Source organism: Styela clava, chromosome 2, assembly GCF_964204865.1.
Source record: "Styela clava chromosome 2, kaStyClav1.hap1.2, whole genome shotgun sequence".
Lineage (NCBI taxonomy): Eukaryota > Metazoa > Chordata > Ascidiacea > Stolidobranchia > Styelidae > Styela > Styela clava.
In genome coordinates, this window is record NC_135251.1 from 8,576,108 (window position 1) to 8,628,145 (window position 52,038).

At 31.4% G+C, this 52,038-nt stretch overlaps 1 protein-coding gene across 1 annotated transcript; it reads right to left on the reverse strand.

Annotated features, from left to right (window-relative positions):
- Nucleotides 1-19,753: 19,753 nt before the first annotated feature.
- Nucleotides 19,754-24,696, reverse strand: LOC120336046 (uncharacterized). The gene is made up of 10 exons (XM_078110255.1): nt 24,453-24,696; nt 23,711-23,908; nt 23,272-23,364; nt 22,737-22,925; nt 22,218-22,298; nt 21,881-22,069; nt 20,967-21,044; nt 20,593-20,673; nt 20,430-20,510; nt 19,754-19,944 (listed from the first exon to the last, which is right to left on the reverse strand). The coding sequence occupies exons 1-10, from the start codon at nt 24,694-24,696 to the stop codon at nt 19,889-19,891; spliced, it is 1,290 nt and encodes a 429-aa protein (XP_077966381.1). The 3' UTR covers nt 19,754-19,888.
- Between the last annotated feature and the right edge of the window lie 27,342 nt (nt 24,697-52,038).

Sequence of the window (52,038 nt, forward strand, 5' to 3'; positions counted from 1 at the left end):
AAGATATTAAACAGCCGGAAGATTCTAACAATATTTGTTAGTCGGGGTCTGTGGGGTCATATACTCGTAAGTATATAGAAAGTATGGTGACCTCAAATTAACACAGATCTAATAATTTGATAATTACTCAGATTTAAAAGAAGGGAGTTCATTTTGTTTACATTTCAACCTACCAGTAATATAGGTTATGCGTTTCAGAAAAGTTATATTTAGAATATGTTCCAAGGAATCTCCTCAACCATAACGACAACCTTGCATCCGCTGCGCAAAGTTGTCAATTATCATTTTACTATAAGATTTTATATAAGTTTTTAAATATAACACAAGTATTGTAGTATAATGTTACGAACGAAAATGTGAGTGTTTGAACATGTGAAGCGTATGGCTGCTCGTAACTTGAAATATTCGATGAGCCATAAAAAATTACGGAAAAAAAATCTATTCCTCTTGTTGCTGCAAAATACAAAAACTCGGAAAGATTTTATTTGATGCGTTTGGCATTTTTTCTCCTTTATTAAACTAGCCTTAAATAATGCAAATGCATGACATATTACAAGATTCGTAGGGCTGCATATGATAAGTGCTCAGTATGAGAGGTGTGAATGTGCCTTCCCGTGCTATTGCAATATACACGCATTAACAAAATAATAATTTTTTAAAGGAATTAACTTTTAGTGAAAAAATAAACCAACAATGTTTCCCAATGCAAGCGTATTCAGCGACAACTAAATATTGTAAATTGTTTTATATTAAAATATTTGTGTTCGTAATATTTAACACTGGAACCATATATAACAAAGTATATAAATAAAGCTATATCTTGTTATAAATTTATTGTTTTTATTTGCAATCTAAAATATTACCAACGTAAAACTTTTGTAGGATCAGAAATAATTTAATTCGAACCAATAATAATGCATTGATTATTGTTAATTGTTGTTAATTTACATGGTTGTATCCATATATGTCTTATGTAATATCGTCCTAGGACTGATCAGCCTCATTGTTCGCGTAAAATATATAGATTTTTCATAGTGCGTTGAATTATTTAACGGCCAACGCAATCATACTTATCGGTCAGTGTTTAAAAACAAGGGTATTACGGTATATCCATGGGATCACAAAAAAAAATTGGCGGATCATTGAGCATGATATTTACTTGTACTTTTCTATAGTTTTTAAATTTCGGTACTTATAGGGTGAATATCGCTCTTAGCTGTTTATCGACGTAATGCCCTGATATGAGAGAAGCGATAAAACCTTACAGCCGTGACGCAAAGTGTGAATCGTATAAATATCCTGGATTTCAAAATCACCTGTCAGACGTCTAAAAAATGTGACTCAGCTCAGACAGGAAATACTCCTTTATAACGACTTATTATTGTTTTAGCATGTATTTTCAGTCATACTAACTATCCCTGACCATCCCTGGCGCTGTGTTGTTTTGATAAATATGATTTCGAATGCTCCATAGTTGGCAGAGGTATGGAGATTTTTTGTATGTAAAAAAAACGTAAAATTAATGGTAATTTTAACGCGTAAATGCGCGTATGAGATTGTTTACGCCGTTCTACGCGCATTTCCGTCGAAAAAATTTATTTTTTTTGCATTGGGGGTGGTTTGTGCAGTAATAATAAGAGCTGTGACGTCATCAGTATCGGTAATTTGACCTTGAACTTGACAATACTGTAAATACAATTGTGAATTTCAGAGTAATAACCATTTATGCTATAATAGTCGTTTTGGTATTGTTATGTTAGGAAAAACTTGACGAAAACGTTGAAGAAAAAATTAATTAATTAGGAATTAATTATTAACCCTCTACTGTACACAGAATATCTCAAAGTCCAATTTTTTTTTTAGAAATTTTTGAAATTTTTTTGCAAAAATTTTTTTCGAGGGGTGTGTTTTAAAGATATATTGCTGAATAGAACTCTAGCAGACGCTTTTAAAAACCCATGAGTAAAGCTTTAGGGCTTAATGGTTGACATAAAAAAATAAGTTTAAAAATACCCATAAAATGGGCAGAGCTTGAGGCTTAAAAAGAGTTAAGGCTAGCGCATAGTAACCTACTGTTAATATCGCTCTTAGCTGTTTATTGACTTAATGCCCTGGTATGAGAGAAGCGATAAAACATTCCAGCCGTGACGCAAAGTGCGAATCGTATAAATAGCGTAGATTTCAAAATTGCCTGTCAGACGTCTGAAAATGTCGACTCAGCTCAGACAGGAAATACTCCTTTATAACGACTTATTATTGTTTTAGCATGTATTTTCAGTCATACTAACTATCCCTGACCATCCCTGGCGCTGTGTTGTTTTGATAAATATGATTTTGACTGCTCCATAGTTGGCAGAGGTATGGAGATTTTTTGTATGTAAAAAAAACGTAAAATTAATGGTAATTTTAACGCGTAAATGTGCGTATGGGATTGTTTACGTCGTTCTACGAGCATTTCCATCGAAAAAATTTAATTTTTTTGCATTGGGGGTGGTCTGTGCAGTAATAATAAGAGCTGTGACGTCATCAAAATCGATAATTGGACCTTGAACTTGATAATACTGTAAATACAATTGTGAATTTCAAAGTAATAACCATTTATGCTATAATAGTCGTTTTGGTATTGTTATGTTAGGAAAAACTTGACGAAAACGTTGAAAAAAAAATTAATTAATTAGGAATCAATTATTAACCCTCTACTGTACACAGAATATCTCAAAGTTCAATTTTTTTTTAGAAATTTTTGAAATTTTTTTGCAAAAATTTTTTTTTCGATGAGTGTGTTTTAAAGATATATTGCTGAATAGAACTCTAGCAGACGCTTTCAAAAAGCCATGAGTTAAGATTTAGGGCTTAATGGTTGACAAAAAAATAAGTTTAAAAATACCCATAAAATGGTCAGGGATTTGAGCTGTCCGAAGGTTACGGTATATCCATGGGATCACAAAAAAAATTGGCGGATCATTGAGCATGATATTTATAATATAAAAAAAAAGATAATGCAGTTCAAACCGTTAGGAGTGATACCAACAGATTTGAATTCCAAATATAACCCGAGGATAATCCTAACACTATCATTGCGTCCATTGTATAATGTAATTTGAAATTTACATAAAATCCTGGTCCATATGGAGCAATGACATTTTTCCGATTTTATCAATTCATGCCCTTATTTATACATGAATCGCACAAAACTGCCCGAACTCAAAGAAAGAAATATAAGTGATTTTATTCGCCACTCATTCCAAAATGTCGCCGCATATAATATCCAATAAATTAAACCAAAAAACATATTTAAGCAACAATCTGGAGAAAATTGTTGCGAAACAGCCCAAATTTACGATAGTTGATCAAAACAGCGTTAATTTAATAAATACTTATGTAAATCGCATGTGAAGAAAATGTAATTCAAAACTCATCAAGTGTGATTCACATTTGAAAATACAAAAACATGATAAAAAACGTTATCAACAAGTTTACATTTTCTTACTCTTAAGCCACGGTCAGCAGCTCCCTGCCTAAATACTTTCAGTTTTTCACTTGTTAGACTACAGTTGATGAACGATACTTGTCCTGCATTTGTAATTGAGGCAACTTCAGTAAATTTTCGGAATGCTTCACCCTTCATGGTTTTGTCATATAGGGTTAATTTCTCGATCTGTAAAATAAATATTCAACGATTATATATATATGGTTAGCTATGATTAATTTCTAGCATGATTAGGAACAAATAAAGATGAACCAATCGATACAATTTATAGGATGATTTGAATAATATGTGTCGTTTGTATTGTATTTTTAAGATAATAAAACTTATTAATACTGCTCGGGTAATAATTTGACGACTGTTTCAGTCTCCCAAATGCTTTTTTTTTTAATTTTTTGTTATTTTGAAAGATTCCTTTGATTAAAATACAATAACCATAAAAATATTTAGTTATTTGTGTAATGAGCTCAGTACTGTAACCCGATAATGCCTAAAAATCGTCGAACCTTCATATGCTAAAACAAAAACAATCTAAGCAATTTATTGACACTGCGTAATATAATCCGGTGCGCATTTTGTTCCTTAAATGCGGAAACTCCACGCATTTTAAAAAAATGTTGAAATTGCGATGTGTTCAAGTGCTGATATAATTATTATATGAGGTTTGATATATCACATTTGGGAATTTAATACAAAAGAATAGAACATGACTTTTAAACCACTGATAACGTTGCATTTGACAGAATACTATTGGCCTATTTAATACCCTACTTTTTTTATTTAACCGCAATTCACAAGAAGTTATCACAATTTACCACAAAAACTATTCGGAATGCAAAACTCAAATGAAGAGTTCATTACTGTTATTTCACTGGAACCAAATTTCCGGGCGAGATAAAAAAAAAACTAGTTATCGTCGTGATCGTGGCATAAGTTATACATCTGTCGATGGAAATGTGTCATATAAAAATAATATATACGGAGATAGAGGTATTTATTTATTAAGGTATTTATTATTACCACGCAACGCTGACGAAAATAATCGGCATTCGGAAAAATTGCAATAGAAAGCCGCTATTAGCAATTTTTCAGTCTTTTTTTTTCCAATTTTTCAATTTTTTTTTTCATTTGATTGTTTTGTCAAGAATTTATATTTTTAGTCCTACAGTGTGTATGAAAGGGCACATTATCGAATTAAGATATTTTTAAGAGATAGTATTATACCGGGTGCGTAGTATGTACGGTAATTTGTATGACGCAGTTATACAAAGGTCAATACTGAGATCAATGGTGCACTGTGACTTACGCAGAAATGTGCCTATGACTTAGGAACATACACAATTTTGCAACTTCACTATATACACCAGTCTTGAGAACCAAAAATTTGAAAAACAAGTAATTCCCAGTGTCTACGACGTCTAATCCAAAAAATAGTTCATCTGTTTCAATAACATTATTTTTATGTTCAAAACATATATGTCAACAATATACCGCGCTCTGCTCATGTACCTAATATAAGGCTTTCCATATATAAAAAATATAAAAAATAAAAGAGCAATGCACCCTTGAATAAAAGCCAATCAATGTGAATTGGACTAACATATTGAATATCACCATTGCACAATTTTCTACGCTGGAATGTAAATTTCAAATTCATAAGCGCTAATCTAGAATCTAAGATGCAAAAACTCGAAAATACTTCGCAGAGCCCATTTTGCTTTTGTGACGTCACAATAGTCCTGCGTAAAATAATGTCAATTCATTATGACGAAACAATAGCAAGAATGAGCATGCCACACAAAATCTTCATTTTCATGGGGTTCGGAATTCTTGGGATAAAATCTGAGTTAACAGACAGGTGCGCAGCATTACATAAATACCTATTTTATAAAAAAAACAAAAATGAATTAGGCAATTCGGTGATGATATGTATTGTCCGTAACAGATTTCGCATTTAACATTGTCTTAACATGAATTGTCGTGCACTTGTGGTGTTCGTCGTTTTATTTTTACTGTTTTATCATGCCGCATTTTAATCTATAGGAATTTTTGGCTGAGTATTCACTTCGTGATTACTTTTAGCATCACTTACAAGACGATTATATAATAACTCGTTTTCCCCAGTAAACTCAAATTTCCGAGCGCGAGAAAAAATAGGTATCGTTTTTCTTGAGGCTGAATACATACGCATGCAGAGGGATAATTGTGATATGAAGAGAATAAATACGGACAGAATATGTTATTAATATCTATTATACTTGAGCTACACACTCAACAATATCTGAAAAAAAGTTTGTCCCAATTTTTGTACTTGTTCCGCTTGTCTCATGAGTTCATTTGTCTCACGAGTTCCAATGAAAAAACAAATGTGTGCAGTCCCACCTCCTGCTACCTTTCCCGGTGATTCCGAGGTATGTACACCAAGATGCCGTACATGGCCCATGGCCCAATTTGGAACTTAATCCAGATTCGAAAATTTTATTTCACAGTATATTCAAAAGACTTCTCCTGGACGAAATTGAACATTTAGCCTTTAAGTACTGTATATCAGTTGGTTTCGTTGATTGGTTAAACACAGTGAACAGTTTAGTGATTGCCAAAAACGACACTTTCGTTAGTTTCTTGTTTCTTTTAAGGAATGCAAAACCGTATTTGACGTTTTGTACCCATTTAAAAAGATTTGTCATTGCAGAAAAAAGAAATATTTATATTTCATTTTCAATTTACTGAAATTGCATAATCCAAAAGTTAAACCATGAGTTCCTATCTAATTTAATAATAAGAATCCAAAAGATTAAACAGCCAATTCTAAGTAGCAGAATATTTATATACATTTGCCGCCAAAGTGATTGTCGTCAATGCGGAAGAAATGTTTAGAATTTTTTTTGGGAAAATGTTTGAAATATTTGGGTTAAACAATATTTCAAAATTATTAATTATTCTCGTTTAGTATTTTTCTTCTATTATAAGACGTAAATTTATCTTGACTTCACTCCATGTCAAAGATGATAAGGTAGTAACAAGTTTTCACGCTGGGCGTACGTCCTCGGGTCACAAGACATAGATGTGCAAAGGAATAATAGCGAGACTCGGGATAATTTGCGGAAATATAATTTACTGGCTTATAACCAATATTCACGGCAATAAATTTTAGCGACTTTTAAATATCCCTAATCTTTTATTTAATTTTTGATTGTTTCAAAAGATTTTTAGATAAATGCATTGATTAATTCATTGATTGATAATTGTTGGTAATTTACATCATTGTATCCAAACATCTCTTACGCTTTATCTTCCTAGGAAATGATCAGGCTCATTGTTCGCGTAAAATATATAGATTTTTCATAGTGCGTTAAATCGTTTGCGGCGAACGCAGACATACTTATCCGTCAGTGTTTAAAACAAGCACATTACGGTATATTCATGGGATCCCAAAAAATAATTATGGATCATCGAGCATGACATTTAGGATATGATAACAAGATATCAAAGTACAAACAGTTCGGAGTGATACCGACAGATTCAAATTCACTTTTGAAACAAATGAAAATAAATTGCAATTTTTCTGTATTATCGAATAAACCGAGAATATTCCGAACGCTATAATTGCGTCCATTATTTAATGTAATCTAAAATTTATCTAAAATCCTGGTCCTTATGGTACAATGAAATTTTTCTGATTTTAAAAATTTATGCACTTACTTATACATAAATCGGACAAAACTACCCGAACTCAAAGAAAGAAACACAGGTGATTTTATTCGCCACTCAATTCAAAATGTGACCTCATATAATATCTAATACATTAAACCAACAAACATATTTAAGCAAAAATCTGGAGAAAATCGTTGCGAAACATCTTAAATTTACGGATAGTTTATCAAAACGACATTAATTTAATAAATACTCATGTAAATCGCAAGTGAAGAAAATTTAGTTCAAAACACTGGTGTGATTCACATTTGAGAATGCATAAATATATTAAAAAAACTTTATCTACAAGTTTACATCTCCTTACTTTTAAGTGATGAAACAGAGGAAGATACTCAGGCGAATGGATCCACTTTTGCCTCTTACTAGACTTTAGTTGTGAAATGTCAAAATACATTTGCTTCTGTAATTGATGCCACTCAGACAAAGTTCAGAAAAAATTTCAGTTTGTTTTGTATTTTAATTAAAATTGATTAATTTTCTTAGGTTTATCATTTCGCCATCAACTTTATTCATTGAAGAGGGGTGGCAAAGGATTAAAATAACGGGGGAGTGTATTTATGATGTTTATTTTGGGGATTAGCAAACTGATAAGACAGTTTATATAGTATTAATCTTGACCTTTAGTCCGATCCATAACGATCACGCTATGAATATATTTTCAATTCATAGACGTCGTTTTCGACCATCCAGGTCTTGCATATGTATTCGAAAATCCTAAATTCTCGCCTAATTTAAATATAATTGCTTACACTCGATTTAATTGTACCCTAACAGTATTTCAACCGATCAAATAATATTTAAGGCAAAATATCACTCCATACTTTATTTACAATATTCCCTTTTATCATCATTTCATTCGCCAATTCACCGTCGGTAAAGTTGGACCATGGTTGTACATACGGGACAGTGGGAAACCGGCTCTCGCACACATACTATATCTGAATTAGTCATGTATTATGATGTTTGTCTTCGTATTTTGGTGAGTACGACGTCCCCACAAACCGACAGTGGTCGTGCAGAGCGAGCGATACAAACTATTTTGTGATGTTCGTTTTAGGGCGGTTGAAACTAAGTTATTGCCATTTCAGTTATTTTATTTTTACTTTTGCCATTCAAATAGGGCAAATCACTGTCTAGCTTTTTTAAATCTCAGTCTACAGTGTAATACCCAATACCAACGGCCCACCCTATTATATTAAGGAAAGTTGACCCTAGGTCATGACTTGACTCTCGAATATTAAGTTATGATGACTTCCACGATCGATAATTCGTAGTTTGCATTCAAATTGCCAGTCTTGTTTCGTTGAAAGGGGTAGGAAAAATACTTTTTAGGAAATAGAAGAGGAGTTGAAAATTTTGTATCGAAAGCCCACATCGTTAAAGAGAGAGAAGGAAATTATCGCTCTTTATCAACATCACGCGCAAAGAGACCTAAAAATTGATTTCAGAGATACTTGATTGGTAATTCTTGCACGTTTGAACAGGGAGAAAAAGAAACTTTTTTTTATGAAAGGTGTCAAAAGATGCTGGGAACCATTTGCTAACAAAGGGTAACGTTGGCGAAATGACGGGCTTTATTAATCTTGTATCAAGAAGTCTGAAATTATTTGGTGCTTATGGGGAACAAAGGACGGGGGTTCAATGATACATACTTCAATGCGTGCGATTTGAAAGTGGTGTATTCACTGAATTCTTTGAGGCTTGACAATGCGTTAATATTACGTAATATTCTGACTTGACCATGAGACATATTTTTTGTTCAATCCCATTCCATGGCAATTTATGTCTGTACCATCCGATTCCGTGAAATTTCTATTATAATACAATTCAATGAAAATACTGAATTTTTAAAAATTCAGGTTTAGTATCTATTAAATAGGTCTTCATGTACAATTAGATAGTACATGGACGCAAAATGACAAATTCATTGACTTTCTTATTTTTATAAATTAATAAGAATTATCTAACTATGACAATTTAGTAGCATTCCGGCTCAGTTATTCTATTTCTCAGGAACTCTGCTCATTCAGCAATAATAAATTACCTGCTTATAGACTATTTCCTAATAATTTGGTTAATCCGAGTAATTCCTGAACCATTTGTCTAAGTTACATTATATAACCATCTACATATCTGATGTACACAAAGTACGTCATAACCAGAGCAGGTAACCACAGCCTTTCTCTGGCCCAATCGCTATGGATTTTCTGGGTTATGAAGACTCCATCTCAGATCGGAAATTCAAGTTTTGCCCCAATCCGAAACCTAGATTTGGTGGTACTCCCGTAGTATGGGAACAAAGATGCCGGAAACCGGTACGTAGTATGCGTACCAGGTCTGGGTGAGGCCATAATTTTAGGAGCAAATACTACGGGAGTCACTTGACTGGTCCCTGAACTTGTAATAAAACTAAAATAGGGAAAATTGAAATGAAATTATGGCCTTCTATATTCCTTACAATATTCCCGTGTCCGCCACCTTGGTTTACATACTACGGGAGCACCGATTTGGGCTATACACGTAACACGTAATTCATGAAATGCTTTTGGCTCCATGATCGTGTCTGCTAGGTAAAAAGTATTCGTCGGGGAAAATAAATATGGAAATAATATTTTTATTGTAATTATGATCGTGTTAGCTTTTATTACTTTTAATACAATTTATTTTATGCATAAAGATAGTAACATAGTAACATCTTGTTTGCTAGGTACAACATGTTCAGAATTATTTATTATCATAATCAAAATAAAAATCCAAAACCTCAAACAAAACCAAAATATAATATTTTTAGGTGTATTTTTCACTATGTTACAAGTAGCTGAGTAACGGTTTGGGGATATGAAGACTGAGTAGATAGGGATTGTTTGGTTGTTTTACAATATCCATGAAATTATTACGGAGTTTTGTTATTTAATGAGCTTAGTAATTTAACCCGATAATCCTTAAAAAACATTTGCGCTTCAAACCCGGTGCGCTTTATGTAATAAGAAAACAAAGTAAGCATTTTTTTGCGAATGCGCCCAATTATCCGTCGCGCCTTATGGTCCGTGAAATACGGAATCAATAACACTTACGTAGTTACAACAATTTCAACAATGCTAGGTGAAGCGCCTTAATCATATACGAGGTTTGAAATATAACACATACGGGAATTTAATGCAAAAGAAATGGCACGATTTTCACAAAGTTGAGATTCTTTTTAGAAAAATCATTATTGTCTCATTTATTAATATCGTATTTTTCATTTGATCGAATTTAATAAGACAATATCATTGCTAGTTTTATTTAAATTACACCAATTTTTCTAAATGCAAAGGAAATCTAAATTTTAACAACTTTATTTCAACTTCTCACCTTCAAACCAAAATCAGTTGCTCCTTGTGAAAATGCATTCAGTTTTTCACTTGTCAGATTAGAGTTGGCAAATTGCACAATCTTTGCCTCTGTGATTGAAGCAACTTGGGCAAATTTGAAGAATGTTCCGGGGTTCATGGCCTTGTCTTCTAGGTACAAAGTATTTATCTGAAAAATAAATATGAAACAAATAATTTTAAAACAACAATAAAATTGTAAGTTTTTTTGATTTATTTCGAATACAATATACAAAAGCTACAAGATTATAATATTATTCTGTGGATGAATTGCAGTTTTTTTCCTCTAAAATACTTGCTTATCTGCATAGTTAAATCTGCCGAATAACTTTCCGAACGATCGTGACAACCTTGCATCCGTTGTGCAAAAATGTCAATCACCTTACCATAAACCATGGTTATATGTTTCGATTCAGTTCTTGTATAAGTTTTTGAAATATCAAATAAGCATGGTTTGATAAAGTTAGAGAGAAGGAATGTTTTGCATCTGTGAAAGATATGGCCGCAGATAATGCAGAAAAAATTGAATATTATACGATTATTAACGTTGAAAGTTTTGTAACGCCAAAGCATTATTATTGCATTAACAACATTGCCACTGAATTTCAAAAGATAGTTTCTGGGTAAGAGTAGATATTGATTGTAAATAAGTGACTTGCTGCCTCTTCGTTTTCAGATACAAACAGTCATTGGTAACAGATAATTTAGTATATTTACAGAACTAGTATATGACATAGTTAGGCAAAACGCATTGAGCGCTAGCTCATCACGCCCGCGAATTGTCGTAGTGTTGTAACTTCATCAACTATTTATAATGGTTTTAAAGCTTCGATGTTTGATATTCTCTCCACTAAGATTTGCTAGTGGAAGTCGAAATCGGATTAGGTCTTGGGGAAACAATTACTTTCGTGTATTTTACAGAATCCATAATATTCTTCAACTTGACATTAAATGTTTATCATTTTATTCAATTCTATTAACTTTTTCAATATTAAATTTCTCAATAATAAGAACAATAAAAAAACAAAGATACCGTAAAGTCAACAAAGGTATTTCTACGCGTAGATATTTTGGTGTGATTTTTGGCACTGTTTTTCGCTAACAAGTTTTCAATATTCGCTGAAATGGACGATGTAGCAATGCGAAGCCAATTTTTTATATGACTGTCAGAAATTAGTGATCTCATTTGCTTGTACAAGTAAGTGCTGACAAATAATGAGGCCACTAAAACTGCCATTCTGTCAATCCTCTGAAATTCTTTCTTTAGATACGTATTTTCTGTAAAATTGAGTAATGGCAAGTCTTTAAACCTCTCCCTTACATCAGACTGTTAATTGTACGTTATTTAAGCGCCAAAGCAATCCAAAGTTGTCAACTCATCCATATTTTGCTTAATTGCCAAAACTTCAAGGATTTTATGCATACCACGCCTAAACACAAAGCATTGGCAATTACCATTTATGCCCCCAGCAGGTTTGACCAAGTAATATTTGATTGGTGCTACATTTGAACGAGAGACCAGGTGATAAAATAAAAGAAGATTTTCTGACAGATGAGATAACGTTAAAGAGAATAGTAAAAAAAACAAGTGTGTAAGCGACTATTTATATATCGATATCTTCCAGTTGGTTTAGATTCAAAATTGCGCTCATGGCTCGTTTGAATGGGCTAGCAGAGCGCATTTCAGGAATATGAACAAATTGTTTGTATCAATAATATGATCAATAACTACATCACTTGAAAAAATAGAAGTTTTACTAACTATTTTTTTTTATTTATTCCCGAAAATACAGCGCGGGCCACTCGAAACTTCTAGGCGGGCCCCATGTGGCCCGAGGGCCACGGGTTGGACGGCCCCCGCCCTAGTACAATAACACACATGTTTGCTTATATTTGTACGATATCAGATTGGGCCAAAATAAGAATAAACTTTTGAGACGTAATTTTCAAGTTAAATCCCGCACGTAAAGAAAGCTTAGACATTCACAATGTTCCAGTAAAAATATGATGAGAGCGGCTTGAGACAATATATATGCGAGTTCGTTACGCTGGTTAAAAATAACAAAAAATATCAAAAGTTCCAGAATTATAGGAATAAAACTATACGGACCTGTAGTCGGGAACCATATCAATAAGAGAGCAGTGGTGCTAAAATCTCAACCGCCCCATTTAAAGACTTTGTCAAGTCGCGCGTCCCACTTAAAAAAAAATAGCTAAAAATAAGTTGCAAATAACAGATAGTAAGCGAAAGTATGTTTTATTCGAAAAAACGTTGATAAGATATTTTTGTGGAACGTAAATATCCAAAATAGAAAAATTTAAATATTTTAAATAAAGCGGGTGAGATTAAATCTGACTTCTATCTTATTTTTTTAATTTGCGCCACGCCACATCGTTAGAGAACCACTGAAATAGAATTTAGCATCCTAAACAGTGACTATGTTTTTTACTTTGACGTTAAATTATTTTAATTCCATAATTTAAACGTGACGCTGCGGTACGCTATAAAAAATATTTGCGTAAAGCTTATTAAGGAAAACGCAATTCAAACATGGATGGAGTGCGCTTCATTTCTGAAAATACCTGAACACAATAAAAAAAAATGGGGACACCCGGAGTATGCGAACCAAGATGGCGAACATCGGAATGTAATATGTGTATAGGTTAGGGTTAGGTCATAATTTTAGGTATAAATACTACGGGAGGCTCTTGGCTAGTCTTCGAACTGATAATAGGACTAAAATAAGGAAAATTGGAAAGAAATTATTGCCTAACCCTAACCTGTTACCCATGTTACGTTGCGGTGTCCGCCATCTTGGTTCGCATACTTCGGGAGCACCAAAAAATGAAAATATTTACAATTATTACTTTCAACACCATTATAGTTTTCTATTAGAGGCAAGTTTGAGCGGATTTATTATATTTTATATTACATGTTCTTGTTTTCTACAAGCAATTGAACTATCTGCAAAATGAATGACAAGATATTAACTCAAAAAAAGAACTTGTGAACTTGTTAGTTACTTGCGTGTGAGTATTTGCATCCGGCCTGAATTTTGAAATATAAATCATGAATTTCTGATTTATTTAATATGTTATAACATGATTTCTTGCAGCTAATGTAGTTGGTATAGATTAAATAAGGTAGGAAATTAAATTTTTATGTACATGATGTATTTTAAATCAATTCATTTCCGAATTTTTCGAAAATATATAATGTTCATGTATATTCAAATTCATAAGCTCCTTAAAATCTTAAGATATCTGTGCAAATTTTTTGGTATAATTCATCTAATTTGCACATAAATATAAAGAACATTTTCCTCTCTTGACTCATACCTTCAGTTCGTATTCTAATGCTCCTTGTGAAAACGAATCAAGCTTTTCATTCGTTAGATTGCAGTTCCTAATATCTAAATCTTCAGAGTTCGTGACTGACGCAACATGTGCAAATTTGAAGAATACTTCGGGTTCCATTGATTTTTCTTCCATAATCGCAAATTTATGAAGCTGTAATACAATCGGACATCACATGTTATTATATGCTTTTTTTCTATATTAAAATAACTTCATTTACTAGCTTAGTTGAACAACAAACTGGAATACAGATATCATACAGTACGTATTGGGCATGTGAAGTTCGTATCTGTATCACTTTATCAATATCAACTATATCAACCACTTGTATAATTAAAAAAATTCACCATCTTTGATTAGTCACTAGATGTCGCCATTTCTGGTATTATCCCATTTAAAATATTCTGTTAAATGCATATTTCACCTCATAATAGGTTCTATTGCATATGCCTGGTTAATCGAAAAAAATGTGACTGAATAAATTGAAAATATATATTAAATAAAAGATTCTAAAGATTCAATGTTGAGTGTTAAATAAATTATTATTTTAAATCAATACCCAAGCTTCAAGAAAACTTTGTGGCAGTACGTTGTAACTATTTTGTGAAGATGTATTATATTTACAACAGAACTTACAAATTGAACATTGTAAATTAGGGGCATCAAAATGTAAAGCAATCGATTATGGTTTATGTGGATAGCAACAAAGTTTTCTATATTTTTATGGCGCAAATTTATTATCGACGAAACAATCAAGTTTGAAATAATCAGAAAATTATTTATGTGAAATTTCTCAAGAAATACGTCCAATATGAAGTGGAAGTTTAAACTCAATAAGAACATTTATGAAGTATATTTATTTCACTGATTAGTTTGTATAAATTTAAAACACAATGTACATTTTACATTAGGTTATTTATACAGTCATTTCCTATTTCTGGAAAAATTCATGTTCCAAAAATAAAAATACGGCATTTTCTTCCCTATTTTATAAAACAATACTTACTAATGTTATGTGTGGTCATACTGATACACTTACCTGCAATTTGTTTTCTGAAGCTCCTCTGGAAAAATAATCTAATTTATCGAAGTTTAGATCGGAATCTACGAAACATAATGATTCAATTTTTGTAGTTGATGCCAGTTCAGCGACGTTGTAATATTCTTTAAATTCAAGTGTCTTGTCTTGAACATAAAGTTCTGCAAGCTGTGTAAAATGTTGCAATGAGATAATTTTCAGAAAGCAAAAGAGGTTTGGTGACAAAATGATCTGAATAAAATCTATAGTTATGAATCTATTGGTGGTAATTTAATACAAATATTCTATTTTTCTAATATCCAGTTTAGAAATTGATAGACCCACCTTGTACTTTCTGGATTCCAGCGCTTGATTAAAAAAATCAACCTTTCTCCCTGTCAGATTACAATCGGCTATTTCAAATCTGCTTGTACTTGAATTCACAACAGCTATTCCCAGTGTATGATACGCCTCCAATTTTATGTTTAATTCACCTTCAATACCCAGGAAGTCAAGCTGTGAATTTTTTTATCAAATTAGCAAAGCATTTTAAAAGCGTAAGCCAATGATACAAAAATTAGAGATACAATTGAAATTAACTATTTTGATTTTATTTTAAATCATTTTACTTTTGTTCACCCAATCTTGAGTGAAAGTTTTTTTAGAAAGTATTAGGAATTATTGGAAATTAAATAAAATACAAATTTGCTTAAATAAAATACGGATTTGCTTATTATTTTTCACCTTTACTCTTTGTTCTGCTGCACCCTGTGAAAACAAATCAATTTTTCTATCGGTTAAGTTACAGTACTCGAAACACAAACTTTTCGATTTTGCATTTGATAGGAATTCAGCAATGTCATGATATCCTTCGGCCTCCAATGTTTCTTCTTTTGTGAACCACAGCGATTGAACCTTTGTTTAAAAATTTCAAGTACTTGATCAATACAAATTATTAACAAGTTGCTTTATTCGGGTTTATCCAAGAACGTTGGTTTACAGAAATGTAATGTTAATTACTCATTTAGGATGTTCATTTCACACATATGTCGCCTGGAAAGTATGCTGAATGTTCATTACAATAAACGGTATTTTGTACTTATTTTCATCAATCGACTTGAAAACTTTTAGTGCTATTCATGATAAAGTAAACAGTTACTAAACACAGTATTCGGATATGTCCCATAATGACAAAATATAAAAATAGAATCCTTGATCGATAAGTTTATAACAAACCTCGACTCTTCCAGTAAATGATCCCTTCAGTTTTTTTAGCTTCTGCTTTGTTAGGTTTGATGAATTAAATCCAAGATATTCATATTTCGGCTGCTCAGCGAGGTAACGGAAAACATCTTCTGAATATTCTCTTCCTATCACGAGTCTGTTCAACGCATTCTGATATTTAGAGCAAAAGCAATAATAACATTTTGGGGTGTCTCTGCGCGATATTTATATATTTATCAAATACCAACCATTATTAATTTACAAGGTTTTTTTCCTGTTGTTTGTTATTTACCTTCGTATTCGTGTAGCCATCGGTTAAGCAAATCGGTTAAACATGTTTTATTTAGTTTTTTACAAGTTCTAATTATTTTAACAATTAATTAAGGTGGGTTTAATATATGATAATATTATTCAAATTAATGTTGCAAATAAATAACCTTCGTTCTCAAATCTGATGACTTTAAAATCTTCAGGGTTATCATTTCATCACATTTTAGGTGCAGTGCACTTTCTACGTCAAGGACTTGGAGTAAATGCTCAATTGTACTGTAATCATTCAAACCAACACTTTTTCCAATAATGACCTTTTTTACCTAAAGTATTAATTTTTAATAGTAGATATATCTCAAATGCCTATATGCATAATGAAGATTAAACATATTTTTAAAATATGTTATATACGTATGCTATATGAGCTAAAGTGCTATACAGCTATCATATTGTATTAAAAATATCTTCAGTTATGAAGAATAATATTGCGCCTATATATCAAACCAAACATAATATTTTATTATTGTGATCAAAATTTTAACATTTTTGAATAATTATATTGAATATTCATTAATTGACTCATTTCGCTCAATGAAAAATTATAAATCACCTGCCAGGCATTGTTAGTAGGGAATCATTTTCAGTGATATTTAGTTAGGTTACAATTTTTTTTACCTTCATCACATTAACCGACTTAGAGGAATCGTATATCAGTTGTAATATATTTGAATTTATCTCGATCGTGTTAACACTGATGAATTCTAATGGGAGACACATATTGGAAACGTGTGCCAGGATGTAATCTTCTCCCGGCTTTAAAGGCTTGAATTCCTTAGTATCCTGTGAAATCTCAAATCCTTTGATTAAATGTTTGAATTTAAAGATGACATCAGGCCCACATTCATGCAGAAGAGACACATGTTCCATGTCTGAGATTGTTCCGCTGCTGGGAAACGACTGGAGTTGGAACTCGAGAGATTGTACGCATTGAAGTAAACTGATGTTTTTTTCTGAAAATAGCAGTTTCATTTCATTTATTTAAGAATTATTTTCTATGTTCCATCCTAAACTAGAGTTTTATATTTGAAAATAATTTTTGATAAAACTAAATTATCGCTAGTAACAATGTCATAGATAGAGCACTTGATATGCAATCAATGTAATAAAACTGTGTATATCTAAACAAATCGAAAAGAAAACTTACCTTTCACATATTTATTTGCAAGTTTTCTTGTTATTGGGTTCAAGACAATTCCATATAAGAATTTACGCGTAGCATGCCAATGAGGTTTGTTAAGTTCGACGGAGACAAATTTAACAAATTGCTTTTTTTTCATATTGAACAGTTCCAAAGCGGCTAATAATTCCTGCAAGTGAAAATGAAGTCTATAGTAATCATAAAAAAGTATTAATTGAGTTTAATGCTGCTTAAAAAATAAATACTAACGTTCCAAATTCTTTTTTTTGTAATAGGTTAAATTGATTGGTTAGGAATATGTGGTCACGATCAACATTTCAATACCAACAACATTAAACTATGTTTATCATTAGCGAACATGATTTGACGTTATTTTTTCAGCGGAAAACAAATTTAACCCATGTAAATGCTCCAAATTATGAAGTCGAAAGTGGGATATTGAATATGAATTATTGTTAATGACAATCCCTTTCGCAAAATCATTTTAAATGAGTCGACCAATTTTAAGTCAATATTTAACATAATTTTGATACAGTTTGCACATAGCAAATCTCAATCTCAAATGTAATATTTTTGTTGCAGAAGTGACTGACTTTTTGTCGGATAGAAAATGATTGATATCAGTTATTCAAAATTGTTAAAAACCACTAAGCAAAACCCATTTGAATTTCAAAGTACTTCATTTCTATTATTTTTTTAGTTTTATCCCTATTTGCAATATATCAGTCACAAGTAGTAACCCAACATTGAACACTAACTATGAAGTAGTTTTTATTGGCATTGTACGTTTATTAAAACTTCTAAGGTCATTCGTATAATGCTATGACATTGTATTTGTGATTTGGCGCCGATTGTGTTCTAAGTGTAATTAACGCGCCGACTATAACAATAATACAGCATTACATTATACTCGATGTATTGTTCTTATCAAATTCATATATGTCCATAAACACTTTACTTTAGTTTTCGAGTACACAACGAAGTTTATTGCGAAACTACAGAGTTTTAAATAATTTCATTGTTTAAACTCAGTTATAAGGTCTTACTGTAGCTTATACATAGCAGCACTATTAATTTTCGAACACACATGAATTAAAATAGAATTATACTGGTGATTAATCATAAATCATGCTTTTTCAAGACGAAGACCTACTTGCACAGTCTGATGTAAAAACTCAAAACTTAGATCGGCTTTCACAATGCGCGATTGATATTGTTCGGGCTCTGCTTTTGTTATTATAAGACCTCGTAGTTCCGATACATCAACTCCAAGATTCTCAGCATGGCTTGCTGAAAACGAGTAAGTATTTTCTTTAATGCCAGAAAATGCAAGCTTCATTAGTTTTTGCAAATCTGCATTGAAGTGTTCAGACCCGGAAAAGAATTTTAGAACGGTAACCATAGTTTCGGACTCTGTTTCTGGTATTTTTGTCCCAGTTTGCTTTAGCACTTTGGCCATGTAGATGAGAAACATTGGATTCTTACACAGAGAAATAATTTTTGGGCTTTGCGTGATATCATTTTGCAATGCCTCTTCTTTGGCGTTAGATACAACCAAATTCGATAATATTTTTGGAATATCATTGTCGTCGAAACCTTCAAGCATTACGACTTTCAAAGGTTTTTGTTTTGGATCCAATTCCCAAAATGTGCTCCAACGGGAAGTTGATAAGATTTTCATGTCTGGATACAATGAGCCAGATAAAATGTTTGCTAAAATAGTATTTGTTTTCAAATTTATATTTGGATCATGGATTTTAGGATAGAGTCCTCCAAATAACTTGCCTGCTCGATCAAGTCCGTCTATAACTAAGAGAATTTTGTCCGTATTTTTCTCTACCCAATGTGCACCGGCTTTCTTAAGTTCGATTGGTAGGCCGATTTGTTGCGTGAATAATAGATCAAATGGGGTCGACATTGTTTCCTGTTGAAGATCGGAAACAGAGATATAAAATGTCATTAGAATATCTTTCAAAACGTTAGATCCTTTATCCAAGGCCATTTTAGAGTACTTTTTGGCGGAAATTGTTTTTCCAGAACCAGCGTCTCCCAATAGCATTACATGGTTAGAAGTGGTTCCTTTAAACTCATCGTGTAACTGATCAAGACTTATTTCAATTTTATCAATTCCAATTGCGTTAGATTGTCCAAGAGGTTTGCTGCTAGTTTGATTTTTGAAATTGGCTACCGTCAGCTTCGGCTGAACTTCCTCTTCTAATTCATTCAAATCTTCGAATACTGACCGAACGTCATACTCGATTGTTTTGCGAGTGATATCGTTGACTTTGTCGACAAATTTTTTTTTCTGTAAACAATTGAACAACCAGTAAAAATTATGTTATATTAGATTAGGTCTCATATTGATACAAATTTAGTTCCAGTGAATTGATACAGTTTCGTATAAATTTTTTTTTAGTTTATTTATTACTTGTTTGTCTTCTTTCTAATTTGTTTATTTTCTATACATATTTAAGGTTTTTATCAATTAAGATTTCAGCTTAAATTCAATTTCTACAAGTTGTTCACATTTACTTCCTTGTTATGAACTTTTATTTAGTTCTAATTCAATATTCAGTTCTGATATTGCAACAATCCTCATTTCCTATTACCTTAGATGCCCAATATCAGATGCCCAACGCAAACAATACCTGAAGAGCAAATCAAATATGAAAGTGTATACTTACGTTTGAGACACCATTATGTAAGTATGTGATTGGTTTCTTATACTGATATGCGTCATAATAAGTAATATATGTCGATCAATTTAGTCATTATCGTAATTAAATTTACCTGCTGAAGTCTCAAACGTGTGTCTTTCATTTGAGCCTTTTTCTCCTATCAGCAAAGGTTGCTGAGGTACCGATCGTTCACCTGCATTGTATAAGAATGCGAAATTGAATACTTGATAGCGACTATCGCAACAATATTTTTATTTAAAAAGGTATAAATTTACCAGCTGAAGTCTCAAACGTGTCTCCTTGATTCAAGCTTTCTTCTTCTGCCTGCAAAGGTTGCTGCAGTACGGATTGTTCACCTGCTTTGTATAAGAATGTGTAATTTAATAAAGCGAGATTGAGTCATTGATAGTGACTGTTGTAACAATATCATACACGCTTTTTAATCCAAGCGTCTATCCCTTTATATATTCCGATCGTAGAACAATTTCTTATTAAAAGTCTAAATTTTTGATAGAGGATATGTTATTATAAAATAATGCAAATGCGAATACCCACAATTTAACTAATGGCTAATTAGGTTTCCTTACAAACTGTATTTAAATACAATTAAAATTTTCAGCGTTACACTTTGTATAAATCTACTGTATACCTTGGTATGTTGTCTGAGGCGTGACATTTTCGTATTGTTCAACTAAATCTCTGATTGTTGCTGCCGTGACGAGATTATCTAAAATAAACCATATTACTATGAAACAGTGTTACATGTGTAATTTAAAAATAAGTGAAGATTAGGGAAAAAAGAAATTGCAAACAACAATCAATTGAGGAATTATACCTCAAGCAAGATTATGAAACTCCTGAGTATTCGAGGGCCGCATTGCATTTTGGGAATTGTGCCAAGACCGCAAACAGTTTTTGATAATGTATACTTCATGCATATTTTCAGATAGGTGTAGTTTGTGATATATATTATTATGTAATTAAACAACCGAATAAAGTTTTATTATTTTTTTTTTCAAATTTCAAATGCCATTTAAATATTAATTTCATGCATTTCACTATTATTAGAACTTACTGTATTTATTACGAAAAATCGTAAAACTTTATATACAACCATCAAAAGCATATTTGAACAAACTTTTGATAAGAACAGAATTTTACATTTCAAAAATGACTTAATCTTAATATAAAGACCTAAAATTCACAAAAAAACAGAATAAACTTGATGTTTTTTATTACATTTGTCCTGACGTTTGGCTTCTCTTTTGGGCAACCAGATTACTAATATCAGGCTGGTTTTACAGCACCAACTCAACCAATCGTTGAGGGTATTTGATTCATTTTAGAAATGGAAACAGTTGTTCACATCTATATGTGTCGCCGCGAGTTTGACATCCCTGTCCCAAAGATACATAAAATAACATAGTAGGCAAAACCGACCAAATATTCCGTTTCTCACAAATAATAGTAATATATTATTATATATCGTGGATGCTTGCACAAAGCCTGGTTCAGCGCAAAAAGCGTGAAAACTCGTCGTATAAAAATAATTCAAGCACTCACCAGCATTTTGCTTCCACAGTCGAAGCATGCTAAGCTTTTTGTCAAAGGAAGATTTGGAATCTTGCTCAATCATAGTAACATCGCCGCTATTCAATGATAATCCATTGCTAGATCGTGCAAATTCTCTGAACTCGGATAGGTTGTGAATCGTTTCGATAATTTTAAGAAAGGCGTCTTCAATTCTTTCGTCTAAAAATCCGATATTTTCAGAGTCAGTATAATTTTTAGCATTAGAAGTTTTCTTGGCTGCATGTAATATTTTACATTTTGCTCATTTCATCTTTTCCGAGACAGTGTTATAAGCTTATTCAAGAAAATGTATTAAATAAATATGCACCTTGGATGTCCGAATGTGGATGTTTTTTTTTTTTATAGTTGTCGAGTATTCCCATGATAAGCGTCGTTGATGCGGAATTAACTAAATAAGTAAACAAATTCATTAGTTCCGCCAAACATGCTGCTAATGTAACACTGGTTAGAATCGGAACAACTGATTCGGTCGACATAAATACTGTAGATCCAAAAAAATAAAATATTTTTATTATTAAACGTAAAAAGCACAATGCTTCATTATAAACATTCTGTCACACCATCACATTGTTCGTAACAAGCATTAATTTTAATAATATTATATCGCTTCGACATTTGCTTTTACCATTCATTCACGTTAAATCAGTTATCCGTAGGAGAGAACTTCTTCTAATAAACAAAAAAACTCGAATTTACATCATTTGTTTGTTTAGACTCTGAACACTCAATCGAGTGCGTGATTTTAACGCATTTGAGCAACGTTCAGCTGATATAAAAGCAATAAATTTTAATATACGTCAACATCTCTACTTTCTGAAATTCCTACCAGCGTTTTCTTTCCACAACCAAAGCATGTTAAGCATTTGGTCAAGCGAGTATTTTGTATCGTCTTCAATTGAGGTAACATCACTCAAGCTTAAAGACAATCCATTTTTCGATAAGGCGAATCGTTTGAAATCAGCTATGTTTAGGAACCTTCTTGGTAATTCGAGGAAAACATCTTCGAATCTTGCACCTGAAATGTATCAATATGATAACTTAAATTCGTTGTCTTAATGAACTTTTGACGCAATGATTGGTTCCTGCTTGTGTGTTGTTTTGGCCACTCTTGGTTTTGTACAACGTTTTATTGATATCAATAACGTTAATGAATCTATTATTAAAAAGATTTTCTTTCTGGAGATCACGTGATGTTCTGGTATGCTATTAGAGGTTTTTCAGTATTGAATATGTTGTCCTGCCTCATTTACTGTCACAGTAGACAAATATACACATAGTTTGTAAAGGCTAGATTATGATGGATACTTAGTTTCAACTCTCCATCCACGAATTGTAATGAATGCAAATCGTTTTTCCTATACCTGGTTCAAAATCTTGAATGGCCTCTTTGCTTGACTCGAGCCCAATAAAATTGTTAACAACTTCTCTTATTCTTCCCGCGGTTCCGTTTTTTCCTGTATTCATTTGAATGAAATGATCGCATATAGTTCACGAATATAATATGATAAAAATAATAAAATATATAATTTATGGGGTAAGATGACCAAGCAATAATTGTATGTGCAGCAAGATGGCGCACAATCTGAACATCTGAACAATCTGAACATTTTTATACCAGGTTACAAATATCAGGTGGTGCGCCATCTTGGTGCACATACTACGGGAGCGTTAGATAGTTTTAGATCCCACTCGCATTGGGATAGGTTTATTAAATATATGTAATACAAATGTTAATAAAGAGAATGAAATATCAAACTTTACAAAAAAAGATCTCATATATTTAAATAATGCTCATCTAACCATTTTTTTCTTTCCAGAGGGTTAGAACAGCATATTTCTGTTCATCCACTAATTCTGTGCTATGATCCGTGATATCAGAAATTTCTCGATAACTGAGGACGAGGCCATTTTTTGATTGAGCAAATATTTTGAATTGTTGCAGTGAAAACTTGTCTATTGTCTCGTAGAAAGCATTGTCAAGTTCGGTGATGGCAGACGCTGAAAAAGTATTCATTATTTAATGCAAATAGATATATTTATATGTGAAATAATATTTATTAGAAATGTACTAATTTTTATGTATAATGAATTTTAGTCTAATGCCGGGGACATGAGATTTCCAATTTTAAAACAATTTAAATTCATAATCATTGCCAATTTTGTTTGTCTTGTTTTTATTGTCAGTACGACGAAAAATAAACTTCAGGTTACTTAATGAACCTTTTTCGACGAAAGCGCTCCACATACTCCCAAACAGGTAAAATCACTAATAAACTGGTAGTGGCATTTTGAAAGATTACTGGATTCCAGCAGAACAACTGTAAGTTGTGTCCGACCTTCATTTAAGCTCTTTATTCAAGGCTTGCAAAAGAGAATTGAGAATTTTGTGCAGAAAAGTTGCCATTTTTTCAACATTGATCTCCAATGTAAGGCAGATGATATCACCTAATCTAATCTTCGTAGAATTTCAAATATCGCATTTCTGAATATAAACTGAACTTCCGTGTTGTGTATTTATTTTTAGAGTATGAAGTTAACCTACCTTCTGAATCTGCACGAGATCCTTTATTTACACTATTTGGATTCGACGATCTCGGCCCTGGATTTTTCTCAATTCCTTGAACAGCCAGTAATGCAAACACGACTGTTAGAATCGCTAAAGAAAGTCCCGTTGAATAATCCGAGAGTTGTAAAGTTGAAGTCGGTGCCCGATTCTCTTTAGTTCCACAACCGCCTCGAAATAGACCAATTCTAACGCGGTATGTAGACAAATCGACGTTCGCCATAACTACTATGTTAAATAGTCATGAAAAAATATTATAAAAAAATATCATGAAATTTGAGAGACAAAAATGAATTGGATGGCAGCATTGTGAAAGTTACGAAAATTTTGAAATTCACTTTTCAAGAATGTATAGCTTAATGATGACCGCATATGCAGATATAAGAAACTACAAAAAATTGTTTAAAAGGTCACAACAAATCATAGCATTATTTGGTGTCCTTAAAAATCAAAATGGCCTTTATTTCATTACATGTTCGCGAAACTAATTTTTTTTTAATTCAACATCAGTATGCTATAACTATGATTTTATTTTGAGCTTAATTGGGCTACCACTATGCTAAAACAATTTCCTCAAATATAAAAAAAAAGCGAAAGAAAAAACAATAAAGTTTATAATTTTCAAAACAATCAAAAAAAAAAATACACAAAAAGGCTTTTTGTCTACTTATATTATACATTTCTCCTTCTCCAATTATAGTTGTGTTTCTGTAAAATGCATTACTATGGGTCTCTAAATAAATCTTTCAAACAGTTAGCGGCTTTGCAATTTATTGAACGAAACAAAATTATATACTGCAAGCAAACTTTGTTTTCAAATAGCGAATATTTACATTTTGGTATATGTGATTTATAAAGTAACACACAATCAACCCTAATTAGTCTAACACTTTATTTTGTTTAGTCGAATATATTTTGACATAAGGAAAGGGGAAGGGGACTAAGTTGGGGATTTCTCAAACTTCGGTATACCGTATCAGCTGAGAGATCCAACCCTTAAAAGCGTTTCAATTCATGAAAATTGCTATGTATTATAAAGCAAAATGCAGTTAACATTTTTGTGTCATATGTGGAAGATATGTGCATAAACAACCTCGAAACCCAATTTTTTACATTAAAAGAAGAATTTTCAGATTGAAGAATGAAGAAATAGGAAAATTCATGTTGTCGAAAAATTTCCAACCTCCAAACTCCCTAAAGTCTCGTTTGTCTACCATGTACAAAAATCTAAACTCAATTATTCAATCAATCCTTTTCTAGTAATTTTATAGTAAGATCAAAATGTTATAGATTTACAAAGATTTTACGAAAAAATAAATTAATGCTATAAAAAATGTAAACATATGAAATTACCAAACTCGATCAACAATACTCATTTTACAACTAGTAATTTAGTCAAACATTAGCTACTGAAAATGTTAATTAAATAATTCTTAACATATTAAACTAGAAAATAGTCACGAATTGACTCTTAAATAAGAGTTGAATTTGTATAAAATATACATAATCGAAATGAAATAAAATATAGTATTGAATTGCGATTCACCACTGTTTTGACAAGTGGCGTCATTTGCATACATCGATGATTTTTAGTGCGCCAGGAAGAAATAAAAACTAATCAAGTTGTTTATTTAGGTGAATCCAAACTTTTTTACTTCGGCAGATTACCGAACAGAATGACTTTGAGGACCAGCAACAAATATTGAACTGACAAAGAGTGTGAAATTAGAATAGGAAAAATATGAAAGATTTCTCAGTTTATTGGTTGCCGTTTTTGCTTGTTATGTTTTTGACTCGGCGATTTGTTGAACAATGTGACACCCATTTAGTAACCCTGTACAATTATATAGCATTTTATATGTAATATGTTACTTGGAAAATCACCCGACAACGCTCAAACTAAATTAGTCTTCGTTTGTATTTGAATTAAAATTCGAGTTGACTCGTGAAGTCGGTATGACATTTCAAGTTGAATAATTTAACAATATTTGTTCGATTCAAATTCAAATGTAAAACTGCATTGACATTCAATAGCAGCATAAATATTGAAAAATTTAATATTTTTTTTATCAAAAAATGGGAATACAACAGCCTACTATTTCATTTTTTAATTATTCAGTGTTGCCCGAGTACGATAAATCTCACGTATCTTATTTCACTTATGCTATGCACCCTTTAAATACATTGTTTGAATTTGAAACATCATGTCGCTATTGCCACTACATCAGTCATTCTGGCAAATTGCCTGGCATATAATCATGATTCTTTAAAATGTAGTATTATGATTTTAATGCACGTCTTAAAAGCTGACAAATATGTTATAACAAGTTATGCTATAGTTGGCATATACGGTAGCAACCCCCCAGATACATGTATGATTAATTTAATAATACTGATATGATGCATATTTCACTCGGATCGGTCATAAAATAAAACTAAAAAGTGAAATAAATAAAAAAGAATGTATAAGTTACTTGATAAGATACTGGCGCTTACGAAATATATAAAGTTGTCATATATAAGAAAAGATACAATTTAACGTATTCTTCTTACCAAATTATGAATGTTAAGAAAAATAAGTTCAATCAATGGAATATACAAATGTGAAAGGTGCGCTTTTGGTTTTTTATTGAATAGTTGGTAGTGCAATGCAGATTGTGTCTAGTCCTGGCTTGATGTGCAGATAATATAGAAACCAAGTAATAGTTGAAATTGAACTACCCGGCCGTGAATCCGTGTCGACTAAGTTTCAATAAATTGAGTTTATTTGATGGAAGCTTGTGAATCCGTTTCAATGTACATACATATGAGTGGTGAAGTGTGATTGGAGTTGTTGCTGGTTCAAGCACTCAAACGTATGTATCTACGCAGGTCTGTTCACTATGCCTGTGATGATTACGATGTGATTTGTAACATATTATAAATAGAGTATAATCTTTGTGCAAAGCGTCCCAGATTTCCAAACAGAAATTGAATCATACAAAGTCCAATGATCCATGATGCTTTTACTATCTAGATATTTAGTTCGTATCTAGTTTCAGATTGTTTCTTTTTGCATTAAATGAGATAATATAGAATTTTACAAGTACGTTTAATATAAACTCATTTCAGACGAAGACGTATATGCCTTTCCAAAGTCGGAAAACAGGGTGATATTGAATTCATTTCGAAACTGCAACACCCTGAAACGTCTAGGTAAAACACAAAAACCTAGTCCGCATTTCATGGCTTTTGCAAAAAAACCTAGACAATATAAATTATATTTACGTTAAACGTATTAAGATATCGATTGTTGGATCTTTGTTAACAAGAATCGCATTTACTTGCATTCAATGTCAAAAATTGAGAACTAAACAAATATATATATATATATATATATATATATATATATATATGTACACCTCATTTTAACAGTGAATATTTTTTTATAAGTTCCCTTTAATATTTGTTACATTTTTATTCATTTCTTCATATATTTTACTAACGTTTTTTTTTTTTATAGCCAAGTGGTAATAGATCCATCCTATTATAAAATTAAACTATTTCTAAATGTCTTTTGAAAATGACGAAAACCTAACACTACCCGTTGCCTATTCAATCTTAAACCGAAAACATTACATATGATTTCATTACTACTAGTTGTCTAACTTTCAGCATATTGAGAATGATAAATCCATGAGAACTATTATTGTTATATTTCTCGTTTCATTTTCTTATTTGATTCACTTTGAGTTCAATAGATTAAAAAATAATTTCGTCACCACACGTTGTGTTATATCTAGAGATAACAAATTGTGAGACTGCAAAGGGACCGTTGTAATAAATTAGGTTGAAAGGATTAAACGTTGACAACACTATATGCGTTTACAGTCTGAAAAAGGGCGGCGAAACTGCAGACATATGACATTCTTTTCCGTTCCAAACTTGAGTATGGAAAAACAATTTTATCTATTACAAACATTTGAGGGGGTTATCTCTAAAATATTATAATGAACGACGCCAGTTTCGTTTAAAATCATAGTACATAAAATCGAATAGCGTAACATGTCACCAAGAATTGAAAAACTCAATAATGATATCGTGACGGTATTGAGTGACTTCAAATATTATAGGTTTATTAAACTAGTTTTATTATTTATTAAACTAGAGATTAGTGCACTGCTAACAATCATACTTTAGGAAATGTATCAATTACATTTAAACGAACTTTGTAATCTCATCCAGTTGGTAATTCGATTTGTTGCTTAACGAAATGGAGATTCAAACATGTGTATAAAATTTTGCAGGTTAAAGTTCTCGTTGACCTGTTTTGTGATGAAACGTTTTCAATTGAATGTCTTTCACTTTAAATTTATTTCTGTTAGATTTTTTTCAATAAATCATTACAGTGATTTATTCCAATGAAAATATTCACATAAAAAATTTGAATACAAACGAAAGTTAGTCAGCTCTGGTAATTTCCATGCGATCAATTAAAAGAATGATGTCTGAAGCAGTGGTTCCCAACCTGGGAATCGCGAAGGTCTTGCAAAACAGTAGAAAATATACAAAACTTCAGATTAAATATTGTCAATAAAACGCGATTTCCACTAGCTGTCGTGATATCCCAGAATGTCGCTTCTTGCTTGAAAACCAAGCAAGCGACGCGAGATGTTTATGGCATGTTAACTATTGTGACGTCAAACGAACTCGTCTGCATTTCCGCGCGCCACGATGCGGAATACACGCGGGCTTCGAAGCAATGCAGTGGAACGCCAGTATTTCGATACCATGGGGTTTACTGCAGGATAGGCTTGTAGTCTAGGTTGTTTCATCGTGAAGATTATCATACATCAGTACTACATAATGCAGTAGCGTTATAATTCCGTTATTTTATTTAACATGACGAAGAAGCGACAATATGAAAATGACGTTAAGAAATATGAAAGTGGCTTTTTAGCTCTTCTTCATATAAAAACAAAGGCACGGAATCGAATAAAAGTCGAGGATGATTGAGATTAGCTTTGTCAAAAACTACACCACAAATTACGCAGTTGGCTACACGGTTTCGAAGCCAGCAGTCACATTCAGTAAAACTGCAGGTTGATGAAAAATTGAATTACACAACATTCACTTTCCCAAGTGTAGTTTCAAGTATTTTGTGGCGTCTGAAGATGCTGCAAAACCATGGCGGGATTTCCAAACCATGGCAGCTATGGCCAAACCCATTTAGCTGCCACAGACCAATGGCAAGATGCCGTTCCCACAGCAGCAAATTGATGAACAAAAGCGGGTCAAATTTTGCTGCCATAATCACGGCATGTCGGCTGTATTGGCAGGTCTGCCCCTGATGGTGATAAATATTGGAACATGGATGCAGTTTTGATGGATTTGGGGTTAGATTTCATGTTTAGGTTGATAATTCCGCACGATAAACTAAAATATGGTACAGTACACGATTTAGTGAATAGACCGGTAATAGCGCAATAACCACGACAAGAGCTACCATGAAGAAAGAACTGCGCCTCCACTTTGCCGCTTATTCCATTGATAAGTATAGAAAGTGAGGCAGGGGGTCGCGAGATATGTGTAAACCACCAAAGGGGGTCGCGAGACAAAAAAGGCTGAGAACCACTGGTCTCAAGAAAGAGTATTTGATTTAATATTTTTACAATCGTCACATGCGATAATGGTATTCAAAAAAAAAAATTAATTTTGATCTTTGTTAAGTATAGCCTAGGAGTATTCAGATAAAATCCTAATGAAGTAGCATTTGAATTTAGTTTAAACATAACTACTCTCTGCAAAAGTAAAAAATGTTCAATTGAAAAACGTCGTATTTTTAGATAACGATATTTAACATTATTTTTAACAATTACCATCAAGAAGTTTTTATTGGGTGTTATTTATTTGGGATACATCAAAATAAAAAAGAATGGATGAAAACAATTTGAATGATTGCATTGATTTGTATAATGTCTTGGTCTTTTTTCAGTTGTTCCACTATGCGTAATACCTAATATTTTATTTTGAATCTACTTTCATCCTTCACCCTTACCTTTCCCTTTTTTGTTTTATATTAATAATATAAGTATTTACGAATTATATATAGTAAGTATGTAAAATGAACAGGATATCTATATCTCTTCATGAATTTAATTTTAGCAGCAGTATACACTCCAATATTTTTTTAAAAAGTACTACTAAAACAAGCAAAAGCGACTGTGTTGTGGGTGAATTTATTGTTCAAAGACGAAATGTCATAATATACCATCATTAATCTTCGTTATCACTCCAGATAAAGTACTTGAAAACCATCCCATGAATCTATTAATTTCGTATAAATTATGACAACATTCAACTGAATAAATATTTTTTATGCTCTAAACTTCAAACACATCAAACATAACAATATATTGAGATCGATAAACATAATCGTCAAAATTAAATTTAGAAGCAACATACGCTTTTACACTAATAATATTTGTTTGTGTATAGGGACTCATAATATGCCACGAAATGTGATAAATATCTGGCTTGAAAACACTAATGAAGTAATCAGTATGTATTATTTTTATTTTGTTCCATTACATTTCCCTTCTAAACTAAGCCATTAATTCACGTTCTTTTTTATAGGAATAAACAGCGTCTTTTACATGCCTTTTTCTGCTTTGAGCGTGATGATAATCAAGTTTGTTTATCATATCGGAAAACTAATGCAGTAAAATAAATTAGTATTATTCCCGTCAAATTAATGTTCTAATTTCCCTTATATAGAAACAAGTTGATATAAAGTAAAAATTAATAATAAATATAAAAAATTCTCACGTTCTTAGACTCATCGTTGACTTTAATTACACAATCAGTAATATTGAAATATTTGTAGTTTTTTTATAAGCTGTTCAATATCTGCGCCAAAAAGATTTCTAAAATATATTTACCACAATTTCGAATTTTCTGGTTCAACAAATCAGCAAATTTATTAGGATTTTATAAAAAAAAATTTACAGCATGCAAGAATTATTGGGTTGCTGACAAAGTGAAATGGGAAATTTAGGAACATTAAAGGGGACATTAAATTGGTATAAATCTATTTGAAGCTATTACTTAAATATTTTCAGAACCATTTTTCATTCGATCTACTTTTTAAAAAATGTTGCGTCATCATAGAAATTTATTATCTATCATAATTTACAAGACACTGTTAGAACTAGAAAGCAGGGCTTAGTTCCACGAACGTTACAATAAATCAAGTTAAAACAATTAAACGTCGACATCACAATTTGTTTATTCTGCAAACAAGTGGCGTCAAAACTGCAGACGTATGGCATTTTTTTGTTTCATCGGAAAATAATTTTATCTACTTCAAACTTATTTCAAGGTCTTATTATTGAATTTTCATAATTCATGAGGTCATTATAGTTACAGCCTTTAACAGACGTAATTGGAAAGCACTTTGTTGTCACCTAGTGCTGAAATTACATTTTTATAGTTCTAGTGTAAAGATTGAACGAAAACAGCGAGTTTATATTTGTAGAGTTCCAAATACTACTAAAATCCTAAGAAATTTAACAGCATCTGGCGTTTCGTGTTCAAGTACTGGATATTTTTGAACTCTGACACTGTAAGAAATTATCAAAACGAACATAACGTTCTTGTTATGATGTAAATATTATTGCATATTTCCGAAAATACTTGAGAACGAATTTATAATGACATGATACGCATAATTGTCTTGATACATTTTAGTCTTTATAAATTTGAAACGTTAATGATGACGTTTTGAAACAGACACTTGGTGATAAATTGGGAATTATAAAAATAACTGACCAGAAATTGTGTGGCACGTACTTTCGACATTAAAGATCACCGACTCGTAAAAGCTTTTTTTGGATTCACGACATGTATTTTTTTTGCAAAGCCACTGCAGCACCCTGAAACGTCTAGGTAAAACACAAAAACCTAATCTGCATTTCATGGCTTTTTCAAAAAAACATAGACAATGAAAATTATATTTACGATAAACGTATTAAGATATCGATTGTTGGATCTTTGTTGACAAGAATTGCATTTACTTGCATTCATTGTCAAAAATTGAGAACTAAACAAATATATCTATATGTACACCTCATTTTAACAGTGAATGTTTTTTATAACTTTCTTTTAAATATTTGTTACATTTTTATTCATTTCTTCATATATTTTACCATAGTTTTTTTTTTATAGCCAAGTGGTAATAGATTCATTCTATTATAAAATTAAACTATTTCCAAATGTCTTTTCAAAAATGACGAAAACCTAACACTACTTGTTGCCTATTCAATCTTAAACCGAAAACATTACATATGGTTTCATTACTACTAGTTGTCTAACTTTCAGTATATTGAGAATTATATATCCATGAGAACTATTATTTTTATATTTCTCGTTTCATTTTCTTATTTGATTCACTTTGGGATCAATAGATTAAAAAATAATTTCGTCACCACACGTTATGTTATATCTAGAGATAACAAATTGTGAGACTGCAAAGGGACCGTTGTAATAAATTAGGTTGAAAGGATTAAACGTTGACAACACTATATGCGTTTACGGTCCAAACAAGGGCGCCGAAACTGCAGACATATGACATTCTTTTCCGTTCCGAACTTGAGTATGGAAAAACAATTTTATCTATTACGAAAATTTGAAGGGGTTATCTCCAAAATATTGTAATTAACGACGCCAGTTTCGTTTAAAATCATAATAAATAAAATCGAATAGCGTAACATGTCACCAAGAATTGAAAAACTCAATAATGTTATCGTGACTGTATTGAGTGACTTCAAATATTATAGGTTTATTAAACTAGTTGAGATTAGTGCACTGCTAACAATCAAACTTTAGGAAATGTATCAATTACATTTAAACGAACTTTGTAATCTCATCCAGTTGGTAATTCCATTTGTTGCTTAACGAAATGGAGATTCAAACATGTGTATAAAATTTTACAGGTTAAAGTTTTCGTTGACCTGTTTTGAGATGAAACGTTTTCAATTGAATGACTTTCACTTTAAATTTATTTCTGTTAGACTTTTTTCAATAAATCTTTACAGTGATTTAATTCAATGAAAATATTCACAAGAAAAATTTGAATACGAACGAAGGTTAGACAGCTCTGGTAACTTCCATGCAATCAATTAAAAGATCGATATCTAAAATTTTGAACTTTGTTAGGTATAGCCTATAAGTATTCAAATAAAATCGTAATGAGGTAGCATTTGAATCTAGTTTATACATAACTATTCTCTGCAAAAGTAAAATAATTTTCAATTAAAAAACGTCGTATTTTCAGATAACGATTTTTAACATTGTTTTTACCAATTACCATCAAGATGTTTTTATTGGATGTAATTTATTTGGGATACATCAAAAAAAAAAAATGTATGGATGAAAACAATTCGAATGATTGCATTGATTTATATAAAGACTTCGTCTTTTTCCCAGTGGTTTCAATATGCGTAATACCTAATATTTTATTTTGAATCTACTTTCACCCTTACCTTTCCTTTGTTTATTTTATATTAATAATATAAGTATTTACGAGATATATATAGTAAGTATTTAAAATGCACAGGATATCTATGACTCTTTATAAATTTAATTTAAGCAGTGGTATACACTCCAATCTTTTTTTAAAAGGTACTACTGAAAAAAAGCAAAACCGACTGTGTTGTGGGTGAATTTATTGTTTAAAGAAAAAATATCATGATATAACAACATTAATCTTCGTTAGCACTTCAGATTAAGTACTTGAAAACCTTCGCAGGAATCTATTAATTTCGTATAAATTATGACAACATTCAATTGAATAAATATTTTTTATGCCTCAAACTTCGAACACATCAAACATAACAATATATTGATATCGATAAACATATTCGTCAAAATGAAATTTAGAAGCAACATACGCTTTTACATCATTAATATTGGTTGATGTACAGGGACTCATAATATGCCACAAAATGTGATACACTTCTGGCTTAAAAACACTAATGAAGTAATCAGTATAAATTATTTTTATTTTGTTCCATTACTTTTCTCTTCTAAACTAAGCCATTAATTCACGTTCTTTTTTATAGGAATAAACAGCGTATTTTACATGCCTTTGTTCTGCCTTGAGCGTGATGATAATCTTGTTTGTTTATCATGTCGGACAACTAATGCAGTAAAATAAATTAATATTATTTCCATCAAATTAATGTTCTAATTTTCCTTATATAGAAACAAGTTGATATAAAGTAAAAATTATGTTTAATTATTATAAATATTTCTCACGTTCTTAGACTCATCGTTCATTTTAATTACACAATTAGTAAATTACAAATATTTGTAGTTTTTATAAGCTGTTCAATATATGCGCCAAAAAGATTTCTACAATTTATTTACCACAATTTCGACTTCTCTGGTTCAACAAATCAGCCAATTTATTGGGATTTGAGAATTTTTTTTTTACAGCATGCAAGAATTATTAGGTTGCTGACAAAGTGAAATGGGACATTTAGGAACATTAAATAGGACATTAAATTCGTACAAATCTATTTGAAGCTATTACTTAAATATTTTCAGAACCATTTCTCATTCGATCTACTTTTTAAAAAACGTTCCGACATCATACCAATTTATTATCTATCATCATTTACAAGAAACTGTTAGAACTAGAAAAAAAGGCCGTAGTTTCACGAACGTTGCAATAAATTAAGTTAAAACAATTAAACGTCGACATAACACTTTGTTTACTCTGCAAACAAGTGGCGCCAAAACTGCAGACGTATGGCATTTTTTTGTTTCATCGGAAAATAATTTTATCTACTTCAAACATATTTCAAGGTCTTTTTTTTTAACTTTTTATAATTCATGAGGTCATTATGGTTAGAACCTATAACAGACGTAATTGAATAGCACTTTGTTGTCACCTAGTGCCGAAATTACAATTTTATAGTTCTAGTGGAAAGATTGAACGACAACAGCGAGTTTATATTTGTAGAGTTTCAAATACTCCTAGAATCCTAAAAAATTTAACGGCATCTGGCGAACGAACATAACGCTCTTGTTAAAATGTAAATAATATTGCAAATTTTCGAAAATACTTGTTAATTAATACAAATTTATAATGACATGATACGCATAATTGTCTTTATACATTTTAGTCTTTATAAATTTGAAACGTGAAAGATGCCGTTCTGAAACAGACACTTGGTGATAAATTGAGAATTAAAAAAATAAGTAATGACTAAATTATGAAAATAAATGGTCAGAAATTGTGTGGTTCGATTGTTTAGCATTTGATTTGACTTTCACTAAATAAGAGTTTGCGCCAACATAGAATGTGTTCGTAGCTCCTTCAAACTTATAACAAAACATCATACAGCAACGAATCCATTTTTACAAAATACTTTCAACCGCGTAATTGAAGCAGACACAAAATTTAGAGGGTATTAATCTTTCAAGTTCCATTAATTATGTACTGCTTGCCTAAAAGTAGCTCACTTTACGATTAATAACAATGAGCATTTACGAGTACTATTGTGGTATAAGACTCTCCAAGTAAATTTGACCAAATTTATGTTACCAAAGTTCTTTTCAGTTTTAAATTAAATAATTTATTACATAGGTTTTCACAAGTGTTCTCTTCTGTTTTTGTTTGTATTGTTTGTTCAAAAATCACATTCACGAGGCATAATCTTAAACTTCGAACACAAACGGAACATTTTAAAGATTCAAGATTCCGCAGCTTTTTATGATTCATGACGTTTCACTTTTTTGTTAAGAGAGACATCCAGAAAAATGACATTGTAGCAACGCTCAAATAACAGATTTTAAAGTATATATCTGTATTATTATCGTAATCACGTGTTCATTAATTTAGACTTATCGGAGGGCTTCCATCTAAGAAAAACGATATTTACCATCCGCAGTGTTATCGCCTGACATATACATCAACAATTCCCATGTCGCACGTGAAAATTATTATGAATGTGTTCAACTGTTACATCAACTTGAAGATTAGGCAACACTGCAATACCGGAAAACTAATACGGGAAAATAAATGTATTCTAGTTTCATCTAAATTTTTGGTACTCCTGGTAAACATACTACGTCCCAGTGTCCGCCATCTTGGTGCACATATTTCTGAAGCGCCAAATTTTCTTTCATAGAAACAGGTTGATATAAAATAAAAATTGAGTATGAATATGAATAATTCCCACATTTTGAGACGCATCGTTACTTTTGCTTACGCCTTTGGTACATTTCAATTATTTATATTTTAATGAAATATACAGCTTTTGGCTATTCAACCCCTGCGTCAAAAATATTTTAAAATATATTTTTTTTAATTTAACAAATCGGCCAATTTATTAGGATTTGAAAGAAATTTTTTTCTCGACACGCAAGAATTATTGTGTTGCTGTAAAAATGAAATTGGACGTTTACGAGGGCGTATCAACAATCATGAAAATCTAATACTTAAAAATTTTCGAAACTATTTCTCAATCGATCTACTTCAAGATTGTGACGTATTAATAAATTATGGCGTCACCATACTAATTTTTTATCCATCGTATATTACAAGAAAATGTAAGCCTATAAGGCAGGACTTACTTTCGCTAACGTTGCAATAAATTAGATTGTAACGATTAAACGTTGATATAAATATGTGTTTATTTTTACAAGTGGCGCCAAAATTGCAGACTTATAGAATTCTTTTCCTTTTATGAGCAAATAATTTTATCTGCTTCGAACATATTTAAAGGTCTTATGTTTTAGTTTTATAATTTATGACGTCATTGTAGTTACAGCATATAAAAAACTCAATAGAATAGCACTCTGTTGTCACCTAGTGCTGAAATTACAATTTATAGTTGTAGTAGAGGTAGAACTGAAATTACTAAAACGAACATAACGCTCTTCTTATAATGTGAATACTGTTGCAAATTATGGAAAATACTCATAAATGAATATAAGATCATGATGACAAAAAGCTGCATATTTGCCTTGGTACATTTTTGTCTTGTATATAATTGCAACGTGAAAGTTGCCGTTCTGAAACAGACACTTTGTGCTAAACTGAAAATATAAAAATATTCAATAACTAATTCATAAAAATAAATTATCAAAAATTCTGCGTACGTTTGACATAAGAGAATTCCTGACCTGCCAAAGATTTTGTGTGACTTAAAACATGTTATCTATTTTGCAGTCATTTAAACGGTATTGTTGCAAAGTTTCGATTCGATGGTTCTGACGAATCAATGTATTTTTACAATTTAATTTCAAAAATCTTTAACCCAAATCATGCGGAACCTACTACAACCATTGCCATAGCGTCATGGACTTGCGTGTGCATCAATTGATACCATGCTGTACGTGACAAGTATTATAAACGACTTGGAATGCCAGGACTTAGAAATTCGACGTAATGAAAGTTCAATCTGATTCAATAGTTTTGGTTAAATTATAAGAAAGTTCACATAGTTGTTAATTGAATACCACCATAATTGTTATTATTAGTAAGATTACATAAAATAACAGAAGCCCTTTTATTTATTTTTTATTTTCCATATGACACTAAATTGTTTTTATAAGCTGTTCAATTCTGCGCTGAAAATATTTACTAAAATTCCCCTTTTACCGGTTCAACAATTTGGCTCAATTTATTGAAATTATTAGGCATACATTTCAACCATGAGCAAGAAATTTTGTGTTTTAAATATGAAAAAAATTACAATATTTATATGGGAAGGTGTTATGGGTAGTTTTGGCTCTAAATATTTATTGTAAAATGAAAAGTTTTACGATTTCACTTAAACGACAAAGACCTGATATCTATTGCAATCCTAAAAGTTCGCACAATAGACGACCTGTTATTAACACCTTATACAAACAACATTAATCATTCCTATCACCGTATTCGAGTGTAGTATAACAAAACTTATCTAATGCAAACACATCGCGACTGACATGGATTAACACCAACTACTAGATTTGCAAAAACAAATGTTGATCTTGTATTTTCATAATGAAATTTCCTTCTTGTGTAACATTCAGAAAAATGCAGTATTTATTTAAGTGTATTCCCCTTCTTTAAATTAAAAATGTAGTGCATTTTTTATAAAATTTTGAACCTTTGAGAAGAAGAATATGATTAATTGAAGAAGAAATTTATATATTTTTTATTCTCATTTCCCATTATTCTTACTAAACAATGTTACCGGCCACATGTTTTGTGAAGTTTAAAAATTCTCAATTTATTCCTGGTCAGGGCTGGGCACTTCTAATCGAATATTCAAATTGGTTCAGAGCAAAATTTCAAATCGCCGCTTTTTTTTTCTTTCCGCCAATGGTCGAGATGAATTATCCAATTTTATTATTGAAGCCATATTTTCACATTGCATTTTTGACGTATGACTATTTTCTGTATTGAGTTATTGATAAATAGATGTTTTTCATTGTGTATGAACGCTCCACAATCTGTTTTAGTGATGTATTCCATGTTTCTCATAAACTCCCAAGTATTCGATTGTTGATTCGATTAGAAAAAAATATTCGATTCGATTATAAAATCATCAGTTATTCAAAAATGCCCAGCCCAATTACTGGTATGCCAATACAGTTTATAATAAATATGTTATATAATATATAAATATACCTGGAGTACGATTGGCCAAAATTTCAAAACATTTCCGGAATATTGAAATAATTCGCCTCAAGTCTTTCGTTACGTTATAGAAATTTGGACTATCATCACGAAATATCGTAAGAAGTACGAATGTCAAATGAAGAGCCAAATTTTAAAGAAAAAACGAAAACATATGTAACTTTTGATAAAGTGACGGGAAAAGTAGTTTTGAGTGAGATAATGAAAGCTATATAGAACAAATGTTTTCTACTAAAACTGCATTGGCATTTAAAAATCCTAAAAAGTGAAGCGAATACAAAGATCACAAAAAAAGCAATTTTAAATTTAATGTATAATAATACCACCGCTATTGAACTCTGCAACGAACATTTGATTTAATTTTACTGTGTTTGTTTTTCAATTTTTTTTCTATTGCCGGGACATATTATTGCTATGAAAGATGAAAATATATACCGATTCTATGCTTTATTTAATTCAAGAACGTCACTATCATTAACATTGCCGTGAGAGAGATTGAATATAAGATTTAGAAATTTTTTTTGATTTGTTTCTAGAAATACTTCAATACATATTTATTGACTGATTGATAAAAATGGAATCTAAAAAAGGGGAATTACTATAATCAAGTAACGTTACAATTTTTTTTTCGGAAATATTAATAGTTCCATCAAAATGAATTTCTAGTTTTTACTGTATATAAGAAAGTGCATATTATATAAAAATTGGATTTGAATAAAAATATTTCTCTTTTACCTTAGACGTAATCGTTATTTGTAATTAGGTCATTGGTAAATTTTGAATATATATATATTTTAATGAAACGAAACTGATTTAAAATAAGTATTCAGTACAATTTTGATATATACATATCTTGGATCAATCAGCCCAATTTATTAATGTTTATGAAAAAAAGAAAAAAATCGGAGGTGTAGGAGGGTGTAGCTAAATCATAGAAAATCAGTAATGAGCTGTTACTTTGATATTTTCAAGAACTTTCCTCAGTCGATCTACATAATATACAAGAAAACGAGGGCTTTAATTCACATATATTGCAATAAATTAAGTTAAGGAAAATAAATGTCGACATAACTATACGTCTACTGTTCAAACAAGTTACGCTTAAACGGCAGAAGTAGGACATTCTTCTCCTTTCAAAATCAAATAGTTTTATCTACTTTAAACATGTTTCAATGACGCATTTTTAAAATTTTATGATTTATGAGGATAGTTTAGTTACAAAACATAAGAGACGTAATCGAATAGCACTCTGTTGTCACCTAGTGCTGAAATTAAAATTTGTTTGTTTCAGTTGCAATATTGCCCGACAACAGCGAGTTTCAAATACTTTGCGAATAATGCTTCTAAAGCATTTCGCTGCATCACTTTTTTTGTTTTCAAGTATATTTTTTAAATTCGACACTGCAAGAAATTATCCAAAGTTAACAGAAACATGTCAGCGTCCTCATTATAATTTAAAGATTGTTGCAATATTTTAAAAACATTAGTTAATTAGAAAATAAGAGTTCATAACGGCATAAATACTTTTAATTGCCACGGTATATTTTAGTTCTTATATATTTGGAACGTGCAGGTGGCGTTTTAAAACCAACACTTAGTAATAATTATATAAATTTGGAATTATAAAAAATAATTAATGACTAAATTGAAATAGGATCAAGTTACCACAAGTATAAGTTGAATAACATAAATCGTTGTGATTATTAATACTAAGTCTTATTAATTCATATATATTTTCCATTAAACTGTAAGGAATTTTATTATCTGCACACATTATGCGTTTTTTGCGCTAAAAGGATTTATGAGAATTATCCTAAAATTCTTACGATTTTACGCAACAGTTTAGCGTATGATTGCCACACCAGGTATATTCATGTCGAGTACAAACGCAACTGGTGTTAGAAGCACAACAATGTAATTTGCTGACGTTTCGAATTTATTTTCATTCAGAAAAACTTAATCAGGGTATGATATGGAAAGCATGTTATCGTATATACATAGAGCAGAGAAAGAAAAATGGAAAAAAAATATTACGGCGTAAAATTTAAAGAACGAATAATAAAAACATCGAAAAATTACAACGTTTTGCTAGACGGTCAGTTCACCTTATTCACATCTTATGCAAATATGATTATCAATGTAGTGCCTGATAAATTTAAACATTTGAGATAAACATTATGAATATTTGAAGCAAAAAAATTTTTTCGATTTTTTTTCTGGAATCTATTTCTCATTCTTGTTACCAAACAATATCTCTGATTTTTTTTAAAATTATTATGACGTTACAGACTGCATATTTTTGAAGATAAAAATTGCTATAATATATAAATATAACTTAATTAAGTACAAGTCGCTAAAATATCGAAAATTTTGTGAAATGTTCAAAAAATTATATCAGGTTCATTATTCATATTGTAGGGATTTTGGACGATCATTACAAAAGATGGAAGAAAGTACAATTATTAAACAAAAAGCCAGATTATATCAAAGAATTGAGTTTTTTGTAACTCTTGGTCTAGAAATTAACGAAGTTGTTTTGAGTGAGATAATCCAAGCTATATATAACAAATAGCTATATTTTATGAAAACTGCGTTGATATTTCAAAATAATAAAAACAAAGCGAGTACAAAAATCGCAAAACAAGCAATTGTAAATATAAAAAATAACAAAAACACCGATTTTTAAAATCTGAAAATCTTGTCGAGAAAGTGCAGTGAATTTTTGGATTTTTTTATATATTTCTGGAGGGTACTTAAAAGAAATGAAGAAAAGGTCAGAAACGATCGTTTACATGAGCTTTTATTCCAAATTTACTAACGAAAGGCGGGTCCCCGCTACGTACGAAGAATAATAGGCATGACCAATTTTAGTTGACACCACAGCGACATCGTTTGTCGTAAACTATACAATTCAAATATAACACTCTCTGATAAATTCGAAGAAACTGACACTGCGGTATGTTACCAATGCGCTGCGCAATTACCATACAACTCAAATTACCACGAGGGTCGCAAGCTTAAATCTGAAGGCCCGGCGGGCGCAAACCCTGCCACATACATATTTCACAAGATGAACTTCAAATCAAAATAATTTTGTGAAACAGTTAAATTTGATGAAACACTTTCGTTACTGGAAAGCTTAAAAATAGGAAGAATCCCATTTTCTTGAGTATTTAGTGGTTCATCTACTTTGAAAACCCACCCTTCATTTTCAATATTTTTTTTATTAGAATTAGGTATTGCGTGTTGCAGTATAAACTGACTGCAGGAAAATATTTTACTCAGGTTCAGTTTTGTAAAATCGTCCCACATATAGATATTCAGTCATATCTAACATTTTTAGATATTTTCATTGCAGGATGGACAAACAATCCGTTTAGTAGCGATAGATCCTCCTCTGTTGTACTTTTTCAACTGTTAAAATACATTTTTCTACAAAATCTGCTCCAAATTTTTGAAGTTTTACAGTAAATAGCAATATCTTTTGTGTGAAAATTTCTGCAGCATTCATGAATAAAAAAATTGTTTTTTAAGTTCTAAATTTGAAAAATAAACTTCAGTTTCATAAAATGCTAGTATAAAATAGTGGGATTATTAATAGGTTGCTAATATGCACTAATGGGTGTGAGATTGTATACCGATATTGTTTTGAGCGTGATTCAGTTTGAATACCGAGATATCTAAATCAGGGTTTCCCAAACTTGGTTGGGCTAGGGTGCGAGAGGTCGAGCGACGAATTTTAATGGTCGCGAAGGGCACACCAATTTCACACCAAGTTCGATATTTATTGAAACTAGTGCAAAACATAAATCTCACGATTTCTAATATGATCGGAGTAGCGGCGCGCTTGCATAAATAACAATGTAACAAAAATAACAATAACAAAGATTTGTTTCAAAATCACCCGCGGGCCGCACAGAAGTATCAAGCGGGCCGCATGCGGCCCGCATGTTGTGCAGGCCTGCCATATACCATATATTTAATTCAATATCAAAATAGGTCAATGGGTCGTGAAGAAGGCATTGCTTCAAAAATATATATCAATTAGTACTATTTCCGTAGATAAGAAACTGAAATAATGAATGACATACACAGTAAATGTATTATTTGTGAATGTGATATTTTCAAAATTTACCCTTCACTTGATAATATCTATCTGAACAAAGTTCACGTAATTTAAAGAGACGCATATAAATTGCTTATGAAAAATGATTACATAGACATATTAATATCATAATTAAATGAATAAACGATATGTAATTCATTTCTTGAAAAAACTTTCATATAAAATAGATAATGATGACATGAGGCATCTAAAAATTTTGATCCATTGATCTTGAGTATAAAGTGTTTAGGGATTTTACCAAATGTAATAAATAAATTGTGAAAATGACCAATTGATGAATTATAAAAAAAATTACCCAACTTTGACCCGAGATATCCCCGACTTATTAACGTTTTTCAATTCTTCATGAAATGATATATCTTTTCAATAAGAAAGTACAATCACTGACATGGCATAGTTGCGATGGCATTTTTAGGATTTGTTACGTGATCGCAGGCTCTTTTTTATCTTTATTTAAAAGTCATTCAATTGAACTAGTCAAACCTGCCAAACCTCGTTTTATGCATAAACAAATAACAAGTCGAACTTGACGTATGTTATATAAACTTGATTTTATTAGCGCCAACTAGAAAATTACAAAACACTGATAATTCATAAAACTAATGATGATCTCATAATTAATTTACTAGTAAGTAGGTCTTACAATATGATCCAATTCAAGCAATGTACATTCAATAATATTATAGGAGAGCGGAAGCAGGAATTTTTTGAACAGGCTTTTCTATTCCAATAATAAAGCTGTCATTGGTGCTTACAAAAAATTCATTGGTAAATAAAATATTGGAGAAATTAAATTTCTTATACTGTTAAATAAAATATGTAATATATGTTACTGAAATAAATGAATTTGCTAAATAGTTGTAAACGTTTGGCGTAAAAGTAATGAATATTAATCAAAGCGTTCATCACTTAAGAGATTTGTTGCCTATTCGGGAAACCAAATCTATTATCTATTGCCTATTCGGGAAACCAAAAAATTTCTGGGAACATAATTTTTATTAATGACCACGCTCAGTAAAAGAACATTCCTGAGAACCACGGCCATCTATGTAGGGAATTACACTGTTGAGCTCACATAGAACAATAGAATTTGACCTTAATACCAAACTTTAAAACTTTCGAATTACCTAAAGTATAAAATTTAGAAATAATATCTTTGTTCACTAACAAAAGTGTTAGTGAATTGTTTCTTATAGTTTCTTCTATAATAATTACAAATGATATAATTATGTAACAAATTCCAAAATGAAATTGTTGAACGATATCGGGAGTTTGGAAATAAATTCATCACTAAGGAAAGTACAAAGTTCAATCACAGAACAATTTTTATGCAAAAGTTTGGTTCAACAACTTGTTCAAAGATATTTTATGTATTCAGCCTAGTTCAGCAATGGTATACGAATATGACGAAACTTTGTGGTATACGACAACTTTGTATATTTCATCTACTAAATAAAAAATTAAACTTAAAAATCACAAGAAATCAAATCTAAATTTTTTTTTACATGTTACAAGTAACAATAATTTGTTTATTCATTCTAGTGTTGGCTTGAAATAATATAGGGTAATCGTAGAATTTTTGGGATTTCATTGCAGTTGAACATGATTGCTAAATTTATGATCATAGGATTGATATTTTTCTTTTTCAACGACATTTTTATAAAATAAAATTTAGGTTCCATTTCTTGACTTTGACAAGTATTTTCACACTTTTTCTAAATACTTAGATTCTCTGGTAGCTATCATGATAGTTGTAAATATTTTAAATCGCTCACTTCAAGGCATTTTCGCATGCACTTTTGATATTAATCTATGGCTGACCTTCTTGCTCCGGAATTACTGAGTATATATGCTTTCTCAAAGTCTAAAGTAACATTTTTCAAAAAAACAACAACTTAACCAGAAGAAGACAAAAACTTGATGTTGTGCGATTGTTAAGAAAATTATAACAAAAATAAACTCAAAAACAGTTTTATTGAAACTATCCAACAAAAGACAGAAATTAACATAAATAGTTTTTTTTACTTTACCAGGAAAAAAAGTTCTAGCACCTTGTTATTGCGTTGTCTTGATATGTTTTTAGTTTATATTTCGATCTTAAATATATGTGTAAATATCCGATAATTCAATTTACAACCACTGTTAGCGAATTGTATCTCAAATCTATAATGATATCCCCATTGTAATAGTTCAAATATTTACGAGTTATACTGCATAAAAGCCTGTTCCAAAGACCCAGAATATTACCAATTCAAGAGAAAAAACTAAACATTGAATATTCAATTTACCATATTCATAAAATGTGTTGTAATGCTAAAATGATAAACAAAAAGCATCAGATATATTGTATATCATTTAAATAAAAAACACAAAACAATTACATAAATATGATAAAAAAGCTAGCACAGCTATAAACATTTACAAAGTTAAGGGCCAACTGTCGAAAAACTGAAAACTAAAATGAGCTGATTTAATCATCTTTAGATAAATGTCATAGGGCTTATCAAATCAACACCTCAGCTTACCGTTAATTTCTAAAATCAAATTTACTTATATATCTTGCTACCCGAGATTCCTCAAAAAAATCAAAAATACTTGATTTAATTATTACGTATAATCCTTGCCTTCGACAAACCCAAAAAATGCAACCTAACAATTGTGCTATACCATGTTAGTAACAGTAGAGCGATATAATAGAGTTACTCGTACAATGTATTGCTACGTTTTTAACCAAGCATGAACTGTAATAAAATCCATAGAGATTACGCTTGGCCAATGCATGATGTGTTTTCGTTTGCTCATGATGGCCCCAGACGAATATTTGTGAGTCAGCGATTCCCACTCTGTTTGTTTTTGGTAAGCACTTTTGAAAATATGTAAAATTAATATTCATTCACGAGTCATTGAAGTAACCAATAAATAATGCAGACCGGTCAAAGTGTAATGGATTGTTTCCAAATATACAAATCTCCCCTGCTAAAATTTAAGAAAATCATATTTCGATATGATTGAAACATAAATTTTGATAAACCAGCCAAATAATATATCATATAAAATATATTTTACTTATAGATATACTGAGTTATCCTACGTTATAATATTGCGCAAGACATGCATTGTTAATGATTCGGAACACATACATTTGTCGTTGCAGATATTGTGCCGCTTATAAATACATTTTCCAAGTCCTGTGTTATGAAGATTTGTCTTTACAAAATTCACATTTATAAATTACCATCATCATCATCATTATATAGGCAATTTGCTAGTACATCCACTTTTATAGCATATTTCTTTGAAGATGTTAAGTTAACTTGTTTGAGAAATTAAATGAGAAATATAAACGACAGGCTCAACTTGACGTTTTACTGACATTAAAAAATCCGCTATTAAATAATGTGAGATACCTGAATCATAAATATATTGCAGTTTTTCTCAATAATATTCTAAACACTAAATAATGTCGCAACTTTTCGCTCATATAAACATCATAAACTACCATAGGGTGCACATAACGCAAAAGCAGATTTGTCCAATATAACACAACGTAAATCCGTCTGGTCTCGGCCAAAAAGTGGCAAACGATGACCTCGTGCCTTCGCGTTCGGCGGCAATAATGAAAAAGCAAAGCAATAATCTTTCATTTCAAAATAACAAAAAAAAAAACAGAGCAAAAGGTCATGACCTCTTAGTCATGCTCGACACGAAAAACGTTGACAACTCTAACACAAAAATCTAACTCAAAAGAAATCATGTTTGAAATTCGTCATCACCCTCAATATTAGGCGAAATTGTAATTTAATATATATATAGATGACGAATATATAAATGTACCCATGAAATCAAATTCAGTACACTCGTGAACAAAACTACACAAGTCGTATAAAAAAAGTTAAAACAAAATCGCAGTCATTTAATATCACGAGAACTTGGTTATGATTTCATATTCAAATATCACCAGAGAAATCTAAACTTGGAAAAGGTCATGTCCTACAGAAGGCTATAGCATCAACATCAGAATTAAATCCGGGTCTTCTGCCTATTTTTATCGGGTGATTTTGTCAAGTTCTCTTTAAACCAGTATTGAAATAGAATTAGAATAGTCCGGGATCTTGGACATTGTGATGATTGTGCAAAACACCGTAATCATCGCTGGTTCTATCAAATTTTCTTACTCGATTTGAGGCGATTGAAATGGACGTTCACAGTTTTACCACCACACACTCTAGTCCAGTGGTTCTTAAACTGGGTTCGATCGAACCCCTGGGGTTCGGTGGAGCTGTTCCAGGGGTTCGACGAAGGTGCTCTGAAACAGTTGCATATCATGAGACTTTTTTATCACCCTGCATACTAATTATGCAAAAATAACTATAGTTCAGGATGACTAATTACTAATGACTTGAACAATTGAATGGAACAATTAATTGGTGTTACCCTTATTCATATTCTACCGTACTAATAAAATTTAACTTAATTTTACGGATAAATCGAAGATAGGCAGTAATTGTACATGAATGAATGCAAAATCATAGCGTGTTTGAATTTCACTAGGTAATAAATTTGCGACAAGGAATAGTTTATCGCAGAGCTTTACCCGAAATTATTATGATCCATTCAGGACAACCTCGATATGACGCCGAATTAATCCTATCTCTATTTCTGTAAAATATAACAATTGGCAAACGATTTTATTCGCATTTCAGTGCAGTTTAAAGTCTGAGAACAAATTGCTTGAACTACCAACGTTCATGGGGTATATTATCATCTTTCGGATTTTCAAAGTTATTTTTCATCAGTTTTCGCCTGTTCACCCGCATAACTTATACAACAAAAACCATCTGCTCTTTCTGCCGCCAACGCCATTGTGACAAAACAATGGTTATTCCCACATGGTTATTGATATCTAAGGTTTCATCACAATGTTCATATTCTATAACCTTGCAAGAATTAGCTTCCGCTTTATGACGTTACGGTTTGGCTTCTAATTTCAACCGTTCAGTACAATGGGGTTCGGCGGGAGCTTGCAGAATAGCGCAGGGGTTCGGCAGGCTCACAAAGGTTAAGAACCACTGCTCTAGTCTGTAGTCACGCTACGTCACTGGGATAAAACGCGCTTGGCGGCGTATGAACCTATGTATGATATTTCAAGTATTCTGCTCATTATAGTCATAACGCAACATTGAACATACTCAAATGGTTGAAACATATCCTAGTCGCTGTCATAAAATTTTTATTCATTGAATCATGATTGGCCGCGGACTACCAAATATAACACAGTTTCATGTTTGAATTTCGACAGCGCATAAGAGACTATTTACATCGGAATCTGCATATACATAGATGCATGGTTTAGACCCAATTGTCATCGTCGAAGCCACGATCATCGCTATTGGTGTTGGAAGCTATAGAAGCGCCACCGCTAGCATCGTAATCAGAACGCTTCCCTTTGCACGACTGGGTTGGCACTGACCATGCTTCTTTAGTCTCAAGTACCAAACTTTCATTACTTTGGACCGAAATCAGTATCCATTGCACCTTCAGCATGTAGCACGTCACTAACCATGCAGTCAGGAACTTTCTGCTGTGCATGTTTGAGACCCTTAACAAACAACCGAACCGATTTTTTATCTTTGACATAGCAATAAAACGAATGAAACATCTCCGATTTTCTACAACGTCCCGTACGACCTTTACGATGAACATATTCGCCAACCTCGCTGCAGCTTCGGTCATAATTTATAACAGGCTCCTCTTTCTGAATATATAGGCTTCTTGCAGCAACAGAGGTGGACGTCATGTTGGGACACTGTCAAGAAGTAAAATCCCGAAGCGCCATATAAGAATTCGCAAACACTCAATCACGTCATAAGCGGCACGGCAGACAGTAAACTAGAAAACAGGTGTGTTCCTTATACCACTTACTATCCTTTATCTTCGTAAACACTCAATTATGTCATAAGCGGCACAGCAGATAATAACACGAAAAACAGGTCAGTTGTCAGCCGAAAGGCAGACGATGATTTCATGTCTTCACGTTCTTTGGCAATAATAAAAAAGCAAAGCAATACTCACTCAATTCACAACAACAAAGACAAAAACAAAAGGATAAACCACGAACGGAAAAAATTCTGTCAAAAATACATCGCATTGCATGACGCTACTTCAAAAAACGTTGGATAGTTCTGATTTTTAGATATGTTTCAGAATCTCAACCATATTATCAGTATGTACTTAAAGTTACGTCAGATAAGCACACAGGAATAGTAAGAGAATATTTTTTCAAAATATACAACTTGCCAAAATATCGACAATAATAAAGCATTTTTTTTTATGATATTATTTTACGCCTAATTCAACGGCGTAAGTGAACCTAATATCAACGACGATCGTGCTTTTAGCGACAATGAACTTTCGTACCTTTGCTTTTACCTAATCTTTTAAAACATGTATTTTTTGTTACCATTTTATTTATTTATTTTTCCATTCGTCTATTGTGGGACGGAATAACTTCAAATATGTTTATTTACAATTTTGACACAGTGTATTGATTTTCACAACTGCAAAAATATAGACAACAAGATTCTGATAGAAAACATAATATATAACCACACCAATTTATTATCTATCATATTTTGCAAGAAACTGGTAAACTACATAACAGGGCTTACTTCCACATACGTTGCAATAAATTTAGGTTAAAACAATTAAACGTCGACATAAAACAAATCTTTTACTCGGCAAACAAATGGCGCCAAAACTGCGGAAGTATGACATTCTTTCCCTTTTATGATATAACAAGTTTATCTACTTCAAACATGTTCCATATTCTCAATTTTAAAGTTTTATAATTTATGAGGTCATTATAGTTACAGCCCATAAGCGACGTAATCGAATAGCGCTCTGGTGTCATCTAGTGCTGAAATTACAATTTTATAGTTCTATTGAAAATATTAAACGAAAAATAGTGTTCGTATCTGTAATGTATGGATTGCTTTACAAATTAAAATCCCGAAACATTTAACGGCATCTGGTTTTTCGTTATCAAAGGCTGTGTATTTTTTCTTAAACTCAGACGCTGTAAGAAATTGCCAAAACAAACACGATGCTCTTGTTATAATGTGAAAATTATTGTAAATTTTCAAAACTACTTATAAATAAGAGTTTATATAATTAGATAATTGTCTTGGTACATTTTATTTCTTATAAATTTGAAACTTGAAAGTGGCCGTTTAAAACAGACACTTAGTAATAAATTGAAAATTATAAAAATGAGTAATGACTAAATTATGAAAATAAATGGTCAGGAATTGTGTGGTTCGATTGTTGAGCATTTGATTGATTACCTTTACTAAAGAAGAGTTTGCGCCAACATAAAATGTGTTCGTAGCTCCTTCAAACTTATAACAAAACACCATACAACAACGAATCCATTTTTACAAAATACTTTCAACCGCGTAATTGAAGAAGACACAAAATTTAGAGGGTATTAACCTTTCAAGGTCCATTAATTATGTACTGCTTGCCTGAAAGTAGCTCACTTTACGATTAATAACAATGAGCATTTACGAGTACTATTGTAGTATGAGCCTCTACAAGCAAATTTGAACAAATATATGTTACCAAAGTTCCTTTAAGTCGTTTTTAAATTAAATAATTTATTACATAAGTTTTCTTTTAAGTGTTCTCTTCTGTTTTTGTTCGTATTGTTTGTTCGAAAATCACATTCACGAGGCATCATCTTAAACTTCGAGCACAAACGGTTTACGAGAACATTTTAAAGATTCAAGATTCCGCAGCTTTTTTTGATTCATGACGTGTCACTTTTTTGTTAAAAGAGACATTCAGCAAAAAGGCATTGTTGCAACGCTTAAATTAGTGGTTCCCAAACTACCCAACTAATTACCCCAAAATTTGGTAATTTGGCAATTTCATGGGGTAATCCAGACAGTCAATGTTTTAACAAATTTTTTTGTAAATCTGTACTTTTGACAAGTCTACGAAAAATCTAAACATTCGATGCTCGTACTTGATTAGTGAGCCCAGGTATCTATTGGCGCACTTCGTAGCGACATGATAGCAATACTTCGCCTTACAGATTGTAGGCTAAAGTGCTGAGCTAGTGCAATAGGTGGTGTTAGTATTATCGCTATTGTTGGTCAAAGAAAACCGATATGAATACGGTATTTTTATGAAAGGCGATAATTGAGCTTTTGGTAATTCAATTGAGGGGTAACGATATCAAAAAGTTTGGGAACCACTGGCTTAAATAAAAGGGTTTTAAAATATACATTGGTATTTTTATCGTATAATCACGTGTTCATTGATATAGACTTATCGGAGGGCTTTCATCTAAGAAAAACGAAATTTACCATCCGCAGTGCCATCGCCTGACATCAACAATTATCATATCACACGTGATTATTATTGTGATTGCCTTTAACTGTTTCATCAGTTTGAAATTACGCAACACTGCAATACCGAAAAATTACTAAGAAAAAAAATGAATTAATGATAGTTCCGTCAAAGTTTTAGTAAACATTAAGCATGAATTAATTGAAACTAAGCATTTTTATAAGCTGTAAAATCCCTGCCCTAAGAAGATTTTTAAAATATGATTTTTTTTAGTTCAACTAGGTCAATTTATTAGGATTTTAAAAAAATTTGAAATTTTTCACGACGAGCAAGAATTGCGCATAAAACAAATGTACTAGATATAAAATTAAAGAATCAAATCTAATGGCCCATTTTAAGCAAATTGTTGT

Excerpts from the sequence above, each read along its gene's own strand:
- LOC120336046 (XM_078110255.1), bottom strand. The coding sequence starts at position 24,696 with ATGGCGAACGTCGATTTGTCTACATACCGCGTTAGAATTGGTCTATTT. Across the intron at positions 23,909-24,452 it reads ATCTCGTGCAGATTCAGAAG|CGTCTGCCATCACCGAACTT; the intron begins GTAGGTTAACTT and ends ATACTTTTTCAG. Across the intron at positions 20,674-20,966 it reads GCCTCAGACAACATACCAAG|GTGAACAATCCGTACTGCAG; the intron begins GTATACAGTAGA and ends TATACAAAGCAG.